The 60,948-nt window shown below is 41.4% G+C and overlaps 5 protein-coding genes across 5 annotated transcripts; 2 read left to right on the forward strand and 3 right to left on the reverse strand.

Annotated features, from left to right (window-relative positions):
• The first annotated feature begins 9,680 nt into the window (after window positions 1–9,680).
• Window positions 9,681–37,137, forward strand: LOC120827643 (ras-related protein Rab-26). Its single transcript, XM_040190707.2, has 9 exons — window positions 9,681–10,251; window positions 11,642–11,752; window positions 23,093–23,134; window positions 24,452–24,518; window positions 26,716–26,768; window positions 33,799–33,864; window positions 34,962–35,018; window positions 35,673–35,749; window positions 35,957–37,137. The coding sequence occupies exons 1-9, from the start codon at window positions 10,066–10,068 to the stop codon at window positions 36,054–36,056; spliced, it is 759 nt and encodes a 252-aa protein (XP_040046641.2). The 5' UTR covers window positions 9,681–10,065; the 3' UTR covers window positions 36,057–37,137.
• Window positions 36,730–46,679, reverse strand: LOC120827641 (arf-GAP with dual PH domain-containing protein 1). Its single transcript, XM_040190705.2, has 11 exons — window positions 46,355–46,679; window positions 44,243–44,373; window positions 43,936–44,027; window positions 42,881–42,963; window positions 39,877–39,989; window positions 39,461–39,607; window positions 39,046–39,129; window positions 38,691–38,753; window positions 38,296–38,367; window positions 37,941–38,169; window positions 36,730–37,853 (listed from the first exon to the last, which is right to left on the reverse strand). The coding sequence occupies exons 1-11, from the start codon at window positions 46,443–46,445 to the stop codon at window positions 37,825–37,827; spliced, it is 1,134 nt and encodes a 377-aa protein (XP_040046639.2). The 5' UTR covers window positions 46,446–46,679; the 3' UTR covers window positions 36,730–37,824.
• A 1,234-nt stretch (window positions 46,680–47,913) lies between these two features.
• On the reverse strand, window positions 47,914–51,304 carry rnps1 (RNA binding protein S1, serine-rich domain). The gene is made up of 7 exons (XM_040190706.2): window positions 51,194–51,304; window positions 50,268–50,411; window positions 49,989–50,168; window positions 49,765–49,870; window positions 49,405–49,558; window positions 49,166–49,307; window positions 47,914–48,355 (listed from the first exon to the last, which is right to left on the reverse strand). Coding segments are annotated over exons 1-7 (834 nt in total). The 5' UTR covers window positions 51,196–51,304; the 3' UTR covers window positions 47,914–48,249.
• On the forward strand, window positions 51,249–54,791 carry LOC120827633 (uncharacterized). The gene is made up of 4 exons (XM_040190697.2): window positions 51,249–51,438; window positions 52,014–52,690; window positions 52,840–52,953; window positions 53,237–54,791. The coding sequence occupies exons 2-4, from the start codon at window positions 52,055–52,057 to the stop codon at window positions 54,179–54,181; spliced, it is 1,695 nt and encodes a 564-aa protein (XP_040046631.2). The 5' UTR covers window positions 51,249–51,438; window positions 52,014–52,054; the 3' UTR covers window positions 54,182–54,791.
• A 1,677-nt stretch (window positions 54,792–56,468) lies between these two features.
• Window positions 56,469–60,705, reverse strand: LOC120827640 (cytochrome P450 2K1). Its single transcript, XM_040190704.2, has 9 exons — window positions 60,455–60,705; window positions 59,904–60,066; window positions 58,930–59,085; window positions 58,686–58,846; window positions 58,360–58,539; window positions 58,127–58,268; window positions 57,463–57,647; window positions 57,221–57,362; window positions 56,469–57,143 (listed from the first exon to the last, which is right to left on the reverse strand). Exons 1-9 carry the CDS (start codon window positions 60,644–60,646, stop codon window positions 56,956–56,958), a joined length of 1,509 nt encoding a protein of 502 aa, XP_040046638.2. The 5' UTR covers window positions 60,647–60,705; the 3' UTR covers window positions 56,469–56,955.
• Between the last annotated feature and the right edge of the window lie 243 nt (window positions 60,706–60,948).

Consider the following 60,948-nt stretch of genomic DNA (forward strand, 5'->3'; position numbering starts at 1 on the left):
GTCATCTTATCCCCCTCTTCTTCTTCTTCTTCTTCTTCTTCTTCTTCTTCTTCTTCTTCTTCTTCTTCTTCTTCTTCTTCTTCTTCTTCTTCTTCTTCTTCTTCTTCTTCTTCACTCCCATATGTTTCTCTGATCCTTGGAGGTAGAGAGGGGAGACAAAGAGGGGGGAGATGGATCCTTCTGCACATCTGAGGTTTATTTGCTCCCTCCCTGGGGAGCGTGGTGAAGCTCTGCATCTCAAGGAAATTGCCAGCGCTCTCTGGTTGGCTTGGCACACTCTCAAACACACTTACACGCACTACACATACACTCTCCTCAGCTGGCGAGAAGTCTCCCTTCTCGCTGTCAAAGCGGCAAAGTTTGTCCACTTTTCTAGCTCTCACTGGCGCGATCCCTTCTGTCCGGGTAGTGCGCACCATTTAAATGTCGTCCCATTGTCTCAACATCAACAGATGCACTCCCACTCCGGAAACCCCCGATGTGCATCCAACGGCATGTTAAAAGGATAATTGTATTGCCGAGCAGGCCTGTGCTTGCTGAGGAAGAAAGGGCATCTAAGAGTAAAGATGCTTTAAACGCTGCAGATTTGCAAAAATCCAACTTTGAAGAAGTCGGACAAACTGCATGAGATCTAAATCTCATTAAAAAGAGCAGATGGATGCCACCAAAATGCCAAGCTGTTTATACTTTAATATAAAAATACTGTACAGCCGCAAAAAAGCACACGCACGATGCAAAGGGACCCATTTGTCTTTGTTTTATATGAACAACATGACGACTTAAGAATCCGTTTTCCCTGTTTGTCAGATGGAGAAGTTTGATTATGGCCAGTCTTTGTAGCTCAGACACGTCGACTTCAGATTTCAGGACCGCCAGCTGGTGAAGGAAGGATGCAGAATGATGCCATCCTCACCCCTCAGGCTGCGATTTCCCTCCTGCATCCCCCTCTCCCTGCATCTATTCCACACCTGGCTGCCATTGAGGTTAACAATCGGGGCGTGAGGGAAGGGAGAGGGGGGGCACACAGGATCACAGACAGGTGGCTCTTCTTGTGACCCGGATGCACTTATCCCTTGATCCCCAGCAACCCTGGCAGGAAGTGAATCGCTGGCCAAGTGACCTCCCCTGGTTGGCCTTCCTGTCCCCGCGTTGCCTCTCGGGAGGAAGGAAGGAAGGATGCGGTCTGTCGTCCTCGGGCGCCGCTCATTCGCTCTCCCCTCCTCAACCCGGCCAGAAAATACAGATTATTGATTCCAGGCTCTTCTTTCCTCTTGTATTCAATTTTCTACTCTCATTCTCCATCTTCTTCTTAGCACGAACTTTATCTGATTTCTGACGTCTTTCCTTTTCTTTACTTGTCCTTTTTGTAGCCTCAAGTAAGTAAACACTGTGGACATGACAAACCGCAACACCCCCAGTTACACTCTGGGATCCAACAGCACACTTGATTTATAATCTCTTTTATTTTAAGTATTTGACACTGATTGTTGTTTTATTGGCCTTTTCTTTACATTAAATGTCATTCATTTTATGTGGTGGAGACGTCCCAAAGTCAGGCTTCTGGGTTTCAGTCTGCTCTCAGTTAATGTGCATGCGCATTGGGAATTACAAGACATCATTTGGTGGTAGTTAGGAAGAGAGACAAGGGGACTTCCAGACAGGCAGAGAAAGAAAAACTCGCTAACATCAAACGATGTTTGTGTTCTAGCTGCAGTTTAACAACAGGAACTCAAAGGGAGGTGAGAAGGTTATGGAGAGCTTTTGCCGACTACTCAGCCACACTGATAGCAGCAATGTGCAGATAACGCATAGAACATCATGCTCAAACTATTCATTCATTTATGGTCCATGGTGGGAAGGTGGCTCATTGGTCCTTCTGGATGATACCGCAGCCATGGTTACGCAGCATTATGATAATAATTTAAGGTCTTGAAGCAAAATTAAATATTTTCATATTCGTCCATTTGTTCATGCTAAGGAAATATATGTAAATCTATAATCTATAAATCTTTGAATTTTACTCCATAAATAAATGTGCAAATGGGATATGAGCCCTCATTCGAGTTATGTTATGTAATTGTATTAGGCCATATGTTTATAGTGTACAGTGTTTTTTTGTTGCAATAATAAATTAAAAACCTTGACCTAATGGAATAGTGGAATAGGATGCATGCACCATTGGTAACTATTTGACTTTGAAAATCATCACATCTAACATCAAATTGGACGTCTTACATTTATACAATATATATTTATATATGTTTAATAAGTTTTAAAGTTCCATTTTGTGATCAATCCCCTGGTGTCCTCATCAGACAAATCAACTGGTTTCTACTTATTAAAAGTGAATCTTATTAATTGTTTAGTAAATGGAAATATAACACGTTCTAATAGACTTGGGACACGCGAAAGAACAGCAGGGACAGAGAATGAAGTGAGATGGTGTGATCCCACAGGTGTTTCTCTACCCTCTGTGACGCAAGTCTGCAACTGCATTGCCACCTAGTGGAAAAGGAGGATCACTCTCTTTGGATCTTTATGATTTAAAATAGTTTTTATTCTGAAAACTGATGTAGTATGCACTAGAGAGGCTTAGACAGTATATCTGTGGTGAAGGAATAAATAACTGCATGGTCCGTCTTCATCTCTGCTTCCTCCATTGGCTATTTCAGGTCAGACTGTTGGTCTCCGACAAAAAGTTTTCTAGCCAAGCAAATCCATCCATTTCTCCTAGAAAAACATCAGCACCAAACAGCTAGCCAATGAGTTCACATCTGGAGCTTATGTGGAGGATAGACATCGATATGTCAGACATTCAGGCCGTAAGGGATAATCCTCACAGTTGCAAAGTGTCAAGAAAGCTCGTGATAGATAAATCACTTAACGCTGAAGGCCAGAAATACCGAAGAACATTGTCTCTGTTGGCCACATAAGGAGAGAGAGAATACGGATAGCTGGAGGCAGCGTAGAAAGAGAAAACATTCTGAATAGGCAAGGGCTGGGTTTACTTGGCTCCGCTTTGCTAATTGGTCTCAATGGGGGAGTTAATGGTTTTAAGTTTATGTCGAAGCTCCACTGAAAAATAAGTTGGAACCAACAAGAGGCTAGCTTCTGCGTTATATGCGTGGAAAATGGAGACTGAAAATTACCTAATCAAGAGCCACACATAGCACATCTTGTTACTCCTTCATGTTTTAAACAGATGTTGGGGGACGTGAAGTGAATTTGGAACTGAAATTAAAAGCCATTTCAGTTTTTTTTACACCTGAAATGTCAAGCACACATTTGAAGATCACCGAAAAGCTTTCATCCACTTTGACACCGTCCGTGTCCGTCCCTGTCTTTCAACACCATCAGTTTATGAGTGCTTCTTCTCCCGAATCCTCACCCGCCGTTTTTTGTCAATCTTTCATCGACTGTAGCCGTGAGGCATGTGGCAACAACGCTCTGCTTTGCTCAGCTGGCATCTGTCCCCTGAATAATCCCGGCGTTATCGCCGCACATCAAAGAGTTAGAGGCTTGCATAATTGAGTTAACGAGTGTTTTCTGGACGTAACCTAATCTTTTATTCCCCGTGAGGAGTGCGGTCACAGTGCGTGACCACAGACACAGGCGAAGACAGAGAGGGACGGAGTGGGAGAACCCCAAAGCCCCTGCAACAACTGCGGGTTCACGCCGTGGGCCCGGGCAAAATGCCCGGCGCCCTGGGCCTGCACCAAGCTAATGAAAAAACAACAGAGGGGTAACGGCGCTGGGAGCGCAGCAGCATGCCCGCTGCACAACTGCCCTCCCGGTTAGCACTGGCACTGGCCTGCAGAGCCAGTTGTCACGGCCTTAATCCTGCTTGCCGAATGAGCTCACCGTTCTCCGCTCCGCCCGCCTTCCCTGCAGCTGCTGCCGCGGCTCGTTACTGCAGGAGCACCAGGGTGACCTCACTTACGCATCGCACACAATCCCATGCAAAGTAAGCAGATACACCGGGTGCAGTGCCCAAAACATGCAAAACCTTAAAGAATACAATCAACCTAAATTGCAAGAAGACATTTGTCTAACGATGGCTTCTGGCCCTGTAAACTTTTTAACCTTTAACAGCAGAGAGTCTTTCCAGTTGCGCTCACAGTGGAAAATTCGCAGACTTCGCTGTGGGCAGTTTTGATTTAAAATACATTGAATAAAATGAAATGCCACGGTGAAAAGTGTCCTCAGAGAGGCCTGTGGATTGTCCAGATTAACCAGGGCATTGCTTCTAGGGTGACATATTGCAATTGAATTTTTCAAAGCTTTGATGTTCGAAATGACATTAACTTTCATTGCATTGGGGTCTCGGGGGTAGTTGCAGAGGAGGATATCTCAAAAACAGCCCAGTGTCCTATAGTTCTACAGCCAAAGTACGTCTCTATTTGCAACACAGGAAGCAGTAATATGGAGCGAAAGGAAAAGGGGTTGTGAAGGATTTGGTGGTGGTGGATGTGTGTCGGATCGCATCATGTCAAAAGACTTGCAAATAATGTTCACGACTAAACTAACCACAGCTGTGGTCTTATTCAATCACCATTTGAGTTTTTTCTGTTTCAGTTCTTTTTATTTTGTTTCCTATTTCTAACCATACCACAGTCATAATGTATTTGTTGGACCGTACTCAGTGTAACTTATTGCAGTTGCCATGAGCAGATATTGCATTTTAAGAGTTCTCAAACATTTTTGTATTGCTAATGTATCCTGATGCACAATGAGAGATTTTCTCTTTGTGATTTGGCTGTTGCAATTAAAACCGTCGTGAAAATGTACGTATTTTCATGACGGTTTTAATTGCAACAGGAGCCTTATTGCACTCGTATCGGACAAGATCAGACTGTTCTATGCACACGGGCCGAGCACACGGGGACAAACACAGATGTAGTGTTCACGAACATACATCCACACACAGACACACACTTGTGTGTGATGAAAATAAAGGGACACTTGCTCTGTTGGCACCTCCTCCAATCACACACGCCGCCTCCACTCCTTCATCCCAGCTGTCACAACTGCAAAAACTCTACAAATACACACGCACGCTCTCGCATATTCACACTCACCCACACACAGCACTTTTCCTGCTCACACCTTTTCCCGCTCACCATGGCTCTCTCCAGTTGGTGCTTGTGTGCCCACTCTCTGCTGCAGCTTGCATGTAATGTGTGTGTTTGTGTGTGTGTGTGTTTATGTGTGTGTGTATGGGTGTGTCATTGCCTTTTATTGCCGCGGTTCCAAATTACAGCTCAGACATGTAGTGCCCACCTCTGCCCCTGCAGCACGAGAGAGAAGGTGGACAGTGAGCCGTGTTTTCATCCCCAAAGAAATGACTAAAACACCTAAAACAAAAATTGTTCTGCATCTGAGAGTCGAGGGAGGTTTGAAATGGGGAAAACTATTTTCTTATGAGGGAAATATAAGCACGGAAACTAGTGAATCGTTGCCTTTCCTCAGCTTCCGCCCCTTTACTTAAATTTATATAATCCAACTTAATGTCCGGCGCTGTTGAGTCTCATGATCAGTGTGTGAAATCACTGCTGCGCTTACTCTGCATGTTTTGGTGTGTTCGTGCACACGTTTCCTGCTTGACAGCAGCACCATGTGTGGGGTCATAAATTTGGTCACCACGGACACAGAATACCGTGACACTCGCGCTTACAGGAAGCACCCTGGATTAGCGAGAATTTATGGTCGGCCTTCGGGTAACACTCCCATCCCTTGTGAATGCATCCAGCTCACTCTTTTTCAAAACAACAGGCATCTTTGCAAGTGGAGACGTTTCTTGCACCTTAAATCAATCCCTGAGAACGCAGAGCAGACTCAAATCTGATTTTTGTTAAAGTACCTATATCCAAATAATAGGGGGACGGAAATAAGGAGCAGATATTGGGGGGGAAACTGGGCCTCTGGTAGCCATTATTGTCCTTGTAGAGTTTTTCCACCCTGGTACCCTGGCTCTGAGTCTTATGTCTGGATCTTTTAAAGGGCCCGTGGAGGGTTGGGCAGGTATTATTTTCAACACTTCAGATTAAATTCTGCAATGGCTCTCTGAAGCCTTACTAATACAGACCCCCTGCTGAGTTACGGCAAAAGAAAAAAAGAGCAGTGACTGTGAAAAGCGTATTAAAACTGGGTTGGCAATTGAAAACGTGACACCGAGATGCTGTGATGACGTCTTTGGAAAGGTAATAATTAACGCAGTCACCTTTTTTACGACGTCGAGGAAAGAGAATCAAAAAAAAATAATGTGTAATGACCGATTTGAAGTCAGCACTTGGCTTCACTGGTTTAGGACGTTAAAATGTTAAAAAGTTAGAAATGGTCGTGCCAAAGGCAATTTCAAGCCACCAGAACACATTGTTGTTGCAGAGGCCCATTTCTCTCCATTTCCTCTCCTGTAAGTTACAGTTGATGCAATAGGCGCCAAGCTCTCACATATTACCAATTATGGTAACAAATAATAATTATAATTCAAGTTTGATTAAGATCACCTGCAACAGCAGCAATAAAACTTCCAAATATTTTGACTGAAATCAAACTACTTTACACTAAATATGAATGATAAAAATTGTATATTCTCTAGCTTACTTCATCTTCAACCTCTGCAGTAAAGTTCAGTCTGAGGAATTCTCTGATATTCACCCGGGACAGATATATGGCTTTCAAATTGTCAAAAAGAAAAAAAGGAAAATGATTGAATGATTAAAAACGTTTGAGAACCCTGCTATTCTGAATAAATCCCATTCCCATTCAATGTGGTCCAATGATACTGTGTCCCTCCTTCCCAGACTTGACATGCGTCATATTTTTCATTGCAATACGTCAACTGAGAAGTCAGTCGTGAAGTAATAATCGGGATAATGGGAGGGACTGCAGGTATGAATACATCAAACCACAAAGGCTAAGTAATTCAGGTCAAGTTTAATACAATGCAGTTTATATTGTAAAGATCCACAACAGGATTTCTTTTCAATTAAAACCTATCCTCCAAACCATATATTGCACACTATAAACTAGCAGCACTAATGCCACTCATTTTCCTCTCCCTCACAGACACAAACCAACACACACACACACACACACTCACTTTGTTTCTCTCATTTAAGACGCCTGGGAGAGCGAATGAGTACCAGGCGGCACCAGTCCACTGATGGATGACCTCGCCAAGGCCTGACAAACAGGGGTACCGGCTGACAGGATGCGCCCCCCCCCCCCCCCGCCCCTCCTCACTGCACCCGGGTCGGAGGCAGCTGAGAGAAAGCGCGGCCAACGGATCAACAGTTGCTATGACTTTGGTTTGAGCGACTGGCCGGACTGCTGCACGCCACCCGGCCCACATTCAGGGCACCTGACCATGGGTAAACTGACAAATGTCTTTGGGCGCGCCGCCTGCGGATGGATGACCCTGAGGTCATTATGACATGTTTTTTTTCAAGTGCACTGCTCTTACCCACCCTTTTCAGACCGTTTAACCTGTTGTCATGGAGACAGAGCAGCTCCATGGAGGCTTGCACCCGGTAAAGAGGGCTGTAATTTTCTCCTAATTAAACAGTTGAAATTATATAATTTTTGTTTATTATTTACAGCTGAATCACACATCGCAAAAAATAGGTTTAATGTGATTGGCGCCTTGAATCATTATTAGATACAAAGCGCTTCCACGGTTTGTATTTATAGACCGTTCAATGTGCCAGTGCTGCCATATTCACATGTTGGATGCGACACGCACAATCACATATGGTGCACAAGTAAACATCATAGTCTCGCAATGTACATGCATCACTCATCTCGACAACGCTGTTGCTTTCTCTGAAACCAGGGAAGGTTTCCAATGGTTCTCTCTCTCCACGTCCTCTCTTCCCTCCAAAATGCCCAGCTGTTGTCGCAGTAGACAGCTGCTTTCATGGTAGAACAAATCTCAGCTGTTGAGGGGAGTTGCCCAGGGGGGTGTTGGTGGATTTCGGGGTTTCTATGTGGATAAATGCTGACGGATGGCAGATTTTAAAGACAGAAACCCGAGGCCACGGTTGTCTGCGCGTTTACAACCAGAACTGCTCAGAAGCGCTTAACCCGGAGCCCCGGGGTCAAATGAGTGACGTAAAAGTCAAAGTAGAATAATTAATCTGCACTTGCTGTCCAAACTGTGTGGCAGATGTAACATGAAAAAGGAATAGCATGTGCTTGCTGCTTTGATGTTAGATAAAATAGTTTGTCACTTTTGTCACTATGAGTATTTACAACATACGTATCAGTGACCAAATCCAGTAAGAGAAACATGCTTTCAAATATCATCTCCACCACTGAAACTACCATGAGCGTGACTCACAAGCGCTTGATTGTTTCTTTCTGGGTTAGCTTCCAATCTGTTTGATTTATATAATAACTGGAGCCGCCTCTCTGAATCTGTTATTATTCCCACCACATATTGTAAAGGTCAGAGGTAATGCAAGCTCATAAACTCTTGTGGGGAGCAAACAAGGGCTGCGGGCTATGATCTTTGAGCATATTCTAATGGTCCCGGACAGCATGCCGCTTGATCAGGAAGGCAGTTGTATTATACTCAAATTCTATGTTGCATAACCAACTAGATTACATGGGGAGGGGAGTAGGGGGGGGGGGGGATCAACAGCATCTTGATACTGGCCACAGAGGATCAGCGTCTAACCAGAATATGCTGCTGTCCTTTGTTACAAATGTGGACAATATGTTGGCCACGCTGAAGAGTGACGTCCTCCATGTTATTGAGAGACATTTAAAAAATGTTGTGGATAATATGGAGGATTGTGGGTGAGAGTCAAGGAAATCCAGGACCATCCAGGACCATCCAACACCATTGTTTGTACTTTTGTGGTCTGATCACAACCGGCTCGTCGACGGAGACTGAACAAAGCTGTCGGTAGAGACGCCTATATCCTAAAGATAGACTTCACTATACGTAAATTAAATCAACTGAATTGTTTGATTTGCTTCGCATGTAGGTAGATAGAAAATGATTGATTGATTTGAGGGGCCAAGATGTTCTACACCGATACTGAGGTGAACTTTACACTGCTGTTTGTATTGCATTCTATCTGTGACTTTTTATTTTATGCTCATATATTGCCCTCTTGTGGTGCACTGCCGAGTTCACATCCCCTCCGCGTTCTACAGGTGGCAGCTGCTTGTTGTTTCCATTTCCACACCTTTTTGTTTTTTCTCCAGATTATATAATGAAATTCATGCTTTGAAAAACCACATTTTTGACGTAGCATTATAGATGTGAGTCAATGGAAGGTCCTATATATTATATATAAATGTACGGGCTGCTTATTGAATAGTGAAAGCTTTTAATGGGTTGACGAAAGTCAATAGGTCGTGTCGTAATGTATGCGCAAACTTAGTGATTAGAAGGCTATCGTGAAGAAAATCATTTAAAAAATCTGTGTTGTGACTATAACATAATACAACTAAAACATAGCTTTAAGTATATTATATAGTGTCTTATTTCTAAAATTGATAACACACTGATTGAATGCCACAATTACAAATCATCAATAATTCATTGAGTTCATAATGAGACAGTTCACATTCACACGCCGTTTGCCAAAGAGCGTTTATTTGAGCCCAAATCAATACACTTTCATTGTGCCTAACCTCAATGACCTGTAGAGGCAAACTTCTCCCACGTGAGATGATGAAGGGCTGGGGGGGGGGGGCTCGTTTGGACTTCCGTGCAGAGTGCGCCCCTGCGGCCCGAGGATCGTCGTGCGCCACATCGCATCCAATTGGTGCCGAGAACAACGCGCACTGATCTCAGCTGTTGTCAGCAGCGGGAAGCTGAAAGTGGTTGTTTTAGCGTCTTCTTCTTTTTTGTTGCGTTACGAGCGTCTCCCCTTTTTACTCCCAGCAGAGGAGGTGTCGGACCATGCGTTCCTCGCGCAGGTGAAAAACAAATTTCCGATTTGGAGTTTGTCGCTGCAGCAACTTTTAGGCGCCTCGGAGGATTTTTTTTTTTTCACGCAACCTTAACAAAGATTTTTTTTTCTACTTCTTTTTTATTAATCTTGAGAAATGTCTCGCAAGAAGTCTGCCAAAGGCAAAGGCGCGACCAGCAGCCCGTCCGCGGGCAGCCTCACCGGCAAAGGGACCGGGAAAGGTGCGAGGAGCAGCCCGGCCATCGTCCAGATGAACGGCGTGGTCCATCCCATCAGACCCTCCGTCAGCTGCAGCAGCGACTTCTATGACATCGCTTTCAAGGTAGGACGGCAAACTGCACCACGCACACGGGTGGGCTTTAGTGTCCGGCGTCGTACACTCCGACCAGCTGAGGAATAACGAATGCGAGGTATTGATTGACGTCAATGATATGTCACAGGACTAACGTTGGATCATATGGACACTTTTTTTTTGTCTCGTCTTTACCTTTTTTGGGGAAGGAGTGTTAGAAAATATGCATGTGCTGAATCTCTTTGTGGTCTCATTGTGTGTCAGTGTCGTTTCACTGGCTTTACAACCACTTTTCTTGAATGCAGTAGCGAGCTCCTGACACCAGCTGTGTCAATAAACAATCGCTCTTCGGAAGGGTGCACGCCGCCGTGCAACTGGTTGAATGAATGAATGAATGCATGTGTGTGTCCCTGCAGCACACTGCACAGGGTTTGCATCAGCAGTGAGTGATTTGTGTGCTTCACCTAACCACAGTGGAGAACTGTCACCTCCCCACATTCACACGCACTGATTATGTGTGTTTACTCCGAGCTTCAAGGGACTTGTGCGCCCCACTTCATGTGTCTGAAGCCTCTGTGTGATGTGGGGGCATACGGTCTTCGCTAAGCTCCTTCTGCACAACGATTGGATGGTTAATTGTGGCGATGGACATTTCTCCACGCCATGTTTGCCGCCAATAGTGATCAATCAAAGTTGCTTCTTCATAGTCCCAGCTGTTGTGTTGGGTTCAAGGTGATTTCATTGTCCCATTGTTCAGCGTTCCCAATGGACGCTATAGTCTACTTTGAAAGTGCAGAGAGAGAGACCAGGTGCCTACTGTTGCAGACGGCAAACATTCTGCTAATGTAGAGCTCTCTTGTTGAAAGGGCGTGAAAAAAAAAAAAGACAACCTGACAGAGATTTGAAAAAGAAAAGTTTGAATTAGTGAGTGAGACCTTCATACATATTACCCTTTTCCATTCTGTCTTCTTCCTCTGACTTTTATCTCTGCTGCTCCTTCTGTGCACCCAAGAGGCAATTTTGATTGTTACGGTCTGGAGCATCACAGTCCCACAGCTAAGAAGATAACAGTAATCACATCAAACCTTTAACTTAATCACAGATCGCAGTTAAAGCCGAAGCACCAAAGCCTGTTTTGTATGTATCCATCCCTGCATGGAGCACAGGATATCAAAGATGGTTATGTTCACGTCGTTCCAGGAAGGATCCAAGGACATCAACAAACCATGGATAAGTCATTCACATACACCCTCTTCACTGGCCGCGTACCGAAATAACAGGACGGATTTAGCTGAACGATCCGAATGTGCTGCTTTTATTTCCCGAGGACAGACAATTAGAAGCTAGTATTACATTAACATAACATACCTTAACACAGTACCCCTTCGTGTTCCTTTTTCCCTCTTGTGTTTCTGCGCAGGTGATGCTGGTTGGGGACTCCGGTGTGGGAAAAACGTGTCTACTGGTCCGTTTTAAAGATGGAGCTTTCCTGGCCGGCAGCTTCATCTCCACTGTGGGCATTGACTTCAGGGTGAGTTCAAATGAATGCAACATAAAACCACGTCCGTGCGAACACACTGTCCGCTTTGTGAAACGGGGCCACGTATGTACTTTTTCTCAAATTCAATTCGTATGTCCCAGAGCTACGAGTAGTTCCTCTGTTACACAAGACAGGGTATTGATTTCTTAAATTAGTTTGACATGCTTTAGTTTTTCGTTCTCCCTTGACGATAACCGACTCTCTCATGTACCAGTTTTTGTGGTCCCGCGTGGGCACTCCAACTTTTTCTAATGATCACACTCAGGTGTCCAATATACTGAGACAGACAAACACACTGACCTGGGCAGCAAAAACTGAGACAATTGCTTCTATAGGGAGCGTGTGGCGTGCACAGGGTCACGACAGCCTCATATTTCAACTGTCTCGCTTACCGTCTTTTCTAAAGGGTCCTTACACTGACTGGCCTGCAGGAAACCTTTAATGAAATATGTTAAATTGAGTTTTAAAATCAAAAATATAAACAGGAAATATTGTGCTTGTAGCAGCTAATGTAGCCTCGGGCTGTTAGTCCCTGTCAGGGATGAGGAGCGTGCTACCGGGTTAATAAACTCACTTCCATCTATTGATATTGCTACAAATTACATCGATTGAGGCAGTTTTGTACAACTTTTTTCCCTCACGCGGTACTACTCTCTATTGCCTCTGGTCATTCCTAATTGAAATAGTTTGGTGGATTAGTTGGCGTTTTTAAATAACAAAACCCACTTTGTGACTTGGTTACTTAACAGTTACTGCCTTTTCCTCCACCTGTGATGGTAAAATAACTCATCTTAACATTCTATATAAAGTTAACACCGTTAAAGCAAGTGCAAGAGTAGATTCTTTATACTTTCGGGAGGCAAAATGACATTACTGTGTGTGTGTGTGTGTGTGTGTGTGTGTGTGTGTGTGTGTGTGTGTGTGTGTGTGTGTGTGTGTGTGTGTGTGTGTGTGTGTGTGTGTGTGTGTGTGTGTGTTTCTTAGAACACTGTTGTACCGATGTACATTTGGGCCCATTTAAGCAAAGCTTTAATCATCTTTCTTTGCCTGCTGCATTTACTTCTAATGGAGGAAGAAGTACGAAACTCAAAAAGTTTGTTGCTTAGTCGGCTCTTTTTTCAGAAGGAGTTATTACTTTATTGCAGTGTGGCACAGAGCTGCGTCTCCAATAGTTTCATTATCGTCCTATTCTCTTTCCAGTTGAGGTTAAATAATCCTCTTGACTCACGACGCTCCTTCCTGAGTCAATCTGTTGGGTGAATTGGATATTTGTTCTCAACATGTACCCCTATATATGTTCACAAATGTCATGAATGCAATCACGTTATGTTTCCCTTAGTAAACAGTGTGTTTGAGAACTTGAGTAAAACACGAAGATCCTCTGTTTGTTTTCCCATGAAGGATGGAGACAGGAAGGGATTGTCTGGATCCCTTCAGTCGGTGGGAGAGACGGGCAATTTGCTTCGTTTGGGGATTTGATCCGCTTCCTACTTCAAAGCTACAAGATGCTGTGTTCTCCTCCCCCCCGTGTTTGTTTTTGCGTCATCTCGTTTAAAACACAGCATGTTTTCAGGAATAAAGGACCTCTACTTGGGCAGTGTGAGGCTTAAGAACACAGTCGTACCAAGAAAGCCGTAAATCCACAAAAACTGCATTTGATCAGAAGACCTCACAATGAAGGGATTTTAAGGGCCATAAATGAATAGACAAAGAATAAAAACCAGACGGTACCGTATCATATTCCATGCTGATCTCCCCTTTTTATAACCCCTTTCTTGGTATTATTCTAATATATCATTATTGCCTAACACTAATGAGAGAGAGGACTGATTCTATGTGGCCCGTGGGCACGTTTATGCAAATGACCTGTAGACCAAATCAGGTTTATTGATGTAATTTCACCTCTGTAGCTCTCTTGAGATTTATCGCATTCACTACAATTATTATTGTCTCTTGCATGTGTAAAAGGTTATTGGGGCCTGTGGCTAAACATTTTTTATAGCTTTAAGTTAATTTTCACATATATACAATTTTACATCAATTTTTACAATTTTAGAAAACTCGATATAAAAAAATGCCTGTTGTACACAATGTTTTTTTTGCTCAAAGCTAAAGTGCCAGTCTCGTCTCGATTGCGTGGCTCTGAGTTCTTGGCTTTTGAGGTTGCGATGTTCTTCTTTTCTATTTTTCTTCAATGAGGATGTCATAAGCGCATTTGTGTGAGGCGTCAGTTGACTTTAAAGGACTCAAAATGTTGCTTGATGTGTTCCTCCTGCTCTAGCTCGCTGTTCCCTTTTTTGGGGCAAATACAGATTTGTAACATGCAATGTAAGTCAAATACATAAATACCATCCTTCAATGTCGTAATATACATTTCAATACGGGTAGATGAAACCCAGTGGGTCACGGGGGGTGCATTATTGAGCGATAATGTACAGTTGCTGTTCACATTGACCCGAGCGTTCCATATCACTGCGCACTCAAAGTAACAGGTTAGATTTTGCGTGACCGACAGTTGTCATTTTAGCTTTTAGCTCGGTGGCGATCACCGAAAGATGCCCGGAAATCCTACAAATGATCGGTTTCGGGGCAATGCAAGCTTTAGCAACCGGGACAATCAAGGTGGACGTCATGAGCGATGTGAATGAATGAGATGCTGCGAGATCTTGCAAGATCATCTACTAGACTTTTGAAATGAGATGCACAACGTTTGGTGGCTACAAGTATTTTGTGCTGAAAAGCAGGTGAAACTTACCAATCAGAAAGATGGAGAGCTGAGAAACAATCCACAATGGACCTGACTTTTTAGCAAGGAGCTTTCTCATACAATTTTTGTACATCTTCATCTATGTTAGTCCTGAGCTTTGTTTTATATACTGTGTGATACCAACAAGCCGTAATATAATTCTTTAGTCTAAAAGTTGGTTCGGATCAAATCATTTTGAAGAAGCGTTGTGTTCATCAATATTCAATCTCTCTCCTACTGTCAAAAAATCCTGTGAAAAGAATGAAAGAAACAGTGTGTTAGTCATTTGTACAATACTTTTCCCACTTCCCCACCCACCCTGTGTGTATCACCCAGCAACCAAGCACAGTGTATTGGTGGAACTGTCCATGGTGCTGAACTCCTCCAGATTGGAGTTCAAAAAAACCCGCTATGACCAAACACTTGAAATATTTTATTTGTCATTTAGCCGCGTTCAACTGAGCAATCTGACTTTCACACAATGAGGGACCAATTTACATTTCCCATGTAGCTGTACATCCGTAATGCTTTCAGTTTCTCTCTGTTTCTCTCTATTTTATTTTCTCAAAACATTAATGGCAGCTTTACAGAGGATTCTTTCTTCATTAATGTCGTTGACTATCAATAGGAACACATACAAAAGAAATGTCCAAGTAGGGTGGAAAATCAACCTTCCTCGCTCCATCTTCAGAATCTGCTTTGACTCAGAATTCATTTTTAAATCCCTTAGCTGAAGTAAATCAAACGTTGGGGAGAAGAGCAGCACTTCTCACCCCTTTTGAAAGACGACACAGCTTCACCCAGCTGTCAGTTTTATCTACTGCGCCTCTAGTGACCGACCTCTTATGCAACCACCGATTTCACCTCTGGCTTAGGTTTGGGAAGGCAGCGTTTGTATGATGCCTGACGGTAGATCACCAAATCCTGTAGAGGCTTTTTGCGCCGACCCCCCCAAGCTTCTATTTTCTATTGTTGTCATTGTTGAGCTCAGATGCTCGGGCCGCGTTACGGAATTTATATGACACACTCTCTGAGTAAGATGCATCGCGACCTTTGACCCCAGTGGCAGTCACCACCTGGGTGCAGCATGACGTGTAAACAAAATGGACAATGTCAGTTGGTCAGTTGGTGCGCTACTTTGGTGCAGACTCAAATATCAAAATAACTACACATTCTGATTGCCATCTGATTTGTTTTCCACAGATATTTATGATCCCCGTAGGAGAATTATTACTGACTTTTTTTCTTTTTTTTAAACTTTACGGACATCACGAAGTTGGCATTTGTAATCTTACTTTTTTGTTGTCTCATATTTACATAAACCTATCAGCACTCCACTCAGGTTCCCATTTACCTCGTGATCCCCTGAACTTTTTGAGTCACGGGTTGGACCAGAAGCTTCACACCTCGGAGTTAAAACCACTAAATCAAGTGTCCCTTTCTATGCACAGCAGGAGAGTTTCACACATAACGGACAGACCTTAATTCAGAATTCACTTCCATCTGCTGTTATTTTCGGGTGTGATTATTTGCATGTGGGGGTGGGAGCTCTGAAACGAGCAACTGCAAAAGTTACCTTAAAATATAAGAACTTGACGTTTTTGGTCGCTAAATTAAATACAGTCTTTGACCTGGAGCCTCCGATAGATACCCTGAGCATCCTAATTAACGAGGATCAAAGCGAAGGTTCCGCCGATGGAAGAATTTCCTTTCCCAGAAATAGGGCAGGTATGAATTTACTCGCCCATGTATTTTTGTACATTGAGGTAGAATAAAGATACAGCAGCTTCTGAAGCAATGCAGTGGCACTAAAGAAAAGAAATGACACGGAAACAACCACACAATATATATATATATATTATCTTTGCATGTTGTTCCATTGCTTTTTGCTTATTCTATGCATCTTCTCTACATGACATTTAGTTTAGCCTTGGATCCATCAAATATAGACTCTTTCATCTGAATTCTGCACTCTCTTCATAGAAAAACACCCTCACATTTTTGTTCACTGGCTGTCAAACACGCTTTCACTCTGAATTTAATGTTCATTATAAAGAGTTGCCCACATCTCACACTTATAAGTTGCATTTTCTTTATTTGCATTGCAACAAGATTGCTGATGTTCTTTGACAACTATCGACTTCTTTCCTGACCTCTGACCCCATAATGCAGAGCCAATCACCCCATCCAGACATACGATTCATCACGACGGTTGTATTACCTCTGGTTCGGTCACCCTCTGAACAGGTTTTCATGGTTTCGCTGGGAAAGCCCTTGTTGTGTAGCCAATAGCACTGTTAACAGCTTAGTGGCTAATCAGGCTAAGAATGTGTTGGATAATCAAATCACTGATAGCAGCTGAACTGGCACGAGCAAGAGATTAAGGTATATTTGCAAAGTAAAAAAAAAATAGATGGTTGATGAATGACTTTCTGTCTCAATCAGGAAGTGAGATATTGCTGTGGTTTCCGTTCAGTGCCAGCCAGTCACACATCTCATGGCACACAAAGTGGCCGTTAAAGACACAAACGTGCGTGTGCAAAAACACAACACAATCCCACACTGCTATCAATGCCCAACAGATGTGGCGACTGTTAATGAACCAGAGGAGATCCATTAGGCGGCTCTTCTTACACAGCTGTCTATCTCCTCTGACCGTAGCCAGGCATTGTTAGCAGCCTCTCCTACATCACTGTTGGCAAGTCTCGTTTGTGCAAACTGGCCCGGCCTGTTAAATAGTCTCCATGTTCTGGGATCTCTTCGAATGCAGGCAGTTTCTCTGTCAAGCTCAGAAGTGATGTGCCACATTGGGGGGGGGGGGGCCTTCAAAGATAAATGAGCCTCTACCGTTGTTGTTGTTCATGTGTGGAATGCAGCTTTAAGCATTTGCAAATTAATCTATTAGCAACTATTTTGCAAAGCACTAATAGTTTAGACAGTCTGTGAGATTTGCAAAATTCCTTTTTCTGGCGTTTAAGTAAATTACATGAGTACACTTCACCTCGGCATTTCCATTTTATTCAACTCTGTACTTATGCTCTCATCACATTTAAATATTCTTCACAGAGAAGATATATCTCATTGATGAATAATTTTAAAAAATAGCTGCACACCGCATAGAAATCTGAAATGCACGTGCATATAGGGACACTTGAGTGAGCCATTATCCTCTGCATTGACTCACGAGCCATTTCAACCTTAGTGATATCGCCTTGATGAAATTAGGACGAACATGATATGAATCACATTCTCTTCACTTTGAAAAGCTTACACTTGTGTATGTGTGTGTGTGTGTGTACATAGTACACCCCCAAACAATCACTGCCCTGCAGGTTGCCTTTGGCATTGCAGATGACTTGTGGTGTTCGGGACGTTTTCGAGTGCAATAATAAACAGTGCATTTTGAAGTGTTTGTTCAGTGGCTGAAAGTCTCTCTGTTCAGTCAAACGTGGGGTCGTTATCGTCAGACCGGTTGGTGTGAGAGGGTGACTCATGCAACAAGTGGATGCTCGTCAATCGCATAAGTACTGTGCCTCCATTGGAAAGCTATATGCACTGCTGCTTTTTTTATATTTCTCATTTGAATTGCCCGCCGACTTTGCAGTTCAGCGTGAGTTGAAATTAGGTTCATGATGAAATCAGACGGGTCAAAGGTTTGGCTGTAATAACGTAAATTATCGATTTTAGACACGGCTTAAAAACTGTATAAGTGTCTGCAATGCTCATTTCGGAGCGCAAGCACTAAAAAGAGAAAATAAGACCGCGGGGAGGGAAGCAGGTGGGGGGACGATAAAAGACCGATCACAAAAATCAAGCCCCAACTCAATGATTACATCTTCTTCTGAAAGCTTCCTCTGTCATTGTGCATGTCACACGTCTATCTGACTTTCACTTGTTCCCAGCTTCCATACGTAGTATTTATTGAGTTCTCCATTATCTGCTGTCTCCCACCTGCCAGACTGCCTTCTCTGAGTGGGTGCAAATAAAGTGCCAAGCTCCATCAAGTGACAGTGATGTTTTTTTCTTCTTGAAAATTCAATTGAATAAAGATGACGCTTGGAGCTACAGTGTTGGAGCCTGTGGTGCGGTTGGACGTGAAAAAGACTGGCACTACATGTCACTTCAGGCCATTTTGCTGGCTTGTTTTTTGTGTGTCTAATTGTATATTCATGGGTGAGCTGGTGTGTTTATATACACGCCTCAGCCGGTAGAAAAAGTTCTCAACCATTCTGTCGCGTGATTGTATTTATTCTGTGTGTGTGTGTTTCTACTAGTTGGGGTGCACTTCTGCTTAGGGGGTTTGCAATTCATTAAAAAAAAGCAGCTTTGCCACCTGCTGCCCTAATGTCACTGAGACCTATAGAGGCGAGCCCCGAGGAGCTGCATGAATATTTAACCATGGCATGGATTAACCGAGATACCTGTATTGAGAAACAGAAAATAAGGAGGAGTGGCTTTCTCTGTTTGCATCAAGTAACATAACAGCATAACAGACCTGTAATTTAAAATGCACTAACTTGAAGGTCCTTTTCTGACTAAGTATCATTACGCAAACTCATTTTGCAGCTGAATCCTAATTATAGTAAATCAATTGTAAACAATACATCTGCATGATTAATAAGCACATGGAAAAAAAGGAACCATTGTAATTCATTTTAATTGTATGAAGAAAAACTATTGAATCATTTATTCTGCTTGTAAAAGACACATTTTCCCAAATCAACACAGGATTTTAAGGTATTTTTTAAGGTATTTTTCGCCTCAGGTTGCAGGAGGACATTACGGGAAAATCTATCCAATGAAGGATAACCTTTCTGCCAGAACTAATGTCACATGCAATATTTAAGGCTAGTGTTAGTATTATTTTTTAATGTCACCATTGTTAGTCTATAATTACATTTTTTGGTGTTTTTCTAATGATCAGATTTGGATGGAAGAAAGCTTGTGGATGAAGCGTAAGAATATGTCGGTTGTCCATGTTACGTTTGTTTTGTCTAAATGCAATGGCTGATATTCTGTGTGGAGTAGAGGGAGGATGAGGCTCTCCCGGTTGTGGTATCAACTAAATAAATGAGGAAGCCCGCGACTTTGGCGCAGTGCAATTGTCAATGTCCGTGGCCCCGAGGCCCTCTGCTCCTACAATTAACTTCTCTTTTTTTTTAACTTCAGAGTCCCCCCAAGTGAAAAAGTCAATACCAGGAAGGTTCTGGCCGTTCCAGTCACAGCCCAGCCGCCGGTGTTTTGGGGGGAAGCAGACTTTTTTTTTTAAGCCAAAGCTGTGATCGATGAATTAAAAACCTTCGTTCTTAACCGGCATGTTTTTTACCAGAATTACGTTGCTATCCATTTAAATACAAAAATAACAATAACGTGATGATACGAGTAAAACCATGACCATGAACTTATTTTTATTTCAATTGAGAGTAGAGGCAATTGTCACAACTGGAAACTATTGTTACCACATTAGCAAAGGATAGCATAACCCAGATTTAATGAATCGCGTAGCCTCTATAGGTGGCATTGTGTCGGGGTCTTGTCAAATTGGATTTATTGTGCTGCCTCCGTTTCCAGGAGAGCACCGAGTGCATCTTCATTAAATGTGTTTGTGAATGAGTGCTGTGGGTCAAAAATGCTGACGATGCTGTATCTAGGAACGAGAGAGGAGAGGGGGTGAAGGCAGGCTATTTATCAAAAATATTATATCACAGGAGGTTTAAGTAATCACTACAGTCTGTATAAAGCCTCTTAACTTAAACAAAGCAGAGTTTTATTTTCTCTCATTGTATCAACAATATTTTAATTGTCACTTACTCTGCCTCACTGTAATACTAATAACTTTATATAACAACATGAAGATATCCATGCGCTTTATTGATGCAGCAACTGTTGGCCCTCTGGTTCAATATGGTATTTGATAGGATCTTTTGACCTCATTCCATTTCCTGACTCATGAGTTATATGGCTTCTTGATGTTGGTCATGATCGTATAAAGTTAGGCTAACTGATCTGAAGAGCTCGGAGTTGGACTAATGAACTCAGTGGCCTTCTGCAGGCAGAAAGAGGTTGAATGCAGCCGATGCAGAAGTGTGTGCATATGTCAGCGCCAACGTGACTTGGGCAACTTGACAGCCGACAGTTGGGTTGACTGTAGAGCCCTGGCGCTCTCTTTGCCCTCAGTTCTTAACTCATCTCCCCATTGCTTTCATTTCTGACGTGTGTGTGTGTGTGTGTGTATCCAGACAGCCTCATGCACCGTTGAGCTCTCAGAATGAGAGAAAAGACATCGAGGAACGGCGCCAAACAGCCTCCCTCTCTGATTCCGTTTTATCAGTGCCGTGAATCTGTCTCTCACGCACTCTTTTTTTTTTTTTTTTTTTTTCCGTAGCCATCATGCTCCTCTGCTTTGCCGCATGCCACTGCCATTAATGTTTTATTGGCTCACACTTCACGGAACCCTCTGAAAGCTCTTTGTGCATTTGTAATTTATGATCCCTGTGAAGAGCCGTTCCAGGCCTTCTGTAGCCTGTACCTTCTCACTCACGTGGTCCTTTTTGAATAGCTAAACTCCGGTGTCTGACTGGTGAGTAGAGCAGCTCGTGTTTTGAAGATGTGTTCTGTTTGAAGTGCTTAGAGTTCTGCTCGGGAAATGGCGTTGACCTGAGTGTGGCGCGAGCTCCTCGGCTCTAAACCACGCCGAGCAGAGCTGTGTCAGCGTGGTAGTTCTAAAGTTCTGAAAGTAATTGCGGAGCGCGTGCCGCTGACAGTGTGATTGACAATTTGTAATCTACAATACTTTAATTTCCCATCTTTCCACAGTAGGCTTAGTGGCATAAGCTGCTCGGATACTTTTCCATCCGGCTAAGCCCAAACTCTCGGTGCTAGCGAAATCTGTTGTGATTCCATGTAATTCCAAATCCATAATTATCAGACCAACCACCCAAAATCCTCCCGGTGTGCTATCACCAGGCTCTTTTTCTGGGCTCCTAAATATTTATGAGTTGAGATGTTTTTAGCGATGGCGGGGAGGAACAGGGAGGAAGCCTTTTGAGATTCCAATCAGCGCACACTTACAAACTGCAGCTTGACTTATGCGTGAATATGTATGAGATTCCTCCTTTGTGACTGCTAGCAAGGTAAATCAACCTGTCAATCATTCTATTTCCAAGTGCTCTGCTGGCCGCTTAACCTTGTTGGGGTTGAACATAATTTCCTTCTCCTTAGATGGAGAGGCCAATGATATTCTGATTTCCTCTCAAACTGGAAAAATAGAAGAGTCGATTGATCATTCCAGGGATTTTTGCAATACTTGCGAACTTAGACTTACAGCTGGCCACAATTGTACTGTGTTTATGTCTGATGGCAGATGTTAGCAAGCTGACAAGCTGTACAATGTAGAATAATAATCATGCATGCTAGGTATGTCATTGTGAACACGTTGGCATGCTGCATGTTAGAATTAAGTTCAATATATATGGTAATGAATGGAATATATTTTCGTTTTGGACTGACTTTTGGATAAAACAAAGGAATTTGAAGACACCCCATTAGACTCAGAAAAATGTAAAGGTCTGATCTTCTATGGACAAAATAATTCCAGTTCTTTTTATAGTGGTGCAAATGGGCAACATGGACTTTTCTGTTCAAGTCGTACCACACTATTTGGTACAAAAACATGCTTTTTAAGGACATTTAGTCCAACTCACCGCCACCTTTCAGATGGAAATTTTAGTTACATTAGATTACATGTCATTTAGCTGACGCTTTTTTATCCAAAGTGACTTACAATAAGTGCATTCAACCATAGGGATACAAACTCCGAAGAACAAGAAACAAGAAATGTCCTCAAATAAACCAATTTACAATCTTCTATAGATGAGTGACGTTGCAAGTACAATTTAAGTGCTACACTTTGTTAGTCTTTTAGGTAGAGTCTGAAGATGTGAAGGCTCTCTGCGGTCCTGGTGTCTTCAGAGAGCTCGTTCCACCATTTCGGAGCAAGGACAGCAAACAGTCGTGATCTAGTCGAGTGTTTTGCTCTCAGTGAGGGAGGGACGAGTAGTTTTGCAGATGCAGAGCGGAGAGTGCGGGTCGGGATGTCGGGTTTTACCATGTCCTGGATGTAAGCTGGACCCGATCCATTCACAGCATGGTAGGTGAGCACCAATGTTTTGAACTGGATGAGGGCAGCCACCGGTAGCCGGTAGTTGATGGCAAGTTGTCTGTCTGACCTGGAAAACTGCACGTCCACTTGGATGAGCCTCAATGTGCTTTGTGGTGGAGCAGATTGAAGCCCAGATCAGAGGAAGACGTATGCGAGGAGAGTGCAGAGCTCAATCCTTTGGAGGAAAGAGGCCAGGTTCATCAAAAGAGCCCAAAGTAAGGGGGAGACATGCAATATTGATGGATAGAAGAGAAAGTGTCCGGTAGATTAGAGGAAGAGCGCATTCATCCAGGTGTGTGACCACAAATTGAAAAGAAAAACACCTCTGGTTGTTGTTGTTGTTGTTTTTCTACTGACTAAAAAACTTTTTTTGAGTTTTTAAATTTAGCCACTGTGCCTTAAGATTCCTTGCTTTCATTTCCAGAATAAAGTCCTGAACATCGATGGCATCAAGGTGAAGCTCCAGGTGAGAACTTACATTTATCCCAGCAATGCTCAACAGCCGCCACCACACTTTCAATACGAGTTGTCGTCAAGAGCAAGGTGTCTGCCAAATAACCACCAGGCTTTAACCCCCGTGGCTTTGTAGCCACCTGTCAGATCCTGTTTCCAACACCACCTGTCTCCTAGATTCAACTCACTTTAGCTTTTACGAGATGGAGAAAAGCTCTGTCGTGGCCGTGTTTTGTGAGGAAATCTACAACCGTAATGCAAAAAAGGCTCTAAAAGAGAATGAGGGTTGAATTATCTCAAGAATTATGTCTCATCAGGCTGCGAGTTTTCTTCCCTATTCCACACTTCATTCAATAATTCAGCAGCGTTGTTTGCTTAATGCTAGCAATTATGTGAATCATCCCTAATGATGGGGTTAATGGAGGCTGGTGAAGCCGCCCTCAGCTCTGTAATGTATTCATTTGTGTTTAAATGGCTCAAAGTCAGTTCGCAGAACACAAATGGAGAAAGGGAAAGATATGTTTCTTGGCGTCGTTCATTAGTGCAACTTGGCTCTGGGGGGGAAGTTGCCCTGGGGGGTATTCTTGAGACACAATCGGCAAGAATGCTGACACATCTTGTAGAAATAAAGATTAAAAAAGAAAAATGGCGGAGTGATTGAGTCAACCTGCACACGTCTGATATGAAGAGAATAATATGGGATATGTATGTGCTATTAGAGCCACATTTTGAGGGGAAACTGTCTTAATTAGACTCAATCCACTGAGCTTTAACCACAGCTGATCACTATTTAAAATGACCGAGACGAAATATGAGGAAAGCTGGGGAAAAAAAAGAAAAAGTTAAAATAAGGTACACTAACCTTAAATTTGAACTAACTAATGTCTCATACTGTATTATCAATTAATCAAATTACTGTGCGTTATGTAAAAGGTTTATTTCTAGGCATATATCCACTAATGAAACCAAATGAAAGGAAAATATTAGACTTGGAAATGGAACCGGGTGGGAATGGACGTGCCTCCTAGTTACTGCTGATGTGTGCATTGGTAACTGTTTGCTAAGGTCTCACGTTTGTGGTTCTCTATTATTAAGGTTGATATCAAGGTGTTTACAGCTTGCTTGCAGAAAAACATGAATTAATGCAGCTTGAAGTACTGAATTCATAAAACAAATGACTATTCAATAGTCTCATTTCCATGTTCCGGACTATACTAGGAGGGTTTCACAATGAGCTACAGCGAGATGGCTGAGCAAACAGAGGGCTTATTATAGAGATAGAAACTTCCTCCTCCATTCAGTGATTACCTTACTCTCTTATGCTCTGCAGATCTGGGACACAGCTGGACAGGAGCGGTTCCGTAGTGTCACTCACGCCTACTACCGTGACGCCAACGGTGAGACACTCGCGTGCATACATACACACCCATATTCTGTTATTTTTGTACAGCAGAGGATTCGCTTTGAAGGTAAAAAACATGTTGATTTGCTCACATGCGTCGGGTCAGGACATGCAGCCTAACATGCAGGTTGTGGCCTCATTAGAATAGAGTTTCAGCGTAACATTTAGATGTGTAATATCTTAATGCATAGATAGCATGCCGTTGCAGTCTGGAAAGGAGTCTCTGTATTCTCTTCCTGTGAACATCAAGATACAGTAAAAGTGAGGTTTTTGAGAATTTTTCTGCAGACTTGCTGTATTGCCAGGATGATATACAGTTTTTCATATAGCAGATGAGATTGTTCTCTTTCCACTGTGCAGTATCATCCAGCACTCTCCTGGGGGAAAGGACAGCACATGCACAACACATGCACGGCACTACGATCTTTTATCAGTAATCACAGAAGTGTGTCTGCCTTTTACTAATCACAATGTTATTGTAAGAAACTGCATTCGTTTTTTCAAAAAGCTGGAAATGTAGGCGAGGCTGCTTTTAGAAAGAACTAAAAGTATTTGCATTTAAACACATGAGAACAGCTTTTTCGACAGGACCTGTTTTTTGTTTTAGGGTGGTTCTGCACCTTTTTTGGTCAATTATTTTTAGTCATTTTATGTATGGGGAATGCACCACTGTGTTTGGTATTTCAATCTCTGTGCAGTCAAGGATCCCTGTGTGATCCAAGGGAAGTGTTACCGCCTGAATGTGTTTGTCCATATCATGTATTTAAGCTTGTGTGTGTTATCCTTATTATGAATGCAATGCATTGGCGGTCAGCCCGCATATGTATTGCAGGATTTATTTGTCTACTGTAACCTGGAGGAGCTTTAGCACACTATGACGTTTCAAAAGCGTTTTTTATTACTGCTTTGATTTACTAAAAAGCATTGAAGCTCAAACTAAAAAAGATTTAAAGATTCATATATTCCATGATGAACCAGGGAAACAAACTAAAGATCTTCAAATGATGTCGATGAAATCCCAGTTGTGATGTTGAGAATGATGTGTGAGTGTGTGGAAGAGAAATGGAAGCATAACAAGGTCTAATTCCCATCGCTGTGGTTCTGTTTTTGTTTTCACGTTTGAAGTTTCTCACTAATTTAAGCTTTCTTACTTGCAGCTTCTGTATATCCACTTCTTATCAAACCTTTCTCTGTTCTGCACTCACAATCTATATTAATTTCGTCCTTCAAAAGTTTCAGTCTTCTTTTTTCCAGTAAATCATGCGTATGAGAGTTATTGATTGAGTCTTTTGTTTCCAGCATGAAAAGGAAAACAGACAGACTCCGATTTGTTGTGGAATCTTTTGACAAATAACATTTAAGGCTATCTTTTACATATAAAGGAGTGTTCACCATAGAAAAAAACACCTTTATTGGAAATAGTGTTTAATACCGCTAGCATAAAGGCGTCCATGAAAACAAATAAATACCCACATAAAAAATAAAAATAAAACCTTTTATGAATTTCTGTGTCCTGACTCCCAACTATTAAGTGATGGCTGATGGCAAAACAGTGAGAAACGGCTCCAGGAAAAGTCGCGCTTCATTACTTTATTACTTAGCTGTTGGTCTTCATCATGCTCCTCACTCCTGGATTGCCTCCTTTCCAAGCTGCATAGTCCCTTGCTGCCCCCCAAATGCCTGAACTCCCCGGGCGGATCGCTCCAAAGACAGATAGGGAGACATCTACCGAAGTATCTTTGATGTATAAAATGGCTTTTTCACTTATATTTTTGATTCTATTTGCAGATTTTTGCAATGTCACTTAGATGAAAAGAAGCACTCCTTGAGATGTGTTTTATGTGGGAGTTAAAGGACCCGTCCCGATCAAATATGATCCTCAGTTTACTTACGGTGGTGCTGCATGCCAGGGCAATGCCATCTAGAGAATATATCATTTGCTGAATCATATTACCTAATGGAAGTGTGTACATAAGCTGAATAAAATAGGGCCACGAAAGGAACCTTGTGGAACTCATCGACTTTTGTGTGCTTGGAGGGTTTGGTCAGTGGAAAAGAGAAAGAATTCAAATGAATCAGCCTAAGTAAACTTATTAAAAAATAACTTTTTCATAAGTCATTTGAAAGGAAGTTGAAAAGGCAAGGTGAAAGAATTAATTACACCTTTCTTTTTTGTGTGTGTGTTTTGTTAGCTTTGCTTCTGCTATATGACGTCACAAACAAAACATCCTTTGACAACATACAGGTAAGTAACATTTTATCGATCTTAGTTTATTAAATAATAGTGAAATTGTTAAGTACTTTGACAAACAAAATATAAATGTTTCAATGTTATTCTTACTCACAAGATATTGCTATCATTTAATGAATGAGCAAATGTCACATCTTATTTGGTCATTTTTTTATTATATTGAATAAACATTCCCATCAGATTAAATTTATAGACTGAAAACTGTGGTTGAATCCTGACTTTGACAATTTTCATAAAAGGCACCATCTGATGCTGATAAGCAATGAATGAATGAATTTTTGTAATGCGAAGATTATTCAGTGTCATTTTTTTTCACCATCAACCTACGTTTTCAGCAAAGTCAGTCAGTGTGACGGATGGATGACCAAGCGGGGATTTTAAGGACTAAAGGAAGAAATAATTACCACAACTAATTGAACAAGAGGAATGGGGCGGTTGAGTGTGTCCTTTTGTCCTTCCTGCGGTCCACAGGAACAAATAATTGGCTCTCTCCATCTCTACCACGCTATTTGTTATGCCAGGATTAAAAGGAAAAAAACAGGCAATTGTGAGCACTGTCAGGTGGTGAAAATGCATGTAAATTGCATGTCCGAGCCAGCAACAAGTCTGAATTTGTCAGTGTTCAGTTTTTCGGCATGAATGTAGAAATCAAAGAGAGGCGATGTGTTACGTCTGCAGCTGTACCGCCTCTGCTCTTATTTTACTCGGTGAAAGTTTCTTATCATTGGCTTTTATTAAGCAATTGAGTCACGTTTTATTTCAGGATCATTTGTTTTCACGTTCTTTGAAGCGTACAACTACTATGGAGAAGTGTCAGGCCTCACTTCAGCTACAAAAAGAAGAGGGTGCCATGATGAATAACAGTGAGATGAGTGAGGGAGGAAACCCTCGTTGGCAGAACACGCATACTAGACGCAGAGAGGTCCACTGAGTACTGACCACTGGCACAGACTGTTAAATGTTGCAGCTGCATTCAGTGTACAGGACGACTGACAACAGATTATATGACAAAGGATGAAACTGATTAGAATTGCCTGAGCACTCATGCAAAGGAAAGAATAATCACAAAGGATTTGTGATTATTTCCTATATGACTGGATGGATCTACTGAAAACTAAAGCTTTATTTATTCAAGTTGAACACGGTAAGTTAGAAATCACAATCTAGTCTTGGCCAGCCAGACGTATTCAATTTAATGATGCAGCTGATTAAATAAAAGGAAAATTTAATAAAAAACGCTCTGCTCACGGCAAGTCTGATACTAGAAATTTTATACGTTTTTGTCTGACTATGCAATTCATATTTTCCATCTACAATGTCAAGTTTTTTTTTACCATCCCTTTGTATTGAACTGCACCACTCATCCTATTTTATAGGCATACCGTAAAACACCACCAATTTCACCTCCACCCGACTGTAGAAAACACAAATTGTCTTCTTATTGTTCAAAATGTGTCATCAGTGAGTATTATCCGTTTACTCAAATCCAGCTGCAACCAACCGTCATTTCCATTGCCTCGCTTACTTTTTATTGCATTGGAGTTTATTTGGAGCAGTTTCTAGCAGGTCTGGCCTCTCTCAGTTGATTAGTGAGTAAATTTGGTTTCAGTTGACTGAGATTTCTCAAGATGTCTTTCTTATTCTCAAGAAACCTTACGAGCCAATCTGGTAAACACAAGTTTTGCGTGGACGGCCTTTTGTCAAGTCTCCAACAGATATTTTATAACGCATCGGTTCAACATCCGCACTCAGTCGACGTCTGTTACAGCGAGGAGAGCTGCTGACGGAGAGCCACAGATGCCTGCTGGCGAGCCGCTGCCTTACGAGCACCGGCTCATGTTGATGAGCGCTAATGGTGATGGATGCCACTGATGAGGGGGAAATCTTTCTCTCCTCCTCCTCCGCCCTCAGACCCATTTTCCTTTTCGCAGTGTATCAGAACATTGAGACAAGCAAAGCATTAATGTCGCAGGAGCTGTCCGTCATCTCAGGGAAAAAGATAAAGCCATTAATCCTCTGCTCGGACTACCTGCGTCTTTTTTGTGTCGCGTTTTGCTGCTTAGTCCAAAACAACAGGAACTGAACTGCTGACGTGTTCCGGTGCCTTTTTGTAGCTCGACCTTTTTAAAAGCCCACAGTGTTTTTCTTAACATTTTAATTCATCGGCCTCTAAATAAATTAGTCGCGCGGGACACAAACTTCATATTTGTTATTGAGCGTTAGCAGATCAATAGCTCTGGCTGGGATTAGAATACAGTATAATAACATCATTCCTAGTGAACAGTCTGGCTTTGATGCCGATTGTTTAATGATTCAGTACTTTACAGCTGAAATTGCTCTTACGCGCACGCGTGTGTGTGTGTGTGTGTGTTCCATGCTGATGCCCGAATGCTTGATCGTGCTTACGTGTCTGTGTTGTGGAAACCCAATAAAAGCAATGAGCGAGATGAAACCTTCATTCATCTCCCTGCGTCTGTCTGCAGGGCACTGCGCTGGCTTCAAATGATGCCTACCTCACGGCTGTTAGTTAAATGTCATTGCACCGCCGCACCAGATGGTGACGACAGAAAGTGTAAAGTAAATAATGCAGCCTTATGAATTCTAATAGCGTTCATTTTCAATCAGAGGAGACCCGTCGCTTAACGAGGGAACCGTGTTGTGCTGCATGAGGAAACCAACCGTGGATTGTTTTGCACCATCAGGTTCTTTAGAAGTAAAGGAGCACGTTCATTCTGTCTCCTGTGTGGAACATTGTCAGTCTGTAAGCTCCATTGCTTCTGTACATTACTGCTTGTCCTTGACTGAATGCTTGTATGATAAACCCAATAGAGCGGAGTCCTGTTTTCTGCTGTTGTTGTTTGAGAAATTCAATTTCCCAGAAGGAATGGAGTAAGTGAAGTACCTTAGCCGCTGTATTCATGTCGAAGGGGTATCACTAACTTTATGGAAATAACTTCAGGGTGGATGGGAGCAGGATCTACTTATTTCAGCCGTGTGGCATGATTTTATAGCCTCTTTGTTGATGGGCTACGGAAAAAGGCCATCGTTGTATTGCTCTTTGTTACACAACACACCATTTCCAGCCCCGCTCATCAAAAAAAAGGCCCTTTATGTTCCTCTGAGTTTGTTGCAACGGCGCAGAAGGAAGCTCTTTACCCGCGGCGGACAAAGGTCAAAGCCATTCAGACGTCTGAATATAATACCCGGTATTCAGCGAAAGCCACAAAACTCCTGTACCGTAAATGTGTAGCAATATTAAAGAAAGAGATAATTGTGCTTTTAAAACCACGAAAACGCAATTTGGGCATTTTCCACAAAAATGGAAACTTTGTTTTTCATGTATGTATGGAGAGATTTTTAGCTTTTCACTTGATCCAGAAGAGTTACATTTGTACATATATTGCTTGCTTGTACTTTAGATTCATGGTAACTTGGAAACAAGGTTGTTGTGATCTATTTCTAGAAAATAAACTAATCTGTCGAATGCTGCGTTTTATCCTCGGCTCATCAGTAATTTGTCTCCCTTTGACGACGTGTTCTGCCCTGAAGGTCGAGCTCCATCACATTACTATTTGTAAAAATGGAACCTGATGGAGAAAACAGAAACTGATGGGAACTCATCATTTACTTCACTTCTAATTCATATGTCAGAGAAACACGTTTTAGGATTTTCAGCCACAGAGTTGATTTGATGTAAAGAAACAACCACTTTCAAAGGAACCTGACGTGAAGCCTCTTAGCACCCAATGGCGTAATCATTTCATAAAAATATGATAGCGTCTGAAAATATTATAGAAATTGCACTTAACCTGATTGAAAGTGTAAGGAAACATTAAAATGTAATCAGTCGCCTCACTGAAATCTTTACCATTAATGTTCGACCTTCTGAGGATGTTATTTTTCCAAAACTGATGTTATTCTAAACGGATACAGCAAAAAAAAACATTTTCGACTCTACAAAATGTATGCATAAGATGCTTTAAATTGATATTGCTATCAATGGGGAATAAACGTGCAGATTAATCATAGCGCGTCGTCCATTGGAACCAGAGTGGACCTTAGATTGGACGCCATCCAAACCATCCTTATTGAATGACGTGTATCCCTGGCCCTGTTAGATCTTCTAACATTTTCATTATTTTAACATTATAATTCAGCCGTGATTTAATGTCTGTGTGTTTTTTATTATCAATATTTTGTGCGCCTGTACGATTTGCAGAAGAAAACACTCAAAGTACTTCCATAAATGTCAACAAGCTGATTTTGCAAATGCCAACATCATTAAACCTGGATCCGAATAAGCAGAATATTGATTTGCTTCTGCGTGCCCTGGTAGGGTACCTGGTGCAATGTGCTCACGCAGCCCGGGCAGTGGCGGGGTTTCTCCCTGCGTCTGACTGTGCTCCGTTTAGCCGAGCCGATGCCTCCGCTCAGGGGACAAGTTCTCCTTCCCTCCTGTAGGCTACTCGTCTCTGAGTTGGCCCAGTCTGACTCTGCCCCTTGCTGGCAGAAGCCTTGACTGCTGGTGTAATACTCTGATCAAAGCTCGGCAAGGACGACCTCGTCATCCACTGCAAATATCAAGTGGACAGTGGAGGAAAAAGTTGGGTCACGTGGAAAGACACCCCATTTTTTGTTGTTAGTATTGTGCTCAGCAAAGTATGACTTGAATTTTAATGGGATGCAAAAATATAACCAATGCTTTTTATTTGCAGTAGCAACAAAATTGATGTTAATTTAACAAATAAACATCACAAGAGGAGAGCTGGTACAAAACGTACGCAGAACTCGACGCATCTGTTGATTTTATTTTACTTGTGAGTTGTTTTTAGTGACTGACCTACTTTGGGAAATAGAAACATGTGTAGGTTATATAACTCTGAATTCAAATCCCTGTCTTTGGGGGGGGAAATAACAAATGTAGGACACGGCCTTGCTTTTTCATCTCAACTCGCAGTGCTCCCTGCCAGTGACAACTTGTCTCGCCGATGTCACAACGCAGCTGCCAGAAGGTGTCTGTCTGGGCTTTTATCCTCCTCCTTCCTTGGTCTTTGTCTTGTCTCTCAATGGCTCTGTTGTCTGTCTCTCCATCTTAATGCATTATGGCCCCAGCTGCCGCATCTCTGCCACGTCCCTCCCTCACATCGGCGTTAACTTTGACTTTCAGCCTTTTGACGTTTTCACATTATCAAATTAAGTATTGTAGAGCAAATGGGTACTAATTACCTCTTATCGTTTTTGTTAAAATTGGCCGAACAGGTTACGCGAGTCCTTTCTGAAGACTTTCAAGCAGATAATATAATGCATGAGAAGACTAATGAGAACTGAAAGCGCACGTGCAAGTAAGGCTGCTGTGTCAAATATGAGATACTGACAACCGAAGTCACAGTCTGGCTCTCAAAATGGGTTGTTCGTTATCGTGTCTAAGTGGATTTTGTATTTTCAAGTTGCATTTGTTTATTGGGGGGGGAGTGTGATACGGGAAACATGGCCATTACAGGTCCACCCACAAATGCAAACAATATAAGTTAACTAACACGCACTCTTATGCAAATGGAATGCATGCGTGACAGGGAAAATGTTGAGTGCTGGTGATGCACATTCAAACAATCCAATCCAATCTTTTCTCATCTACTCTCAGTAAAGCAAAAGGCGGACCTTTCTTTGGACAACTTTTTCTGTCCCTCCTCACTGGTGAAGCCTTTTTTAAAGAACTCCTTGGCAACCGCATGGTCTCCCAAACTTCTCAGACCTAATTAAATCCAAAGCACGTTACATTGCAATGGTGGTTCAGCAACTATTCCAAAGCAACATCTTACATACGCATCTTCTATGAGCGGAAGACAAAATCCAGAATAGTATAAATATAACTCCAATACAGAAATGTAGCTAATCGTGACTCATTCTATTGACACTATCATTAGTATTAGCTAAATGTTATGTTTACTTAAATATAACCAAGGTGAAAAACCACAATCAAGGAGAAAATATGTCATGTCACTGTTTTCTTTATTGTATTTTATTGCATTTGGGGTTTTTTTCATTGAAAGGCCGCTCAGCAAAACAAACATTTTTTTATTTTAAAGCACCTGTCAATGAGCGATGGCTTAATCATCTTAGTCCCTCACAGGGCCATTCAACATCCTGTTGGATTTAGATCTGGAGGTCGGAGCTCCAGAGGTTGGATGTTAGTTTGTTTAACTGAAGACTAGAATAGGTGAGAACGCTGCAGACAGCAAAAACGCACCCTAGCAGTTCGTATTACTTAATTTATTTTTAGTCCATTCTGGAGCATCCGGTTTATTATAAATGTTCCAATTAACAAATGACTGGTCTTCCTCCTTCCTTCATCTTGTCTCCTGTTCTTTAAAGTAACGTTTGGCTTGAAGTGAACCTGGTGAAATCACTTTACAGAGTCATCATCAGAATGAATCCCAGGGGGGCTGTGGGGGGGGAAAGGCTCTGGAGCAGGACCACTTAAGGAGAGGCAGATTGATCACCTGCCATTCAGACGTCCAACATGGAGTCGTTCACCGTGGTCACGATCCGGCTCTATGTTGAGATGAGGGATTTATTATTTCAGCAGGAAAGGTTAGCGGATGTCTGTCTGAGCTGATTACATGCACACTAACTGGGAGTGTTGAGGTGCTGTGGGAGCTCACACAGTCAAGTGTTGAAAAACCAAAGCTATCTCTCTCTCTCTCTCTCTCCTGTATACTGACTGCAGGATGGAGCAGACGGTGTTGATTCAGTTTTTACACTTCCTCTTCCTCTCCCATTATTTCTCTTTCTCACGTACAGTGCCAGTCAAAAGTTTGGACACACACTAATTTAATTGAATGCGAAACCGTGTCCAGTACTTTAAGCCCTTCTACCTCAAGTGCCGGACAAGATGTTCTCTTTTATATGTGTAGTACTTATTTCGTGTTTCTTTTCTTTTGTTTTCTCAGGTTGTTACTTTTTTTTAGGTTTTCTAACAGCTACTCTTCTCCCGTCGTCGTTTTTTGTCCTTTGTCGTTAACAGGCATGGCTGACTGAGATCCACGAGTACGCCCAGCAGGATGTGGTGCTCATGCTGCTTGGAAACAAGGTAAGGGATCGCGTTAAAGAATTACAAATCTACTCTGGATTAGAGGTCCACCAATAGTCGATTGTAAAGGCCCAAATAACGGCAATAGACTGGAGCAAGGAAAAGCCATTTCATCGGCTAACATGACGCACTTCTGTTTACACCATTTTTACTCAATTTGTTAATTCAAATTTAATTCAGCTAAATGAAGTTACATTATTTATTTCCCTCATTGTCTGGCTGCTGTGTATTGTGGACAATGAGCTGATAGTGTACGGTCATACACTTTAGAAATAACTTTTGTATATAAGTGAGCTGAAAACTGTTCAGATTGGACAAGAATGCCCTTTGGTTTTATGAAGAATACGTCGAATATGAGCAATTTCCCAGTTGTTCAGAAAGTGATACGTCCATGTAAATGAAGCTTTGATACATTTGACACATTTTTTATTTTGTTCCATCTTTAGTAGGAACATTGGGCTTTAGGCTGGGTACCATAGTACCATAGGAAGTGTTTCAATTGAGAGCAACGCTCTATTAATTATACCCAAATGTAGACTATTAGCTTCCTTTTTCTTTTGAGAAGTTTGACTTCCTGTCTCTAATAAGGGGAAAACTTACATTCTCTATTTGAGGTATCCAAAAATATTGGGGGTTTTTATATCTCTTCCATCTCTCAGTTACCTTATTGGCCTCACTAACAACATGAAGGTCTAATGCACACATTACATTTTTAATAAATGGATTTTTAACATCATAAAAAAAAACAATTTACCAAACCAATGTGATTCAATGATGATGCTTTTTGTTTCTTTCAAGCACACAAACATCCTGCTGATTTGTAAATACCATTGCTACACATTTGTTTCAATAACTGCCATTCACATCCCTCCTTCTGAACAAAGTACATATCTCTCTGTCTTGGAGGTCTGTTTTGTTTCAGGGCACCACACATCATATCATCTTAATCAGCATCCTGAGAGTCAATTAGCTTCCATCAGAGCTGAACACCAGAGGAAAGCTTGCATGAAAACTGGACAAAGAGCGAGGAGATGGGTGGATGTTGTTGTTGGGGCAAAATGCGCACGTGTGACCTCGTTTTTGTCCAATCTCACCAGGCCGATGCCACTCACGAGAGGGTGGTGAAGAGAGAAGACGGTGAGAGGCTCGCAAAGGTGAGTGATTGAAAATTTAAACTTCGGCTACAAATGAGAACCTTCTGTTGTGGATTTCTCCTTTCATGTAACAGCATTTGTATTGCTGATTGCATTTCTTGTAGAGATTTGAAGATTTTGACTATTACTAAAAGGCGTCTAGAGATTTCATTCTGCTCGACAGTGTAGCACTTGCAAACAAAAAATAGAAGGCAGACACAGACACTGAGCTCCTATTGTCCCTCCTCTAGAATCAATTAACATTTGACGATGGCGATTTTTCATATAGGTTCCGGCGCTCTGTGTCATCATGTAGCAAAGTTGTATGATCATATGCAAAACCGTCATCTGCCATGTGTGTGTCACGCGCCTCCCCCGGGTGTTTCTTTGGAACACGTCACACCAATCGAATGGCAGGCAGCCATGCGATTGTCCCCAAACGTGGAAGCAATAAACTCTCGAGTCTGTGAGGGGGGAAAAGACCTCAGTTATCATCACTGAGGGCTGAGACAAACCCCCCCTGCTGGTAGACAAATGCATCACATCCGTGGTGGGTTTATTCCAAAATAAACCAGTTCATGATTGTGCCATAAAGATTTCTACATCATCTACATTTAAATGACCGTCTGGGAAGAAAAGTAATCTTCAATAATTGTCATAACTTTGACTCTTCAGGAGTTTGGCGTTCCCTTCATGGAGACCAGCGCCAGGTCAGGTCTAAATGTAGAGCTGGCTTTCACTGCTGTGGCAAAGTGAGTATCATCTTCTCTGCAGGTGATGTAGACAAGTCTGATAATCTTCTAAATATTTATAATTTTCTATAATTTTAATATTTCTGATTGATTGTTATGCAATTTACTCTTCCTCCCTCATTGCAAACTCTAGAATCCTTAAATACGCGAATATTCTCTTCATTTTAAAAGCTAATTTCTGGTGCATGCATCTTACCTTTGTCTCAGGGAGCTGCAGCACCGCTCTCTGGAGGATCCCAGTGAGAAGTTTAAGCTCCAGGAGTACGTAAACAAGGAGATGAAGAGCACAAGCTGCTGCAGGTCTTAGATCCTGCTCTTGTCATTTTCTGTGTGTGTGTGTGAATCATTCGTGTTCATATCATAGATACATTGTTCCTACCCTTTCAATCCTCCCCATCGAAGTCCACAATCCGTGCTGTTGCCCTTCACTCATCTCACTGCACTCATCTACTTTCATATGTCCTGCTTGTACTCCTCCATCTCTTTCTGCAGCTGTGAATGTAGCTCCAGGTTACAGGTTTGCCAAAGACAGTTAGACGCTCCAAAACCTATTAACGTATCGATTCATTTATTACCGTAGCTGCATGATATTTAGGAACGTCGGAAGCCTGCCCTTGCGTTAACTTGTGTGGTCGTGTTATTGGGATGGGATCTTCTTGCATCAGAATTAGTGGTCGTTTTTCCTGTAAAGTTGTTTATTTCCCATCAAATTAAAAACGTCGGTGACATTCAACATTTTGGTAGAATGCCGTCGTCTCGGTCAGCGTGTGGATAAATGTTCAGAACAGATGTAGTTTATAGTGATGCTCGTTCTGTCCATGGTTCAGGCTTATTGATTTAACAGGCTCTTTGGAGCCAATTTAGCTCACCAGGGTAAACTGTTTGTTATCATCATTAATTCCAATTCCAATCCACGAATTGGAGTATGGATGAGAAATGTTGACGATGTTACTCAAATCATGATATACAACACACAGAAGTGTATATCTCTTACTTTTTAATGTTACATTTGTAGTCACATTTTCAAATATACGTAAGCGGCTTTAATTTTTGCAATCATGAATATATTAATGGGGTGTATAGTGCCATGTTTTCTTAAAAGCATTTCTTACGATCACTACATTTTAACCAGGTCTAAAATGAAAGAAAAGCTTAGGCCTATTTTCTATGACTGTTTCTTTGGTGGATTGAATGTTAGTCATAGAAACTGCATATGTCCGTAAAGTATTTACTATACATCTTATGTTTTTCCTATCTTGATGTACACAGGAACATGTGGATTTTTGGCTTTACTTTTTAATGTGCAACTTAACTCCTGTATCTGAAAATTAACAACAATAAAAAAATGAGCTCCTGGCTTTTGTGCATGGAGGTCATAGAAATGTAAATGCTTCCCTCTGTCTCCATCTACTGGATAAATGATTCCACATGAACGTAAATGCTGAAGTGGATTACTACTTTCGTACAGTTTTGCATCACACGAGAAAAAGGAATGCAAGCCAATCCTTAAATGTGATCAGGAACACTTCATAAAAGCAGTTAACACATTCAGCAACTTAAATACACAAGTAGAAAAAAGCAACGGACGTACCAACATGCGGTGTCAGCCAATACAGCATCACGCACTGAATTTAGCAAATTCATACATTAAAAAATTAAATATATTTTTGCTCTTACGTGGGATAAATCTGAGCATCTGCAACTCATATTACTGAGAAAACATCTTTTGACATCTGAGCAGTGACAATTCCGATCAGGTCGCGAACATTCAGGTCGGCGCGATCCCAATGACTTCTTTCAGGTGTGGAAGTAACATCACGATACGGAGGAATCGGTGAGGGTAACATTCATCAGCTCGGGAGTTATTGGGTCTGTCTTAAAATGACATTGAATGCAATGATGGATCGAGAAGAGGAGTCACGGGGGGTGGAGGGGGGTGGTGGTAAAAATCTCACCTCAAGGATTTTGGTCTTTGACGCACTTAGTTCATCAGAAAGACTTTCATCAGAGGATTTTAAGGCCCTTCTCTTCCTCCAGTTTGATGTCCCACAGCCGGGCTTCAAGCACTCAGACGGTCACGGTTTGTGCTTAAAATAAGCCGCTACTGCAGAGAAAACAAATACAACGTAAATCAGACTAATACATTGGGAAGAAAAGAGCTACATAATGACTTTCCGGGTGTTCGGTTTACCCGCGTACTCCCGAGGCTGCATTGGTCTGTTGATAACGGTCTGAAATGCTGAGATCCAGTCTTTCTGATCCTCGTCGGTCTCACACGCAAACAGAAACTTCCTGTCTGGGGTCACGATGGTGATTCCAAACTGCCAGTGGTAGCCTTGCGTGTTCTGGGGGAGGCCGGGGTGCACACTGTAGCTGTTTTCCCTGCTGCCAATGAACACCTCGCCTCGGGCATAAGCGTCCTGGCAGCGGAGGGAGACGTGCATATATAGTTTAGTCATCTTGAATCAAACAGACACTTTTTTTTTGGACCTTGTCTCTGACGGAATAGAGATGGACTAATAGATGGTCTCAAAAGGTGTTAATACCAGTGGATCTTTGAAGTACATGAGCCTTCTTTCATCCATCGTAAACCATCTCTTCTTGAAGCCCTCTGTGTGCTGTGGGACAGAAATGAAAGCAGCAGGAGAATTCATAAAGGAGAGCTGGACAAATCGTGGCGTGAATGATTCATCCGTCCTGATCGGCACATGGCACCTTGCACTCGAAAGTCTTTATTATATATATATATATATATATATATATATATATATATATATATATATTAATTAATGAATACATTAATGAAAATTCAATAAATTGCTTTTATGCTCAGCAAGAGAATTGTATGGGTATTCCATATCTCCCTAACATATACATTGCATTGTGGGAAAAGTGATATATCCACAAATGTTTCAGGAAAAATAACAGAAAAACGCCTTACCTTTGGACCGGTCTTCTCCATGTAACCCTCCATTATATAGTTCCTTGTTAGCTTTGGCAACAACTGGACGAACAAAGAGCAGATACTTAGTCACTGATTTAACTCTGTGTATAATATTATTTTTGGAGGGGGGATTTTTCCTCTAACATTTAGGTCCTAACGACATTTTCAAAGCCTCCAGATTGAACACAATTCTGGTGTGTGTTCTTTAAACGTAAAAGCGAGTGTATTAATGTAATAAAGTTTGAATATACTGTTATTAAAAAAAAAGAAAAAGTGTAATTCCCCCCCCCAAGACAATATACAAATAAAAGGGCTTTCGTATGTGCATGCATGTGTGCGTGCATGTACTCACATCAGAGATGGATGCTCCAGGAAAAGCCACCTGAAGGTAGTGAAACCTGGCTGCTCTAATGCCATTGAACCAATCCACCATTTCCTACCAGACAAAGCACCAGGAAGTTTAATAAAATAAACACTAATGTTTATCTGAATTAGCTTTTCCTCACACATGCCTCCTCATGCCTGATTCTCCACAATGACCGAGAAAACATGTACTTTTCTAGCTCTAAACCCAAAGGATTGGTACTGCATGATGAAGAAGTAGCATATTCGGTGTGTAAATATATAGTATGATATTTCATGCTGTATGAGTGTTACCTTTAACATCTCTGACTTGTCATGTCAATCTATGTCCACCAGAGGGACATGTAAACCCTCAGCTCTTTCTCTCCACTTACAACACAAGACAGAAAGGTACTGCACCCCACCTTTCCATCCTCGTGGTAAACAAAGATGTTCCTGGTACTGTTGTCTTTCAAATAGGTTATCTGCAGGCCCTGGGCAGTGCCCATTTTTGTTGGCTGGAAAGTGGCATTCAGAGTGTTGATCTTCATTGTTGCTTTGGGCTCTCTGGCCTGCAGAAAATAGTTATGTTTTTAGATGGATAGTAAATGGTTTTTATCTTCCTCAGAAAAAGCTTGTAAAATGATGCATAACTTTACCATATCTCGGTTTATAAACTGTGAACTGTGCTTTCATTGGGCTATAATGACATTTTGGCGTTTTGAACTGGAAATTGAGTGGGATCTTTAGATTTTACCAGAACATTCAACCTTTTATTTGAGGCAGTTTAAACACAGATATCAGCTTATCAAATAGATAAAATGTGGAAGAGAACACTCACATCATGCTTTTTGAAGTACTTCAAAACACCTTCTCGTTCGGACAGAATAAATTTCCGGCTGAGGTACTGTCCATTGTCTCTGCCTCGTTTCCATAGAAACCCCTCTCTGTAGCCTGCCGGTAGAGGAGTGCGAGGGTCCCGTTCAACACGGAGCAGTAACCATAGAAAGGAGGGAAGACAGACATTTTTACATTATTAAATCAGCATATACGTGTTTTTTGCCCACTGGAAAAATATACATCCAACAAACATTAGACTTCCTCAGTTGTTAATTACTCTGCTACAGTAGTTAATATTTCACTGCCATTTGCAGAGTTTGCTAAAAAGCTAAAACTCTCTAACACAGCAGTCAAGCCTTTAGATCCAATATGCAAAAGTATTAACTGTTTTAGATGAATAGTCATGAATGATGTTGTCTTTCCCCCCAATTAAATTAGATAAATACAACTTCTTGCTAAATCTATTCAAATATATATACTAATGCTTTGTATAAATGTATACATCTTTACAAATTGTCATCCTAAATCCCATTAAAATATCCAGAAACCATTCTGGCAGAAACCACTGAAACTCCTACAAACAGCAGCTCTGGCATTAGTGTGTGTTAGTGTGTGTTCGCACTTTTAGCTAATGTGGTCACAATGCAGCAGCTCGGCAGTGGTGAGAGGAAGCACATCGGTTTTTACATCATATACATATTTCAGCTTCAACTGCAACTTCCTCTTCATTCCTCTAGAAAAACACTTCTGGGTGTGTCTGCTAAAGCAGCATTGTGTCTCAACTAACAGCCAACGAGTATAAAAATATGTATATATATTATATACATACACATATATATATATATATATATATATATATATATATATATATATATACACACACACACACACACACACACACGTGTATATGTGTGTGCTTTTCAGCTTTTTAAAATCTATTCTAAAGCCATTGAACATTCCCCACACAAACAGATGGCGTTGCCTCTCTGCTCATAACCAGCGCGAGCAAACAGAAACAACACCTCTGGGCAGATGTGCATTGTCATTGGCCGATGCACATTCAAACAGCACGCACTGTTAATTAACTAACTTAATTTAACGAATCAGCAACTTAACAATATGCAAACAGAATTTTTCCAAATATCTATCTGTCTTTTTTCTTTTTTTTGGTTGTTAAATGTGGTTTTTGTTCCAATTTTTACGGCAGTGGTATTTATTATATTTGTTTTTATATTTTATTCATTTAAATAAATGTTTGTCTTCCGGTCCACTTGCACCACCCTATTTATTTCATTCATGTGTCCCTTATCTTGCTTCTTTATACAGTAATAAAGTCGTCATCGACTGGTCTGGGCTGCAGTAAACTGCTGGTTGAGCAACAGCTAAATTAAGTTTTCATGATTCAGAAAAGTTTCCTCCGCTTCTGAGTGAGGTTTGCAAAACAACACTAACACAAAAAAAGAATACATTTACTGTTAAAACACAATCTCACAGCTAAATCCTCCTGGCATAAAACAGGAGCAGAGATACATGGAGTGTTAGAGAACACAAAAGAAGCTATTCTTCCTCCCCGGTGGAGACAAAACCTCATGCTCCTAAATGTCTGCGCAACACAAAAGGGCCTTTGAGAGAGGGCGGAGGACATGGGGGCACAGAGTGGAAGGGTTCGACAGTCATGAGACTCTTATAACAGAGCTTTATCTTGTCTACCTTTAAGCGGAGAAAAACACAAAAAAGATTTCAATTTTTTTTTTTTTAAATGAATTTTGAACTGCAAGACTGCTCACTTCTAACCTAGTGAGCAATTAGCCTTTCTCTATCTAAAGTTGTTGTGAATTTGAAACTTTTGTGTGAACTTTTGTGTGAACTTGACACCTAGCTCCAGAAACTGCATCACGATGCTACAAATTCTTGCCCATATCGTCTACGCAGAAGGTGTAAAGTAACACAAACATATCTTTGAAATCTTTCAGCGGAAAAATCAGCCGCAGACCATGACCTCGATCCGGTTAACTGACTATTGTCGCACATCTTTCCGTTTGCAACACAGGAGTTGCGAAGAAAAAAAAGCAGTCAATAAAACCTTTAGAATATAATGTGTTTATCATCAGGAGAACGTGCTTACGGCATCCTGCTTCACTGTAAGACTGTGAAAGGCCACAGCAGGGCGGAGTTTCTCAAAACCAAATCATCTAACGAAGGTTTAATCTGCGTGGATTTATCAAGGATGGGACAACTCATTTAGATCAGGGCTGAAAAAAAAGGTGGATGGCCCCGTTTCATGTAGACATCCGCCATGCCAGTGGGCAAGCATGCACAGCACCAAGATTAATGTGCACGCGGCTTATAAATAGAGCTTAAACCAAATGTTGCCGTTTGTTCATAATGCTAAGAGGTCTACGGTGTATCTTCCTTTAAACTTGAGGGCTGGAGGTGGTTTTTAAAAGAGGGTAAAAAATAAAGTGTAAAAAATAAAGAGCAATTGTCTCCTGTGTAATACTTCAACTACCTCAACTGGATTCGCTTTGCTTGTAGTCAAAGGTCGATCTCTGGCATTCATCATGAAAGCAGTTCCAAGATTCCAGAATCTTAAAGATCATAATTGCCCAATGTTAGCATCCGCACACCCGCAGCCAGTTGCTTTACAAGGCACCCATTATTGATTAGTAAAGTAAAGGTGGCGTAACTCTCTCTCTCTCACTCGCTCTCCCCCATTTGTGTCCCACACGGTCGCACATGCACACGATTCAGCTCAGGAGAAACACAGATGAGGGTTATGCAACAAACATTTAGTTCCCCCACCAAGAATATTGGTTTCAGATAAGTTACATGCCGCATTTTACTTGTTTGAATGTCAGTACTGATAAATGGAAGATTATTCCAGCTTTTCCAGTGTTGAATAATAGGTGGTGCTGCGTGAGTCGCAGAAAATGATTTAGTCCTTAATGAGTCATCCAGAGGTTTGTTTGTAGCTGAAGCTGGGTGGAGACGCATTTCGTTCTTACCTGCTGAGTAAGGCTCCTGCCTCTCCACACACTGGAACTCCTTCCTCTCGTACTTGGCTCGGATCCATTGTTCTTTCAGGAGCCTGCAGACCGGTCGGCGTTAGACACTCTGCCCGGGTTTGATGTTTACTTTACTGTGCTTGGGATGATTGTTTTTCTTCGTCTTTCACGCTCCGAACCAAATAATTAAAACGTTACACGGCTCATGTTCTCCTAATCATCACTTGCCTCATCGCTTTGCACTTTATAGATGATATTGACTCACACAAACATCTTCATTCAGATGAATTTATCTGGACTCTTTCTGCTCCTTCTGATGACTATTTTTAACATTCTCAAAGCAGCCTGCATGAACGAACGCCTCGTTATTTTACCGTGCTTGAACCGTGGTTTCCTCTTTAACATGTCTGCATGTCAATATCTTTGTAGGTCTATCGTTTTTATTCAATCATAACTTCCCTTTTTTCGGCCTTAAGGGATCTTCCTCCATAAACACAATCAAAGTAAAGTCTAAAATAAACTTCACGGCACATGTTTTTTTTTGCATATTGATATTTATATCACCAGATGTTTAAGTACAAACCCTACACTTTTAACCTCTGCCTTTAATTAAACAATTTAAATAAGATTTTAATTTATAATTTTATTTGCTGTTTTTAATTGTCTTTTAATTCCTGCATTTTATTTCACTTTATTGTATGAAATGTTATGATGTGAAGCACTTTGAGTCTGCCTTGTGTATGAAAAGCGCTATACAAATAAAATTGCCTTGCCTTGCCTTGCCTACAACTGATGTGTGGCTTCCTGTTCACAGGAACTTGGTATTCTTAGAACTGAGCTGTTTCTGCAGTCAGCCTGCCGGCCCAAACCACTTGTTGCCCCCAAGTTAATGATCGCATAAAATATCCTAAATACGAACGTTTGAGTCATCCTCATCCTATCATCATGCTTATGACAACCTTCACCGTCGTGTAGATAAGTATTAATCATTCTTAGGTGAATTGGAGACTTGAATGTGACACACAGCAGTGGAGAGGAAGACACACATCACTTACATGCAGTCTTTATGTGTAGGACAGTAGTAGAAGGCAGGAACTATCTTCTCATATTTGGCCTTGGCAGCATTGTTACCCACAGAGTCCATCAACTGCAGAGAGGAGGAAACGGGTGATTGTAAGTGATATCTCTGTGCATTACTGTGTACTCAATGACTTAATGCCTATGAGCAGACATTACCTCAAGCCCGGCTCGAGACTATAATTAATGTGCTGGGCCTCTAGTCACAAAACATTTGGGGGTTGTATGTTCCGGGTTAAGTACGAACGAAATCACTTCATTGCCACAAGAGACCCGACGGCTTACCTCCACCTCAAAGGCGCTCCAGGGATCCAGCAGTACGGATTTCACTTTGCTGATCCGAGCGATATTTCTATGAAGGCCTGAGCAGCTGAGACACACAAACACTCCCAGAGTGTAGGATGCCCATTCTGGATCTGCAACACGACAAAAACACTTTTAGCTCCAACTAACCATTCTGATGGCTCAGCTACAATTAAAGCACAGCCAACAACCGGAACGTGGCACATTATTGCAGGCAGTAAAAAAAAAAAATCATGCATAGACTACAAATCCTTATCAGAATATTTAGATAATAGGTATTTGCCAGTGGTGTTGGCCCGGAAGGAGCAGAAAGGTATTTGGAAAGAGTTAAGAAAGGCTAATGGAAGAAATAAGGAACAACTTTTGTGGTCTTTCTGTCTTTAAATACATGCAACTACTCCCTGAAATGCTCTAAAATGATTTTCAAAGCGTACCGTCTCCCAGACCTGGATTTAACAACTCGGTTCAGAAAACCCTTCCCTAGCTTCAAAGGTCATCCATATTCTGATGAATGTGTGACGAGCTCTGGATTGTATTCAGGTTTCAGAGGCCAGATACGTGTTTCTTTTCCATTTTTCAGTCTGGTGGCAGGTGTGCATATTTAGACCGGCCATCAGTGTTGTCTTACCTTGGTTTACCAACAGGGTAAATGTCTCCTTTGATACAGGAGTTACTCAACACATGTGCTGTGCTTTGTTACTGCAACTAAGCAACACCTGCTTGGAAATGCAGTTGTTTGACAATCTAATCTACGGGAGGCAAGCACATCATATTTGAATACGTGTATCCTGTTGTCGTGTTCGTCATTGTTATATTATTAAAAAAAAAATGCAATGCGTGCTTTGAAATTACACCTACAACTGCATTTTTAAAGAATATTTGAAAGTGACATAACTGTTGATCAGTTACGTTATTCACAGCTACATAATGTTCACACTCTTTTGCATCCAACAACTGAGTCATAACAACCTCCAACATCTCCGCGCCGCCCCAGTAAAACATGTACTAAAGACCTCTGACATAAAGCAAACAAATGGAGAAAACTTTTTTGCAACAGTGTGTCACCCAGTTAGGTTTCTGCTCGAGTAGTTCAGTGAAAGGTCAGATCTTTCTCACTCGGGTAAACGCTTCTTTTGATGGGACCCAAAAGACTTTCACAATGAATCCGCTGAATGCTTTCGATTGGACATGAACATATCAATTTCGGGGTGAAATTACAGGGACCTGAGTCACTTCCAAGTAGTTTGCACATGAATGCCGAAAAGCCCTTCAACCAATGCTGACGAAAAACTCGGTGACCTCATGCTACAAAAATAGCTCAAGAAGAAAAGAAAAAAAGTACTTCCTTGTGCATAATCACAAACTTGCACACATGCATCTGTCCAAAAGAGACAAGTATGTGATGTGTGAGCCTCTTGTCCGTGGAACAATCAACCAGTAGAATGCAGAAGTGACAACCACATGCATACAAAGTAAAATAACGGATGAAATACACACAGGGAATAGAAATGTAAAGGGGGGGGGGGGGGGGGGGCTGTCAATCCCAGTTTACTTTTGGACGGGAGACAGGTAACACCCTAATTGGTCGCCAGCCAATCGCTCAGTGTCACTGAAACGTAACACTACAAACACCCAGATCGGTGAGAAAGGAGGTGAGGAGATGGGCGGGGCTTTTCACAGCACTTCTGACGCCACCTGTTTTAACTCCCTGAACACCAACACTGGGAGCCATTTTACTCAAGAAGCAGTTGATGAAGTCAATGGACTTCACCACTGTGGATTTTACCATCGGGGTGTGTGACCACATCTGTATCCAAAAAGCAAATGAATCTGCAGATGAATACATATTTGAACCTTCAACCAAGAATACATTTGTAATAAATACCCCACATATATGATGTATGTCATATTTTGTACTTTTTTTAAATAATGCTTCTTCAGTGTTATATTCACTATCACAATGCCAATTAGTTTGTCTTTAGGCTGCTACCCAAAGTTACTTTTAAATTACGTGAGTGTCGTCATTATATCAACAATTACATATTTATGTATAAATATCTTTCTTTTTTTTCCTTCCTTCCTTCCAGCAATTACCTGCAGCTCCACAGTCGGCACAGTTTCCATTTCCAGGTTTGCCCAGAAGCCGTTTCACGCGCTGGCCGTTGTCTTCCTGATCCGATGCCATGGTGCCAAAAAAGCGCTTCTCCTCGGACGAGCTGCTCGGCGGCCGGAGGAGTCGCGGTGTCTCGATCCAGGAGGGAGATCGCCGCGGGCACGCGCGCTGCACGGCCGCATCAGGACGACGAAACGCGCCTACACATCCGATCAGGGCGTCATGTCCAGACGCGCTGGTGAGGAGCGGAGCGCGTGTAGTAATGAAGCCGTGGAAAACAATGCGTGGAGGTGCGTCTGTTTGTAGAGTGAGACCTCCAGCGGCCGTTGCGATAGTAGAAAGAAAAAAAACACTCGCAGTCCGTTAGATTTACTTTCGTCTTTCAACGATTCACTAGGTGTGAATTATCTGTTGTATGATGAATAAGATTTTTTTTCCGCAAATGTTTTTAACATTTAACACAGTCATGTGTATTCGGTGGTAGCTGTGTTCCGGGATATATGCAACCGAAACATATTTGAGTCTACAGAAAAGTATATTTGTGCATGTGTTTCTAGTCTAATTGTAAATCCAACCCGCCGAAATATGATATTAGAATACATGTTTTTAAAACTGCCTCTTTGTGGTCTGATGCTGAGTAGATGATTGTGGTGAATGCTCCTTATATAGTTCGTAAGGAACTCATAGACAGACACTCAAAAATATAAAGGAACAATGTGTGAGATTTAGTGGCATCTAGTGGTTCGGAGCTTTTTAATGACAAAGTTTAAAAGTGAACAGCTTCAGAGAATTATTAGAAATCTCTATCTAATTTATAAATTAGATAGAGATGCATATTTCTAGATCTGTAAATAAAAAAATAGATGCATAAATAATATCACAGACATCATATAGAATGTCTTTACTAATGTGCCCAACTGCTTTGTCTTGGCCCCCAGATAGGTAAAAATACATCAAACCCCTAAAATAAATGTAGTAAAATAAGCAATCCCAGTGCCAGAAAATGTAATAATTAAATACAAAATACACAGATGTATTAAATGTGAGTGCACAAATGTACCTGCTTTAAGGACCTATGAAGATCATTGCACCTTGTGTTCCAGTTATGAACACAGCCAGCATTGTTTTGTTCCTAAATTCCTTCAAGGTAACAGTAGATTTACAACTCTTGGTCTATTACAGGGGGCTGTATACTTTGTACCACATGTTAATAAATCAATTAAAAAGATATCAGGAAATTAAAGCTTGTAGAAAATGATGTATAATGATATACAATTCCCCAGGATCTAATTTTGCCATTAAGTAAACAATGGAGGAGCATGCTCTTTCAGCTGCAGTGAGTCTGCAGCTACTCTGGAAAAGCAAACACACACGTGCCCCTTAGAAACAGAATGGGATCATTTGAAAGAATGAAAAACCTAAAAACTTGACCTTGAAAGATGACATAAAAGTAAATTAAGTTATAGCCAATAAGCTTATTATAATAGCAAAGGCTTCAAGAAGCTTAGCAAACGTTTACACACTGAAGTCACACTCTGGACATGTTTGAGAAAATTTATTTTTTAAATGTCAAAGATTAGTACATGGTAAAAAGAAGTCACACTTTAAAAGAAGTATTTGTAGAAATCAGTCACGCCCAACCTCAGCTCGAATTACAACAAACAGCAACACAGCTTTCAGGGTCAACCAAATACAAAATATGAAAATAAAAACACTCATTTGCACAGAAAAAAAAAAACATTTATGCTATCTAAATGCAGGCAGATGTTTGCAACAACATTTGATTTTATTTCTTGCGAGTCCAGGAGGTTTGGGAAAGCAACATCTCCAGCTGATCTGGTGTCAGAATTTAAGACAACACCTGGCAGGAAATCGTCTATCTGGAGGAGTTAGAGCTGGAGCGAGAACGGTGGCGTCTACGACCAGGAGATCTTGAGCGAGTACGGCGACGTGGCGGGGACCGTCTCCTCGGGGAGCGAGACCTGCAAGGACAAAAGAAGAAAAAAGGTTGGATTTTATATTGACAAAGAAAAAGTCATCCCCATATCAACATGTGTGATTCCAGTGATTCAATTCCAATGAGAGGGAAGCGGTCTCCAGTAAAAATAATATTTTTTTTACACGTAACTGTACAGAGAACTCGATACAAAAAGCTGAAGCTGTGGACTAAGACAACTACTGTGGGGTTCAAAACAATACAAAACTGGGCAGGACCCACAAAACTGAAGTTACATTACATTACATGTCATTTAGCTGACGCTTTTATCCAAAGCGACTTACAATAAGTGCATTCAACTATAGGGTACAAACTCAGAAGAACAAGAAACAAGAAAGTGCAATGTCCTCAAATAAGCCAATTTACAATTTGCTATAGATGGCGTTACAAGTACAATTCAAGTGCTACAATTTGTAAGTCTTTTAGGAAGTTGTCTTCAGGAAGAGAAAGAGCAGATTTGTTCTCCCCGTGGAGACTGAGGTCCTTCAGTGCGATAGACTCCCGCAGGTCCTTTATTAGCCTGTAGCAGGAAGTATACGGTTCTTTGCGCTGCTGATTGGGTATGCTGCTGGACAATGTGGATTTCCATATGGATATAAAATGTCAACACTTCATTGTACTTGTCTACTTGAGACAACAGTGACAGTACAACAGTTCACCAAATTCTAATCCGTTATTCTTTTGGGGAAATTCCCTCAAGGAAGATGGACAAGCCGAAAACATCGCGCCAATCTGGATGGGAGGGCAAGAAGAATTACGCGTAATGATGCAGAATAAATAAAAATCCTAAATGTACCTTCTGCGCATGCGTGGAGGACTGCGGCGCCACATAGGTGGCGGCGGAGGCATCCTGCGAGGGGGAGACGGTCTACGAGGTGGGGGACGAACTCGTTGAGTCAGCACAGCAGATGCACTGATTTCTTGTCCATCAATCTGACCTTTAAATAATAAAGTTAAAGAGGAAACGATTGAACGTGTATTCCTAGCTCAGTAAATGTGTGAGGCAGAGCCACTGAACAAGACATTGTGACATACCTCCATCCATGTGTTTGAGGGCCTTCTGAGCCTCATCAGGACTCTCAAACTCCACGTAAGCATAGCCCCTGGACAGGTGAGGGTGGACACGGTCCATTGGCATGTCAACCATTTTGATTTTTCCATAAGTGGAAAATATCTCCTGGATGTGGTCCTACGCAAAAAAGAAACAGTAACTTTGTCAGAACAACATCAACATAAAAGGTTTATTATCTTTGACGGATTCTTGCAAAATAAGCTGAATTCATAGCAAGGAGCTGACAAAAAAACTATGTCAATTAAAAGCCTATATAAATTGTGAATAACTAGTGGAAATATCATGCGTATGGCTGACAACAGCTCGACAGTTTCTCAGCTGACCTTGGTGACGTTCCTGGTCAGCCGCCCTAAGTGAACTTTGGTTGGTTTAGGGCTTGGGCTTCTTTTTCTTCGCTCCTTGTCATCTCCCCGCTTTTGTGTTTTGGACCTACAGATTCACAAGCAAAACACTGCTTCAATTCATCAGGTCTCGAACAAGTGGGAAAAAAACCCCATTAAAGTCTATAAATAATGGGTAGCAAGCTGCATCAGATGAAGTGACTCACGCGGAGCGGGATCGGCGGCGGTTATCGTGGCGTCTACGACTCGGGCTGGGGGAGCCCGAGGAGCTGGAAGATGAGGAGGAACGAGAGCTTGAAGAACCAGAGCGGGTGGATCCAGATGAGCTGGATCCGCTTGAGGAACCTGAGCTTGAACCAGAGCTGCTGCTTGAAGATGAGCTAGATCTTGAGATGGTCAAAACAGAAAAATATGTTACAAAATGATACATATTCAAAGACACTGACGAAATAATATAAACATTATTAATCACATAAGGAACAAACCTGCTGCTGCTGCCAGTAGAGGCACTGCGATGTTTCCTAGCTTTCTCCCGTCCTCTCTCCTTATCTCCTTCCCTGGTACCAGTTTTTTCTTTGCCTCTGTCTTTTGTTTTTTCCTCCTCCTTTCGCTTAGTCGGTGATGGTGCCCTAAATTCAGAGATCAGATGCATTGTGACTGGTGTACGGCAGAGGCTTACAATTACTGTTGTTAATTTAACCCATTATCAGCAAGTAGTTAAAAGCACATGTTTGCAAATTGCAATTCCCCATAGCTGGGGATTATTTGAATCTTCAATATGTCTGACAAACAAATCTAAAGATAATCAAACTAGTACTATGCAACATGGGATTAGAAACATATTTGAGTTTCTGGAGCCCAGAAGAGGTTTTGGGCTGAATGGCTGTATAATGACTATGGGTAAGAGTTTATTAAACATTTGAATATCGTTAATCCTGCAAACAAAAGGGAGATGGCGACAGAAATAACTAAGAGTATTAAAAATGCAAACGAATCAGTCAGTAAAAAAAATGTAAAATCGGCACAAATCGGAACTAACCGTCGCAACATCGCAAGGAATTCCCTTACTGTAGCTAATAGATTTTGAAAAAAATCCGTCGGCTATAATGTTATTTTTATGCAGTACAGGTAAACTCTCATATCAATAATAGTGTATGTAAACCCTTAGACAAGTCAACTGTACTGCCAACAAAGGTATTCGAATACAAAAATCTGCCGCCATTGATTTTCATTCAACCGACTTCTCAAAACAAGGGGGACCGTGCCACGGGGAATAAGGTTTCATCGACTGCTACAATATAACATACGTGCGAAAACGGGTTTCAAACATGAAACAATACTCCATATATGAAACAGTATCTACTCTAATTGAAACTAGCTCGAACGCAATCGAATATGAGGATAAACTTACATATTTCTTTTACGAGGCGATTTCGATTCAACCACTTGCGTTCGGAGAAAACGTCGCTCAGCGATGACGAAAGAGCGGAAGTGACGTATCCACCTAAGCGCCACTTACGACTTATTTGTTTATTTACGTTCTTGTCGATAGAAATACATATTTAATGTGGGCGTGACTACTTCGTTTCTGACTAAAACGAAATACTACATATTGGATTGTGAAATGATTTAACCACTCGACATTCCATTGACAAGGTGAGCCTCTTAGACGGAACTATGCTAAGCTAACTGTTGTCGTTAACTAATGTTGCTCGGCTAACGTTACCGTCTGTTTTGGTACAGATTTAATTACAATACGGCATCTTATGACGGTATAGTTAAGTGCGACCACGGCGCAAATACTTTTCATCAATTCTGTACAACTAGTTTTTATATTTGTTAGTATATTTCTGATAACATGTAACTATCCCATTAGCCACCTCTTATTGTTACTGTTCAATCAATTAAATAGACATTACTGTTTACTTTTTTCTCTCGCATGTGCATCAGTAGTTATAACGTTAGATATGAGTTTCTTGATCTACTGGGATTCGTTTGTAATGGGTAATGACAAAAGCGTATCTTGATATGACACCATGCAAGTTTATTGTTCACAACAGTTCAAATAAAATATTATTAAACCCTCATAAGTTTCAAAAGTTTTGTGTGCTGTTAGAATCAATATTTCATTGGTAGTGTCATGTAGTCCACATTGGCAGCACACATTCTTTATTCCCCAGTAATAATCACAGACTACTTTTGTTCCTTTTCATCTACATGTTCTTTTATAGATCAACCGCCAAACTCACAGAGTCCCTCTACAATAGAGACTATGGGCCGGCTGGATGATGCCGCCAAACTCAAAGTGGTGGAACTGCGGAGGACTGGTCTGAGTTTCCGTAAGATCCAAGCTGTGCTGGAGCTGGAGAACATCAAGGTGTCCGCCCAGGCCATCTATATGTTCCTGAAGGACTTTCAAGGGCGGCCGCCTGGGAGGGTCAGACCCATGGATGCCGGAAACCGCACATCTCCCGCACAAGTGCAGCCTCAATCCGGGGCAATGCAAGAGAGCTGGAATAATATTCAAATCCAAAATTTTCTGCGAGAAGCATCACACCATTCTGGATTTGGAGCAGCTGCCCATTTTTCCAAACATGCGTCCACAAATCCAGATACTGGAGTAAAGCCATCTACGTCTGGCGAGACTTGTGGAGGCAGCCGGCCAGAACAGCACCAAACCGAAGATAAGGAAGAAAATGACATCCAGATTGTAAGTGTCACCTCCCTTGCACAGAGCAGCCAACCAAGAGTTGCCCCCACATTAACGACAGCAGAGGCCAGTCCCTTGTCTACCACGCTTACAGTCTCTGGAGTCATGAGGAGGAGAGCTACACCCTCTCCAGCCACCAATTCCATGCTGGCAGCCCGAAAGAGGCTTTTGGATAAGGCTCTGTCACACAGGATGAAGGTAGCTACTTAGACACAATTTCTCCCAATTTTACGCAATTCCAATTGTTCATTTTATAACTTGTTATAGCCAAGACCTGTATGCGGACGGAAATTCCAAAAGCATCAGATCATCTGACAAGCTTCACTTGCACACATTGCTTCCAACAGTCACTCCACCAGTTCGCGCCAATGCTAAGAAGAGATCACACTCGGGTCCAAGCTGCTAATTTGAGAGGTGCAATGCCCCAACCACCTGAAACTTACGATCTGACCACTGAAAAGGTGAGGAAAGAGAAAATCCGATCTCCGTCTTTATTTACCTTAGCTAAAGTGTGTGCCTGCACTTAACGATGGCGGATGTCAGTCACCTTTTATAACCGGGCCAAATAAGGTATTGTTAATATTTTACAGCTGTTGCTGGCACCTGGTAGTATTCCAGCATATGTCCTCACCTGATCTTAGGAACCTGACTTACTTAAGATTCTGTGTCATTTTATTAAAAATGCATTATAACTTTTTACATTTTTCACCACTGTTTTTATAATATTTCTGTTATGTTGCACAGAATGCTGTTGAAAGTCAATCTGGTGGAGTCAACCCCCCCAGGCGTTTGCTTAAACGCAGACAATGTCTGTCCGGCAGCTCTCTCCACTCAATTCCTCAGGTTGGCGTTCGTCTTCCTAACCGGTCACCAGCAGCTTTACCATTCTCGGCCCCTGGGGTTGCTGTTATCCGCTTACAGACCCCTGGAGGCCAGGGCGCCACTCGTAGTGATGGGAACCCGAGCCCCCAGCAGGCAGTCCAGGACTGTAGAGGTGGTCTACAGGATCAAATTCAGACCCTGGGATCTGAGGTGCGGAGCTTGGGTCTGGCAGTGAGGATGCTGGTGGAGCAGCAGGGCTGCCTGGAGAGGGAGCAGGCGCAGCAAACACACATTCAGAAGCAGATCCTCAGCACTCTACAGACCCTCGCCACCAATTTAGGACGTTGTAGCGTTGTTCAACAGCAGCACAACAAAACTCCATCGCCATCTGGATTGCCGACAGCTACAGCATCTACCTCTTTCAACCAGGACACTTTCAACTTTAGTCAAGGCACATACACCCAGTGCAGCCAAACTGAGCCAGGCTTCCGCTCCTTGGAGAGTTTAGAAAATGTAGAGGCCTTTAAAGTGCCAGGACTCAGCCCTTCAAATATGAATGGGTTTCCAACGGGTAGCAATGCTGAGAACCTCCCACTTATGCCGACTCCCCCCCGCACACAACCATATGCAGCTGCTTACCCACAGCAAAACAGCCAAACACTGATGCAACCCTACACACAATCCTATGTTTCTGCATACAGCCAGCCTCATTGTCAGACTTTCAGGGGATCAGAGAGTAAAACTACTGATTTCCCAAGCAGCTGTTCTAGCACCCTCCAGGACTGTGTGTCTATCCAGCCAGTGATGGACTCTCACCACTCTCTGCGGAATCAAGAGAGCAATATTGTCAAAGTGGAAGGGAAGTAGAGGCTGTCAGATACCACGGAGTGTTCTGTGACCATTAAGGCTCAGATATGATTTTTTTAGAGCCACTTTGGAATATTACATATTGGGATGTGATAATTATTTAATCAATCGACACTCTTGACATGGTGAGCTCTTCAAACCTTCATGAAGCTGTGCTAGCTGTTATCTAGCTCGGCTAACGTTAACATCTGTTCGGTACAGATTAATTTACAATACAGACTCTTATAATTTTATCTATCCACGAAGTAGAGCAAATTGTTACATGTAGGAATTTAAACGTTTTTTCACAATTATTATTTATTTTTTATCTATTTTTTTATCCCCAGGCATTACAAAATGTCACGTCTGACTTGTATTCTTTTATCTGAGACATTTCCATTAAAATATGTAAGTGTGTGACATGTATGTTGTATGTGTACATACAAAGTTTACTAAGGCAAGGGCAATTATTTTAGTATAGCACATTTCACATGAAGACATTTAGAACCATCAAAACATCAGGCAATAGAAAAGGAAGTCTAAAAACAATTAAGTAAAATATATTTAAACCATAAACAATGTTAAACTAGAATAAAATGTGCAGTACAGTTCATAAAATAAAGATTACAAAGTATCCACTTCCCCGTTGAATCTGCTTCAAATAATACTTAATCTGAAGCGTGTCAACAGCCCTGGGTTAAATAAATGTCATGACCTGAACTGACAGGGTTAAAGTCTAAGAACTGTAATTTAATCTACAATTGGTTTTCCTCAATTTGACCACTCATGACCCACTGTACCTTCTGGGTACCTCTGTGTCAAATATCACTCATTTAGTCTGTCTGGTGTGTCTAATTTACAATGGAGGTGGATCCAATTATTTTGGAAACCAATCTCCTTTCTAGATGGCAATGATGATCCTGTATCGCACTCTTAACACAAAAAATGGACTTCATAATTACTTTAGTTTAGACTAGATCTGTAATCTGTTGAAATCTATACACTATGGCTGGGAACAATGAACACAGTTTATTCAAGCGTCACATTATTTCTATTCGTTTTTAATAGCCAACCAATGATGGTCACACACAGTGTTTTGAGAAGCCTTATATTCTATGTAATGTGGGTTGGTATCAGATTAAACAATATTGTTTTGAATTGTCCCTTTATCAGAAACCATGGAAAAATAACTGGATTCCACCCGAGTTGTTGGTTATATCTGCTGTTGTCATTACTGAGCTCAATCTCTTCTTCAAACTCTCCCAATTTGACTCTGTGATAATAGTGTATGTTATGTATGTTTGGGATGTGAGCTGGAGTTAAATGCTCATATTTTGGTGGTTAGATACATCATATTGTCTTACTCATTGGAATTTGGGTCTAAAACCACTACAGTGGATCCCAATGACTAAAGCACAACCTTCCTCACCAAACCACGTCAGCACACAGGCCCACTTCCATCAGTTCCTCCTACAAAATTCCATTCCATTTACCTTCCTAATTCCCCCACCTTTGATTCTCTTTGATTCACTATATAATACATCAATTACAATCCCTGTACTGGCCAATTGACCACACTTTCTCACAGCTAATGAATCAAAAGTATTAAAATAGCTTTTCTAGCAGTTTGATTGGTGCAGCTGTAAATTAGCCAAACGTGAGAGAGTAGTGAATTCATGGCTCAAGAGAAACTTTCTGTGATTAATTTGGGCAAGTGTATTGTGATGATATCTCAATGTTTTAGTCGGTGCTTGAATTCTAACTATTACTGTTTGCTCTTAACGTGGAAAAGTACCATTTGACACTTTGAGGTAAGACCAATTTTGAGACCTACTTCATAGTTTGACCATTGTTCACTGATCTCAAGACGGTAAGAAGTGGAAAGAATATCAATGGAGAAATAAAAATAGTTTGTCGATACATGTAAAGGCCTTGGTAAGGTCTCTAAAACTACACCACAATTGTTAATATTCTAAAATGACTGCCTCCATCGTGACGCACATTCCATTTATTTAAAAAAAAAACCTATCAAGGAAGATTGAGACAAATTATTAAAATGTTTCTATTAAAGTTCTTATCTTCTCATCCCACTGGAAGGAATCTGGGCAGCACAGGTGCGGGATCGACGTGTTCAAAGACAACAAAGAAAAGTGGCAACTAAAGGACCTGATATAATATTCATAAGAAATGTTTGGGAGGGATTGACCACAAAAGTGCAACTTTGAAACCCTATGATGTGATTGTATTTAGCTCATTCGCTTTATTATCTTAAAGTAAAAGGAACAATTATCAATGAACCAGAAAAAAGTTTTTACAGAGTTTCACAATTTATTAATAGTCATAGTCAATAACAGCATACAGGTGACAGCAGTAAATTAAAAAATGAAAAATTGAATCAATTGCATAACACAATATAGACAACATATGTAACAAGACTAAATAGATAACAAAACAGTTGTTTTTTTTTAGATTACGGCTGGGATAGCTTTTTGAATAGCCAATATTCTTCTAGCTACAGTTTTATTGCAATTACTTAGTTGTTTTCCCTTATAAGGGCTGAATGGACCCCCAACAGCCAATCAGAATCAGTGATCTTGCAGAGCATGGCAATACAGTAGTCAATACATTAATAAAGATAACATACAATATGTATAATGAATCAATAACAATCTCTACTATCTTCTTTTGCAAACACATTGATGTTTTGCCAAATTATTCAAAGTAGAGTAAAGCTTTTTTTACAGCTTGAATTGTGCAGCTGTAGTTACTTTTTAAATAATCTACTCATTTTGAATTCACTCACGACTGACGGCACACAGCTCATGAGGTGAAGGGGCGAGGTTGAAGCCCACAGCTGGAGTCAGATCCAGATCATCCTCTTTAACTCCAGGTGGAGGAGTGAAACGGAAGCGCTGAAGGAAGGAAGTGAAGAAGAGGAAGAGCTCCATCCTGGCCAGACTTTCTCCAGGACACGCCCTGCGTCCTGTGAGGGAACAGGCTTTAGACAATCTGAAAAGTGTAAGTTGGTATTGGAAAGAAGGGTTAGCTTGGCTCACTAACCTGCACCGAAGGGCATCAAGGCGTCTCTCTTGAAAAATTTCCCGTCCTTGTCCAAGAAATGAGCAGGATTAAAGGTGCGCGGGGTCTCCCACTCACTCTCATCCCACAAAACCGATGTCATAAGAGGAAACACGGTGGTCCCCTTGAGAAAGACACGTTAATCATGATTACAATGTTTTAGAATAGAGTATAAATTATTATTTTTAGATGCAGAATTCAGCATAAGCTTTAAGACTGTTTACCTTTTTTATAAAAAAGCCCTGGAAAGTCACATCTGTGCTGGTCTTGTGAGCAATAGTGACGGGAAGTATATTAGCAAATCTCTGCGTCTCATGAATGACGGCGTCAGCGAAGGGCAGGTTCATCCGGTCCTTTGCCCTCACCTGACGATTCCCAACCACCCTGCTCAGCTCCTCCTGGACCTGGTCTGGAAATGACAAAATAAAAAAAAGACAGTGACTAAAAGCAAAGCAGCAGTGAAGCATTCTTTTCTCGCCAATTCTGCAGAAAGACTAACATTTTTGACCAAACTCCTAAAGAACCAAGACCTTTGAGTGAACACAGTTCACAACACGTTGCTATGGCTACATCCAAATACTTTTCTCATGGTGGATAATTACTGGATCAATGGTATTGTGTAACTGTGAGACCAGCTGGTAGAACATTTCACTTTGGTAGTAGTACCAACCTAAAGTTAGCATTTGGCCAAACATTCTAGAGTTAATTGTAGTTTCATGTTACTGTTTGGGAGTAAAAGGCAGGGTTGCAATCTTGAGAAACTGTAGAACTATTTTCCTGCGATCGTAGCTAGCAGTAGCCTACTAACTAAATCGAGCAGGGCCTCCCCGCGAAGCTGTATATTTATATATATATATATATATATATATATATATATATATTACTTACCTTGAATATGGGGATATTTGGCCATGAGCAACAGACCCCATCTCAGTGTAGTTCCTGACGTATCAGTACCAGCCGCAAAGAGGTTGCTAACAGTCGACACCAGGTTCTCCATGTTGTAGTGTGAATCCGTAATCTTTAAATCCTTATCAACAGGAAAGAGAAATAATAGAGATATAATGAAAAACGTTTAAGAGTTAAACCTTTTATCAAGATACCATGATTGATTTTAATACCTCCAGCTTCTGTTTGTGTGCTAGAAACGAGTCCACAAATCCTCTGCACATGTGAACATTCAAGGTTTCCTGTAGACGTCCGATCAGCAGTTTTATTTGATTTCGGTTTTCAGCAACATTCCTTGTGAGACGCTTCCTGTTGCTCGTCCATTGAAATAACCACGGGTACATATCGAACAACTGTTGGAATTTAAAAGAGATTTTAAGCATGTTATTTGTTATCTTTATATAATGCATGCCCATGAACCCATGAGTCTGTAATTCTCATCATAACCCCAAAAAGGTACATCTTATAGTTTATTTAGTGAAAGGAAGCAAAGTGTTACCTTTGCTGAAGGAGAACCTGCAAGCCGAATGTTGTCATTTACTCGGTCTACCATGAGTCTAAACTCTTCATCACTGTATTCAAATCTGCTGCCATAGACAATTGAACAGATGATGTTGGAGACTGCATAGTTCATTGACTGGCCAGTATTGAAGGGTTGACCTATAAACAAAAAATGAATGATGAAAAAAAACACCAATAGGAAATACTTGTAAAGACATAATGCAATAAAAGAGACGAGTCACCTTGGTGTCTATCAAACACTTCGAACAGATACTGAATCTCCTCAATGATTTTATCCTCTGCTGCTTTCTTGCCCATCCCAAAGTCTCTCAGGTTGGTCAGAGCAAAACGCCTCATTTCTTTCCACGATTCCCCATTGCCAAAAATGATTCCATTACCTAAAGAAAAAATGGTAACAATTTTTAATGCAAGATATTATTCCAAATATATTAAATAAAATCAACTTACAATATTCAGAGGTCCAGAGGGTGTGTGGCAATACAGTGAGCAAACATCTTGGTCTACTAGTCTACCATCATGTCTACTGTTGCTACTGCCTTTGTCCAGATAAAGATGTCCCCACAACCATTGTAAAAAATGAAATGATATTCTATTACAGCTGCTAGGGTCCCTATCAGCGTATCCCCCCCCCCCCCCCCCCCCCTCTCGTGGGCCCAGCTGCGGCTCATCCCGGGAATCACCAGTAGCTGGCATGAGGGCTTCACAGTCCCCAGGCCCGTCGCCAGTCCGTCCCAGTTCCCAGGCTGGTCTCAGGCAGGTGTAGTCTATATTTTTGTAGTTAGTACACTGTGACTGCCGGCTATAGTTTATGTCATCTCCCGCGGTAGACCACGCATGCGTGACGTCACTGCCTTCAGACGTGAATTTATGAATGACGGTTAGAACGTTTTGTCACAATGATGTTGTTACGTATCATCTTGTTACACGGAAATCCTTGACTTTTCCCTCTGTGTATCCATCGTTTACCTGCGCATCACGTAGACTACACCACTGCTTCCCACGTCTTTTGGGAAATAAAGTCATGGTTTAAAAATCGAACTGCTGTGCGCGTGCGTTTGGGTCGACTAACTACATCACTTAACTATCTGTTTACTTTGAGCTGACGTCAACATTGTGATTTAATCAAGGTTGGGCGCCGCCTAAATCATCTTATAGTATGAGTGAGTATTACTAAAATCATCTCCGTTATACTTACTTAGTGAACCACTTAAGTCATGGCCAGTTGGACTGACAGATCTCTCTCCAAACTCCACAGCATGGTTGACCAGTGCCTGCTTCACGGTCTTGTATCCAGCCAGAACCACCACTTTCTGGGGTCCAAGATGCACTGAGAACACGGATCCATATTTCTTGGAAAGCTATGAAACACAAGGAGCAGCATAGCATAGGAATTAAAAAAGACATGATATTTACATTGCCACGACATTACTTTGTAAAATAAAATACTACAATAATTGTATGAATATGAATGCGCACCATTGTTATTAAATAACCTAATGGTATCTGCTACACCCGATCAGACAATTGTTACCAATACATGTGCAGTAACGGAACAATATCCAATATCAGTATTGGCGCATGTTTTTTTCTCTTAATTTAAGAAAGTTATAACACATTCATTAAGTTACTGAGCTTTTAAATTTTTTATAAATGATGAAATGGCAAAAAATCATTAAATCCACGGGCGATTCCTCACTTTCAACAGCAGTTATACATTACATAGCCAATTTAATATTGCTTGCTTACCTCATAAAGTGTCATGTGAAATGACTTCAGATTTAGTTGCAGCAAATTGCCAAACAGGGGCAGTGGTCTCGGTCCCGGAGGCTCCTTTCTCTTATGATCAAAGTTGGTCAAAAATACATACAGGAGAAGTAGGATCCCAACAGTTCCCAGTAGAATAGTTGTACTGTTAAGCTGCAGAAAAAGGTTTTCCATCACAGCCAGTAAGCCACACTTGCAACAAAGAGACGTTAGAGTGTTAGGCTGAAGCTTTGTTCTGATGTGGCTTGACACATCAGCCTATATATCCCCCAAGCTGGCTAGTCAATCTTCAACTGTGCAATTGATTGGATTACAGGTCAGCAGACCTACTAGGTTTACATTAGCTTGAAGCTGTGTCCTTTGAGTTTGGCTGCTAACCCCCCAAAAAAAAAATATATATATATATATATATATTGTATACAGATTTATTTCTTCCTTTTCAGTTTTCCCGCAAATTTCCTCATTAATTAGTTAAA

This window comes from Gasterosteus aculeatus, chromosome 11, assembly GCF_964276395.1.
Source record: "Gasterosteus aculeatus chromosome 11, fGasAcu3.hap1.1, whole genome shotgun sequence".
Classification (NCBI taxonomy): Eukaryota; Metazoa; Chordata; class Actinopteri; order Perciformes; family Gasterosteidae; genus Gasterosteus; species Gasterosteus aculeatus.

Bases quoted from the DNA above. Each gene is read 5' to 3' on its own strand.
- LOC120827643 (XM_040190707.2), top strand. From the start codon at position 10,066: ATGTCTCGCAAGAAGTCTGCCAAAGGCAAAGGCGCGACCAGCAGCCCG. The intron at 35,019-35,672 runs GTGAGTGATTGA...TTGACTCTTCAG, and splicing joins ACGGTGAGAGGCTCGCAAAG to GAGTTTGGCGTTCCCTTCAT. The intron at 35,750-35,956 runs GTGAGTATCATC...CCTTTGTCTCAG, and splicing joins GCTTTCACTGCTGTGGCAAA to GGAGCTGCAGCACCGCTCTC.
- LOC120827641 (XM_040190705.2), bottom strand. From the start codon at position 46,445: ATGGCATCGGATCAGGAAGACAACGGCCAGCGCGTGAAACGGCTTCTG. The intron at 44,028-44,242 runs GTAAGCCGTCGG...TCCTCTCTGCAG, and splicing joins GGAGCGCCTTTGAGGTGGAG to TTGATGGACTCTGTGGGTAA. The intron at 42,964-43,935 runs GTAAGTGATGTG...ACCGGTCTGCAG, and splicing joins CCTACACATAAAGACTGCAT to GCTCCTGAAAGAACAATGGA.
- rnps1 (XM_040190706.2), bottom strand. The intron at 50,169-50,267 runs GTTTGTTCCTTA...GACCATCTCAAG, and splicing joins TCTACTGGCAGCAGCAGCAG to ATCTAGCTCATCTTCAAGCA. The intron at 49,559-49,764 runs GTCAGCTGAGAA...TTTTTTGCGTAG, and splicing joins TGACCAGGAACGTCACCAAG to GACCACATCCAGGAGATATT.
- LOC120827633 (XM_040190697.2), top strand. From the start codon at position 52,055: ATGGGCCGGCTGGATGATGCCGCCAAACTCAAAGTGGTGGAACTGCGG. The intron at 52,691-52,839 runs GTAGCTACTTAG...TGCTTCCAACAG, and splicing joins CTCTGTCACACAGGATGAAG to TCACTCCACCAGTTCGCGCC. The intron at 52,954-53,236 runs GTGAGGAAAGAG...TATGTTGCACAG, and splicing joins ACGATCTGACCACTGAAAAG to AATGCTGTTGAAAGTCAATC.
- LOC120827640 (XM_040190704.2), bottom strand. From the start codon at position 60,646: ATGGAAAACCTTTTTCTGCAGCTTAACAGTACAACTATTCTACTGGGA. The intron at 59,086-59,903 runs GTAAGTATAACG...TTTTTTCTTTAG, and splicing joins TGACTTAAGTGGTTCACTAA to GTAATGGAATCATTTTTGGC. The intron at 58,847-58,929 runs GTGACTCGTCTC...TTTTGTTTATAG, and splicing joins AGTGTTTGATAGACACCAAG to GTCAACCCTTCAATACTGGC.